Here is a 72,089-nt window from a genome sequence, read left to right on the forward strand (position 1 = left end):
CACCTGTAGTTCCAGCTACTGGTGAGGCTGAGGCAGGAGAATCACTTGACCCCAGGAGGCGGAGCTTGCAGTGAGCCAAGATCGTGCCATTACACTCCAGCCTAGGCAACAAGAACAAAGCTCTGTCTCAGAAAAGAAAGAAAAGAGAAGAGGAGAGGAGAGGAGAAGAGAGAAGAAAAAGACATGGAAGGGAAAAGCAGTTTCAAATATCCGGCTCACCTCAATGAGTGTTCCTTTATCTCCAGAATTTTCTCCAGTCCTGGCTATCTTGATACCTCTCCAAAGTCCCTTTCCCACCTACCTCCACCTTCCCTGCTACAGGATGACTGACTGTTCTTCCTGAAGCCCTGCCACACTCAGACCACCTGATTGGAACCTCAGTGGACACCATCCATGAACAGGGGATATAAAGGAAGCTATGGCAGTAGCACTGGGATAGTGCCTGGCACATAATAGGTACTCAAGGACATATGAATGAATGAATGAATGAACTTATGAACAAACAAATGAATGTGAGAAGAGGCTAAGAAGAAAGTGAATCTCACGAGCTGGCTCTTTGGCCCATGGCTCCTATTCTGCCTCCTACCCCAAAACTCTCTGCTAAAAACCCTTGAGTCTTCCAAGAGTCATATTCCTAAGATCTGGCTTGCTTACAAAGGTTATGGCCTCCCTGCCTCCTCGGTCTGGGGGAATTTCAGAACCCTAACTTCTAGGACAAATTCTCCAGCTACTTCTAGGATGAGTTCCTGACTTGGCTTTGGTCCTGTCCAGGGCTTCCTTTGCCCTCTCAATAGCAATTCCAGACCGAGAATTCTGAAGGTATTTCTTAAAACAGAAAATGTTTTCTTGAGTTACACTCAGTTCTCTAGAAGTTTCACTACATGGATTTCCCTACGGAGACCTGGAGACAGACATTCAACATACATTAGGGGTCTTGGATAATAGAAGTTTAATAAATAATATTTGTTAATAAATCCCTCTGGATCTACTCAGAGAAAATCATGTGGTGGCGGCACACTAGAGATTTTAAGATGAATAAGATGTGAAGTTTACTTTCAAGAAATTACAGCTATTAAACTGCATCAGAATTAGTCAGCATTCTTTTAGCTGCAAATGACAAATGGATTTTGTTTTACTTATACAACTGAATTATAAAAATACATGGCCCAGCTGGACGCAGTAGCTCATGCCTGTAATCCCAGCACTTTGGGAAGCTGAGGCAGGCAGATGACTTGAAGTCAGGAGTCTGGCCACACGGAGAAACCCCGTCTCTCTTAAAAATACAAAAATTGGCTGGGCGCGGTAGCTCACACCTGTAATCCCAGCACTTTGGGAAACTGAGGCAGGCGGATCACCTGAGGTCGGGAGTTCAAGACCAGCCTGACCAACATGGAGAAACACCATCTCTACTAAAACTACAAAATTAGCCGGGCATGGTGGCTCATGCGTGTAATCCCAGCTACTCGGGAAGGCTGAGGCAGGAGAATCACTTGAACCTGGGAGGCGGAGGTTGCAGTGAGCCAAGATCACGCCATTGCACTCCAACCTGGGCAACAAGAGAGAAACTCCGTCTCAAAAAAAAAAAAAAAAAAAAAATTAGCCAGGCATGGTGGTGTATGCCTGTAGTACCAGCCACTCGGAAGGCTGAGCCATGAGAATCACTTGAACCAGAGGGGAGGAGGTTGCAGTGAGCTGAGATTGCACCACTGCACTCCAGCCTGGGCAACAGAGTAAGACTCCATCTCAAAAAAGAAGAAAAAAAAAAAAAAAAAAGGCCTGAAAGTCAACCCAAACCAGGACTAGAATGCGACCAGGACTCCTTCTTGACCTCTCATTTCGGCCTCTCTCTGCATGTCAGTTTTCTTCTCTTAGCCTTCTCCAAGTCACCAGAAACACGACTAGTAGCAGCAGCAAGCTCTTATCACCTAGCTTTGTCACCAGACACAACTCAAGAAAAAATAATCCCAGAAAAGGACTTTCATTAATTCATCTTGGCTCAGGTGCCCATTCCCAGAAAATCCACTGTGGCCAATGGGATGAATAGCCTAACTGGCTCCACTTGGATCACATGTTCATCTCTGGCCAATCAGCAGTAACCAGAAGACTAAGAACTATAAGAATACATCAGATCTCAGTCAAATTATATGTCTAATGTAACTCAGCAGACAAAACAACAAACATTCACTACTGCTCCCATCAGACCAAGTTCTTTCTACTTGGGAAACACCCTACAATAGAGGCATTTCCCGGAAGGGCTATTTAGTTTTCAGTGGGCTGTAACAGTTTTCAAATGTCTGTAGATGCCTCTGATTGCAAAAATAGTCAGATCTTTTCATTGTGAAGACCTTTGTCCTCTAAACTTGCACACTATCTGGCTAGAGCCCTCCTACTCAAGGTTATACCACAAACTGGGTCAAATCTGTTTTCTGGCTTCAGGAATGAAACATAATGAGCCAATGTATTTATCTCTGGTGGGCAAAGCTCCACCTTCAAGCCCTTAAGTTGCCTTGTAGACTCTACTGTAGTGACAGCCTGTGGATGATAAGAAGTCAGGGGATCTGAGTTCTGGCCCTGCATTTTGCCTTCCGAGGCCAAATGCTGTTGGTCAGGTCACCTCTCTTGAGACTCAGGGATTCAGTATCTACCTTCCTGTTCATGGAACACAGACAGGATCATGGGGATGAATGATCATGTACACCTGAGTTGTGAAAGCCTCTGCAGACCCAAGAATGGCTGTTCATACAGGGTTAACTATAGTCTCATCTAGAGCGTCTCAGGCCAGCCCAGTTGCCCTCATGCCCAGGAGCTTCTTCCCTTTTTAGGACCTGTCTGTTCTGCTCATGGCCAACTTAAATTCCTCTGGCTCTTGGGTTGGGGGTGGGGATTAGACGACCACTCTTGCCCTTAATCTGCAGTGGGCTAAGCCTAGTCCCTCCCACTATTCATGTGATGTAGGAATTAGTCCTTGGCTAAGAGCAGACTCCATGCCATTCCAGGACTTGCTGCCTTAGAATGAGCAGAAAGTGGGAGGGCAGGAAGAGAAAGGAAATGTTTACCATCTATTCAATCTGGAGGCCACTGGGAGATCAAATTTTTGACACAAAATGTTACCATGCGATAATAACAATTTTTAATAGTAGACAAAACTCTAGACTAGGAGACAAGGGACCCAAGTTTTCCTTTTGACTTGGCCTCTAGCTATGTGACCCTTGAAAATGTAACTTCACCTCTGTTTTCTTATCTATAAAATAGAGTGATTGGATCAAAGAAATTGTTCTCCTTCTATCTTTAATATTTGATGATATGGAAGCCTGTGCACAGGAAAGACTGCAGTAGCAGAGAAGAGGGATATAGAGACTCTGTGTAGATCTGTGCCTCCTGACATTGGCCATGAACCCCTAGGAGAATTTTTTCAAAGAGTTCTCAAACTTATACGTGAGCCAACAATTACCTGCAGACTGAATTTAAAAAATATTTCACATATATATATGTATTACTTTCAAATCTACATGTGTGCTACTGAGATTAATTAAATGTGAATTCATTTTTAAAAGAAGTTTTTTACATTGTAAAATACTTTCAGTCAACAAATGCCAAAAGAACTACCATCATTGGGGTATCTTTTTTGTTTGCTCATAATAAGTTTTTCTTACGAAATGGAGAACCATCGATGATGAGGAAAACTTCCAGTATGGAGAGATTGTTCCTGGAGATGTTTCGATTTAACTACTGCCCATGAATTGTGAGAAATTAAGGCTAATTTTAGACAAAATTCTGTTTCGCTCTTAAAACCTAACCTTAATGTCACCTTCTCCATGAAGCCTCCCCGCCGGGTCACCATGCTGCCCATAGCCCCAACAGGATTAGACATCCTATTAGTCAGGGTCCTAGGAGGAAAAACATGACACACTGAAATAAGGATAATTTGGCAAAGATTTGCTATAGGATTATTTACAGAGGTATAAGCAGTTTATAAGGAAAATACAAGGGCTAGTGCCATACCCAGTGTGCTATGAGTAGGGCTGTTTCCACCTGAGGCCTGACAGCAAAGGGAAGAGTGGTTGTTGAACTGGCAGGAAAGTGGTGTGGAGATGGCCACCTTGAGTGGAGCTGTGGCTCTTGTTGGAGGCCACACTGCAGGGGAAGCCAGGAGAATAAATACCCCACCTCACTCTCCTCTTCCACCTCACATCACCTAACGCCGCCCCATGAACCAGTGCAGCCAGAGACTGGGAGACAAAGGAGTCCAGTGACATAGCTCACACAAGCCAGTGTTGCAGGGCAGAATGCTGGGTGAAGAAGGGTGAGAGCAGGCCTGGAGGAGCAAGCAGGAAACATCCTCACACAATCACCTTCTTTTCTGAGCTCCTGCAGGAATCTGTACTTCTCTCTCTCTAGCTCTTTCCCTATCCAGTGCTAATAACCTATTGATATTTCTATCTCTCCACTACACGGTGAATTCCCTAAGGGCAGAAACTATTTATCATTTGGTTTTGCAGTCACAAAACTAAGCACAATGTAGATCCCTAAGAAATATCTGTTGGGTTTTTATGTGAGGCAATAGTTTTGGAAAGAAGTGCCATATGGTCTGCATAGGTAGCATCTGGGGCTGCTGCTGGGTGTGCCGGGGACCTGTAGGTCCTGGAACACATCTCCTTTCCCACAGCACCACATGAGATGAAGGGGAAAAATCGTACCATTCGTGTGTTTCTGAAGCTGAGGCTGATGAGGGAATGTGTCAGACAACCTTCTGGATGGAAGCCTACTGAAATGGGAAAGGTTCCCTTGTCCCCCTCGCAGGCCATGCGATGGGGGTGTGGCTCACTTCTTCAGTGCCCCACTGCTCAAACCTCTAGGGGAGCATACAGACGGGCAGGCTGTGGGGCTCCAACCCCACGACAGTGTTTAAGGTGTTTAAGGGTGAGTGTTTACAGCTCCTGAAGCCCCAGTGGGCGTGTGTTAGAGGGTGCTCCTTTAGTTTTGCTCTTTTAGTTTGCAGTCTAGAGGCGGCTTGTGTTAACCAGCTCAATTAGAACCTCTACCTTGTGGCAAGGACAGAGGGCTTTCTGTATCCCGTCTCCTTGCCTTGGTGTACCGGAAGAATAGGATCACCGGTGGGCTTGGAGAATGAGTGTAAAGTTTTATTGAGTGGAAGTAGCTGTCAGCTGATGGGCGAGCCAGAAGGGAGATGGTCTTCCCTGGAGCTGGGCAGCTCTGTGGCCCCAGCTCTCCTCCGATTTCCCTGGCCAAACTCCGCCTCTTCCCGCAGTTGGATGGCCTGCCCGGTGCGGGCGTCTGTCAGTGTGCTCTTCCCCTCGACGTCCTCCCGCTGTCCAGTCGCTTGTCTTTTCGGTCAATGTGTTCCTCTCATCATCCAACAGCTTCTGTGTCTCTGCCTTGCTAGAGTCTCGGGTTTTTAAAGGCCCAGGGTGGAGCCGCGGTGGGCCGCAGTGGTCTTTGAAAATGCAACATTTGGGGGTGAAAACAGGAATGTCTGTCCTCACCTAGGTCTGTGGGGGTGGACCTCTAGCCAGGGACGCGCCTTTCTCTACCCAGCGCTTCCCTGCCCTCCTCCCGTATCACTGATTGTAACACACGTAACTAAAACCTCAAAGCTCATAGAACTAACCTAAATTTATTGGAGACTCAAAAGAGAGGGGTGACTGGAAGCAGGGTGAGGGTTACCTATTGGGTACAATGTATACTATTTGGGTGAGGAGTCCACTAAAAGCCCAGACCTCACCACTGTACAATTCATCCATGGAACCAAAAACCACTTTTATCCCTAAATCTATTGAAATAAAAAAATCGTTTTAATAAAAAATTAACATACCCTTCCCATTTATCTGATTCTCTGAGGTCACCTTTAATTGTCTTTGAGCTATTTTTATAACTCTGTGAGTTGTTGATAACTGACAGCAATAAAAATGATTCTCATCCATAGATACACAAAAAATAAGTAAATTTTCCAAAAGTTTCCATAGGTCATCTTTCTCGTTCTTACTTCAAAGTGTCACTTATTAAATCGCCTTCTCTTGTTCCCATACTCACATAACTTTGAATACAGAAATCATGTGTATTCTGATATGTTCAAAGAACAAAAAATTACATACTATTTGCAATAGGATTTTTAAGTACCTAATAAAAAATGTGCTAGACTTTAATAGGGAACATTGTAAAATCTTTATTGAAATACATTAAGAATAACCAAATAGATATAGAATGTTCATCCAAAATGATGTATAGATTTAATGCAATTCTGATCAAAAACCCATATATATGTTGTGAAACTTAATAAGCTGATGCTCAAATTAACACAGAAAAACAAAGACTAGCCAAGACACTCTTGAGGAAGAATGAGATGAGAGGATTTCCTTGCCAGATATCAAAACCAAGAAAGGACAGACAAAGCCACAATTGAATAAACAGAGAACTCAGAAACAGACCCACTATATATGGAAATTTGACACATAACAAAAATAGCATTGTAGATCAATGGGGGAAAGGATGAGCTCTCCAATAACCAGTGGTGGGATAATTGGATATACATGGGGGGAAATGCTAAATTAATTCCTGCCTCTTACCATACACAAAAACAAACTCCAGGTACATGAAGTCCCTACCATCAAATCATTTAAAAGAATCCTTAAGAAGAAAATATAGGAGAATATCTCATGACCATGGGGTAGAAAAGGATTTCTTAAACAAGACATAAAAAGCACTAACTATAAAAGAAAGTACTGATAAATTTGCTGGCATTAAAATTATCCAAAGAGACATCCTAAAACATAGTGAAAAGAAGAAGAGATATTTGTAACACATATAAGGAACAAAAGGCATACCTAGAACCTATAAAGAATGGCTAATATGATTTTTGGCATTTTTTGCTTTTTTTTTTAAATTTAATATAGAGACAGGGTCTCACTCTGTCACCCAGGCTGGAACACAGTAGTGTTATCACAGCTCACTGCAGCCTCAATCTCTTGGGCTTAATCAATCCTCCCGCCTCAGCCTACTGAGTAGCAAGGACTACAGGCATGCAACACTATACCTAATTTTTTAATTTTTTGTAGAGACAGGGTTCTCACTGTGTTACCCAGTTACTCAAACTCCTGGGCTTAAGTGATCCTGCCACTTCGACCTCTCAAAGTGCTGGATTATAGGCATGAGCCACAAAGCCTAGCCAAGAGCAGCTGTTATGAAAAAGGCAAGCAACTAAATAGAAAAATGGGCAAAATACTTGAACTGGCAATTTAGAAAAGAGGAGGTCCAAATGGTGGATAAAAATAAAAAGTGGGTCATTGGTCATTAGGGAGATGCATTAAAACTACAATGAGATACTACACAACTACAAGATATACAAAAATTTATAAGTCTGATAAAACCAATTATTAGCAAAGATGAGAAACAGTGGAAACTTCTATACACTGCTAGTAGGAGTCGCAAAAGGAGACACGTTTGGGAAACAATTTAGTATGTCTAATAAAGTTGACTGTGCACATATATATCCTACAATCCGGCAATTCTACACCTAAGAATATACCCTAGGGAAACCCTTGCCCATGGTCCCCAGGAGATATGTACAAGAATATTCATAGTAACACTGCTTCTGACAACCCAAAACTGGAAACAGTCCACATGTCCATCAGCAGTAGAATGAATAAATAGTTGTGAAGCACTACTCATCAAATAAAACGAATGAGCCACAATTGCACAGAACATGGAGATGTCTCTCAAACATAATTTTAACAGAAGAAACAATCACCAAAATAAATATATAGTAGCTTTCTATTTTATATAAAGTCCAAAAAATAGACAAAACTAAATAATGTATTGTTTAGGGATGGGCACGGAGGTTGTGCTGTTATTTATTGCTGCCATAACAAACCATACAAAAACTTAGTGGCTTAAAACAACCATGATTCTTTTTGCTCACAAGTCTGTGGGCCAGGGATTTGCACAGAACACACCAAGGATCACTCATCTCTGCTCCATGATGTCTGGAGCTTCAGCTGGGTTGCCTCAAATATCAGGTCTGGTTGGAACAGCCTGACTGGGGCCATAAGTATGGGACCTTGATTCTGGCTCTCAGCTAGGTTCCTCAAATCTCCTCCATGAGGCCTTTCCACCTGGCTAGCTTGAGCTTCCTCATAGCATGGTGGTCTCAGGGTTGCAAGAAGAAATATTCCCCAAAAATCTTATCTCAATGTGCAAGCACTTATTAAATCTCTCTGCCATGCTTGATGTCCTATTGGTCAAAGCAAGTCATATGGACAAACTCAGAAGTCACTGTGACAGCAGACTACACTAGGGCAGAACAGAGGGAGCCATGGTTCATTTAAAGGGCCACCAAAGTAATGGTCCACCACAGCTGAAAGAAAATAATATTCTCAAAAACAGTGGTTACCCTTCAAGATGAAAGGGGGATGCGATCATGTAGGAGTACAAAGGGAGCTTTCTAAAATATTGGCAATGTTCTATTTCTAAACTGACTGGCAGTTAACATAGGGTATATTTTATTCTTCTTTAAAATGTCAATTCCACTTGACTCAATATTATGCAGGCGTCACAGTTTTCATTTGTATACTTGCAAATAATTTACAATTTAATGTTTTCATTATAAGATAATAAACAGGGAAATATATATGTATATTACAAAGATCCCAACTATTTATTAGAACTATTGGAAAGAGAGCTAGAAGCAAATAAACCTCCACACCTCCACGAGTGGTTGTGTGAGAGCGGTAGTAGAACTATGATTAATATAAATTTTATTTTTATATTTTTCTATGCTTTCCAAATTTTCCATAATAAACACATACCACTTTTAGAATCACTAAAACTTTATGGGGGTAAAAACAAGAATCACATCTCCCACAAAATGTTGTCTAGGTTATGTGAAGAAGCACGGATTCCCAGGAGGGATTCTAGTAACCTCTGCACTTCTCCTGACTCGCTTCACTTTATCATTCCAGTTCTTTTCATTGTGGCTACCAGAAATTAATTTCTGGAGCACAGGGTATCCCAGATTTTTCAGAATAGAGCCTGATAAAAATTAAATCAGAACCACTTGAATTGGTTCTTGGGCATGAATAGTATTGCCAAGCCCTTGATTTGGTGCTCAGATGGAAACTGTCAGTCAGAAACGAAAGAGGCAAAAAGGGACAAAGAGTGATGAATTGAGGTGTCTTTCAGCCTCTCTATTTTGAATCACAAGATACTGAGAATTTGGCAGAGTGGAGTTTTTCTGCAGGTGATCTACAAATGTTCCGTCTTCTCTGATCTAAAATCATAATTGGAGGAAGTTAACTCTAAGACCTGCAGGAAGTTACAGACGAGGAGGGGAAAGCAACCAACACCTAATAAATTAAGAACTTGGACTCTGCTGTCCAACTTACTCGCTGTAGGACCTTGTACAAGTTCCTCCACCTTTCTAGGCCTCAGTTTCCTCATTTCTAAACTGGGGACTTAACAGTGCTACCCTTAGGGCTGCTGTGAGGAGGGAATGAAATAGTAAATGCAAAGTGCTTAGCACAGAGTCCAGAACATCAAAAGCACTCAATAAATTATAGCATCTCCCATTGCCAGGACAGGTGAGGCACCCACACAGGTCACAGCAGATGCCTAGGTATGGGCCAGCACTCTGCTGAGAGCTTCACATACAGTCAGCATTTTATATCGCATCTGACCCTCATGGTATCTAGGGATTAGATATTATTTTCCCCATTTTACAGATGAAAAAAACAAACAGAAGATCTGAGCATCTATAACCCGCCCAAGGCCGCGGATCTCCTGAATAGCAGGGCAGTAGTTGAAGCTAAAGCTGTTTCCAAGGCTTCTCAGAATCTAGTGGACAGGAGAGGAGGGCTATACTCTTTGAGAAAACACTCCCACTTTTTTGTTCACAGTACCCACCACTGAAAGTAAAACTCCACTGAAAGTAAAACTCTGAAATGTTTTGGGCTGATGTGAATACATGTAAGTAACAAGCACTGTGGAATCAAAAGACTGAAAAACACTACCAATGTCTGCAAATTACAATGACCAAGGTGGCCGGGCCTAAAGACTGAACTTCAGTGTGGAGGGGTCTTTAAAAACTCGAGGATCTGTTCCCAGACCTACTTACACGGAGCAAAACGCTTCCTGGGTCTTCTCAGAATCTTGTAAATGTTTCCATTGACTGTGGACCTGATATTCCTTTTCATATCATGGGATGGAGTGAGGAAAGGAGCACAGAGGGCAGAGAGAGGCAAAATTGCTCCCCTTCACCAAGGCTTATGGGGAAAAAGAAAATGAACTTGCCTTTCCCGAGGAGTCCCACCTCCTCGCAGGCTAGGAGCTCTTCCATTCTTTGGAAGGATTTTATAAGAAACAAGTCTTCCTGGGATAAGGTTGGCTACAGAGAAATAAAACAATGTGCACAGTCCTACCTTTTTCTTTCTTTTCCTCTTCTGTGTTCAATATGACTTCGCTGGCAATACTGAACTGGAGAGTAAGAGTGTATGCTGCTTTGCGACGTTTGAAATTTTTGTTAAGACTGCAAGCTGGCTCACGTCCTTTCTCCTGGTCTTCTGTAGCGCCCCAGTGTGCTCCTGGGAGCTGAAGCCAGAGAAAGTAAACTGCCTCACTCTCTAGGACCTAAATGACTTCTCCCACCCTCTGCCATCAATCAACCCCCTGAGAGCAGAAATTGGAGAGGGGCATTTCCCCTAAGACTCACAGAAACCCCGCCTTTAAAAAATTCTCCACAACCAGAGAATGATCCCTCCAAAAAACATCTATGTTATATCTTCAAGGAATTTCATCTCCCTCAATTCTGTCGCTCAGCCTTAAGCACACCTTCAAATCCTTATGCAAGGGACTCAGGGAATTCAGGTGAGTTCCCCAGAGCCATGATTTCCTCCGAGGAGCAGATGTTGCACATTAGAACTAATAGGCTTCAAGTACCCACAATAAGACTAATATCTTCTGCTAATAATGCTGTGAGTGACTTGAGTTTCCAATGAGCTATTATTTGTAGAAAGACATTGACTTTACTCTTGCACTCTTGAAAGTAGTTCACTGATCTGAGTTAATTAAGCCACATAAGCCTCCTGAAAGGCAGAGAGAAGACCCAGGAAGAAAAAGAGGAGGAAGGACAGGAAAGTGTTGACTAACACTGAGATGCACCTCCCTGCTAGTCCAATAATACTATAGCAAGTGGACCTCACTACTGCAGCCAGTGAAATGCCAGGGAAATTTACAGATCCTTTGTAATAACACAAATTGTCATTGACAGTGATTAAAATATTAGAATCATAACCTTAGAGATCATCTGGTACAACGCCTCATTTGAAGACTGAAAAAAGATGGCTGTTTCACTAAGTGAGAAAGGAAGACAGGCCTGCTGACCCTTACGACTCTTTCTGGGCTGCTGGCAATGAGCTAGCTGGGACCTTGGACTGACACTCCTTGCAGTAGAAGTGGCTGCGCTCAAACCAACTTCCCCTAGGACCCGGGGAGCCAAAGACTCCAGGGGCTTCAGGAAGCTCCCTAAAGAGCTGCACCTAAACATAGACCTGGCTTAGCATCTGAATACAAAATATTTGTTACTCAATAACAAGGCTGGTCCATTAAAAAGGAGAGCAACAGAGGGTGAGGTTCTCTTGCTAGAGCACAGTCCCCAAATGCATCCAGCTGCATCTTGGCCCAAGCATACTTCCCCCATAGGGTGCTGGAGATGAGGGGGTGCCTCTTCTCACCCTTCTCCCAGTGAGTTCCAGCCCCTGCCACAATGCTTGCTGGTGTTCACCTATAGCCTTTGCATGACACCCACTGACACACTAGCCCTCCAGGCCTTTCCTGTGGTTGTTTTTCACTGAATACATTAGGACTATCTTTCTACATCAGTAACCATTACATAGGAAAACATTGTCTTTTAAAAAATGACGCATAAACATCTAGAAGGTAATCGACCAATCCCCACTGACTAGTTGTTTCCAATTTAGGTCCTTTCAATTTTTCACAATTAAAAACAATACAGTTGGCAGTAAACAATGTACAGACATCTTTGCATGTTTTCTGATAATTTCTTCGGTATAAGTTTTTAGAAGTGGAATTGCTAATTCAAAGAATGTGGACTTTTAAAAGGGTTTTGATATGATCTGCCAAGTTTTTTGATTTTTGTTTTTGTTTTTGTTGTTGTATTGTTTTGTTTGTTTTGTTTTTCAGAAAAATGGTATCAGGGTAGGTTCCCACCAAGATTTTTTATATAGATCATTCAAATAGTTTCCTTGTGTTTCATTCACTTTCATTCAAATAGAAAGTAATAGCCTAGTCAAATGCCAAATGGTACATTTCCCAAAAGTATGAATAAGTTGGATAACTTTCCTCACATTGTGACAGTTTTGGAGAAATGAACCCAGGTCATGACTGTCTTTGTATCCCACTGCAGTGAGATAAAGGGGCTTTTTCTTTATAACTCATCTTAATTTTGATGAAGATAGCTATGGATTGTGACAGCTCCTGCATGGTGAAATTATGGATAATGGTTATTCTTTATTTTGCTTATCTGTATTTTCAAATATTTTTTGCAGTGTCCTACTAACACTACTGCAGAGTTTCTCAACCTCAGCACCACTGACATTTTGATCCAGATAATTATTTGCTGTGGAGCTGTCCTCTGCAGCATAGGATATTTAGCAGCATCCCTGGTGATATGGTTTGGATCTACGTCCCCACCCAAATCTCATGTTGAATTGTAATTCCTAATATTGGGGGAGGGACCTTGTGGGAAGTGATTGCATCATGGGGGCGGATTTCCCCTATGCTGTTCTTATGACAGTGAGTGAGTTCTTACGAGGTCTGATGGTTTAAAAATTGCGCTTTCCCCCGCCCCCTCTCTTTCCTGCCACCATGTGAAGAAGGTGCTTGCTTTCCCTTCACCTTCCTCCATGATTGTTGGTTTCCTGAGGCCTTCCCAAAAGCAGAAGGCTGTACAGCCCACAGAACCATGAGCCAATTAAACCTCTTTTCTTTATAAATTACCCAGTCTTGGGTAGTTCTTTATAGCAGTGTGAAAATAGACTAATAACACCTGGCCTCTGCCCACTAGATGCCAGCAGCACCCCTAGTTGCAACAACCAAAAACATCTCTAAATATTTCCAAATGTCTCCTACAGAGTCATAATTACTCCCAGTTGAATGCCACTGAACTAGTGTAATAGACAATACTAAGTAATACAATAATAAGATATTATATAACATTATATGATAGTATGTAGTAATAATAAACACTTATAGTGCTCTGTGCCAGACACTATTCCCAGCTTCAGGAATATCATCTTGTTGATTCTCTTCAACAGTTCTTTGAGGTAAGTACTATTATTCAATCCATTTTACCTAAAGGGAAACTGAGAACAGACAGGTTGAGTAACTTGCCCAAGGTCACACAGCTAGATAGTATAGGATCCCAGATTGAAAACCAAGAAACTCCAGAGCCCATGCTCACAATCATTTCCTGCAGCTGTCTTGGAAGTCTTTTTAAATATTCTTTTTAGTCATTTAAATTTTCCAACAAATCTCATATTTGCAAAGACACACAATCATATGGTGAACATCTATATATTCATCACTTACATTTAATATTAATCTATATACTCATCACTTACATTGAAAGTAATGGCAAAAATCGCAATTACTTTTGCACCAACCGAATAACTCTCAAGCTTTATCCATACTCAATTCATTTGTTTCTCTTTATTTCCTCCTGTTTCTTTCTTTCTTTCTTTCTTTTCTTCTTTACCTCTTTCCTTCTGTCTTCTTAGAAGTGGAATCTTTCTTCCTTTCTCTCTCCCTTTCTCCTTCCCTCCTTTCTTCCCTTCTATTGTATCATTTCATCCGTTACATAGGTCATTGTGAAGTTCTAAAAAATATTGATGTTTTCTGACATAGCCATCATGCCTATCACCCTAACAAAATTAATGATTCTTTAGTATCAATTTATATTCAAATTTCCTTGATTATCCCAAAATTTTATTTTAAATCTCTATAAAGTCCAGCTTTGGACATTGACTAAGAAGAATGAAGTGGTGATTCCCAGCATATTGTGAATCCTAACGGAAGAAGGATGGAGTCATAGCACATTTTAGAGGAGCTCTACGTGGTCTGGGCTGCAAATGAAAGGAGAACATAGAGTCCCCAACGACCATAAGAACCTTGCTGTTGCTTTTGGGATATGAGTCCTAACATGATAAGAAACCCGGTTGATCATTAAAGTCAATTTTAATAACAGCAGGGAACTGGGGCTAACCTTCCGAGCTCCTCAACTCAGCTTTCTCAATGCATATTTATGATTTAATTTGAGAGCTTGTTGATTTACTTCCATTAGCCCATAAAAACCCTGACTCTTTCTTTTTGTTGTCCTTGAAACATAGTGGAAATTTCTCTTGAGTCTGTGGTTAACGACTGGCCTCCAAGGGGGCGAAGACAGCACAGACTGGTCTTATATTATTTGAGGACAGCAGGAAAGGGAGTGAGCAGGGTTCTCCGGAGACCAGTGGAAATTACTGCTACCCCTTCGCCCCACACTGCCACCTGCTGGAGTGGGTTGGGCACAACAAGCAGGACTCCCCTAGTGTTAGTTACCTATGGCACCCGTAACAAGCCTAGTGACTTGAAACAATACACATTTATTTTCTTACAGGTGTCGGAAGTCCAACACCTAGATTTTGTGCCCAGTGAAAATGATTTTGGATTTCTGTTTGTTTGCCTTTTCCAGTCTGCATTCCTTGAACTCCTTGGCTCATGGCCACTGCGTCCATCTTCTAAGTCAGCAGTGCAGCTTAGACTTAGCAGCTTAGCAGTGCATCTTGCTTCGGTGGTCACATTGCTTTCTTCTTCTGAGTCAGCTCTCTCTCTGTCTCCCTTTTGTAAGGACCCTAGTGGTTACATTTAGAGCATACTGGGATAATTTTACTATCTCATGGTCCTTTATCATATTTGCAAAGACCGTTTTGCCCTGTAAAGTCACATTCACAGGTTTGGATATAAGGATCTGGATATCTATGGGGACCATTATTCAACCTACCACACTCCTCTTGAGAACAACTCATGCCCAGAGTAATACCACTTATATTTTTAGATCTCAAAGCCTTTTATAAGTGTTTTCCACTTGCTTATCCCAACAATCCTTTAAGGTAGGCAGGATTTGGGTTCCCCAGAAGCAAGACCCTGCGGCACGGAGTTAAGCACAGGTAGTTTATTTGGGAGGTGATCCTAGAAAGCACAGACAGGGTGTGGGGAAGTAAGATAGGGAGGGGAAAGAAAGCAACTCGGGGTAGGAAATCAGTCAGTTACCACTGGGAAACTGGAGCACAAATTCTCCTGGAGATTCTGAGAAACACCAGAGTCGCCTTATTTATCCCAAACATGGGCTGAAGAACTTGGGGTTTTATCCATCGACTCACCACCCATCCTTGGTCGAGGGCAGCTCCAGAGCTATTCACTCTGGTACATCCAGCTTTCCTTGCCCCCAAGGCCAGTGTTCTCCTTTGGCCAGAAAAAGAGCTCAGGGTGACAGGAGTTTTCAGGAAGCAGCCTAAGTGAGGAGGTGAATGCCAAGGGGTTAGCCCTGGCACCTGCAGTGTCTGCTAGGATCCCCATTTACCAGTGAGACTCATTTATTCTTTCACCAAACATATATTGAGTGCTTGCTTATTCTGGGCCAGTGTGTCAGGTGCTGGAGCTCACACACAGAGGAGGCCTCCCTGCACTTGAGAAGCTCACAGTCTGTACCAATGTGTAGAGAGATTAAATTGTCATACACTATGGTAAGTGCTATGCCAGAACTATAAGCATTTGTGCCCATAAAGGGTGAGCAATTAAAATGAATTTTTTAAAAAGGCATTATAAAATATTATAAAATATAGAAGACTTCTGTCTAGAAGAGTCAGACAAATGTCCCCTCCATCATTGTAGCCAGACACCCAAATAAGGCACTTAAATAAAACAAGGTAAAATACCAAGTGACAGGGTCAGGTCACCTGGTGGGTGAACAGCAGAGCCAGGACAAGAAGCCACATTTTGTGACTCCTAAGCCAGTATTCCTTCCACTGTACCCAACAGTCTCTAGGAGATGAGACGTGGCACCGATCACAATGCCCAGCTCATAGTAGGTTCTCAGTATCTTCATGAAATGGACACAGAGCATTTGCTTGACCATGAGAAGGGAAAGTATAATGACCTAGTGCCCACTTACAGTCACTCTTCATTCCCACCACCAGGCCTAGGCAACTACTAATCTACTTTCTGTCTCTATGGATTTGCCTTTTCTGAAAAGTTTGTACAAATGGAATTATATACCATGTGTTGCTTTGTGTCTGACATCTTCTGCTAATCATAATGTTTTTGAGGTTCATCCACGTTGTAGCATGTATTAATACTTTGTTAATTTTTATTGTCAAATAGCATTTCACTGCATGGTTTTATCATATTTTGTTTATTCATTTATCAGTTGATAGACATTTGAATTGTCTCAACTTTTTGACTATTGTGAGTAATACTATTATGAACATGTGTGTTCAAGTTCTTATGTGCATATATGTTTTCATTTTTCATGGGTAGATACTTAGGAGCAGAATTTCTGGGTCATATGGTAACTCTATTTTGTAAGAAGGTACCAAACTGTTTATCAAAATGGATGCCTCCCCTTATTTTATACTTTATTTTTCATTTTGAATTATTTTAAAGTAAATTATAGTCCTCAAGATATACCATGTAGCCAAAAAGCATTATCCCACTTAACAAATTGTCAATAATGCTTATTATCACAAATTCAGATTTCCACTATGGTTTCCCAAAGATGTGAATATTTGAGTCACTGGAAAGTAACATCTCTCTTTGAAGATCAGTGAAGTGGCTTTCTGGTTTATATACCAGCCTCCTATGAGTTTCGTTAGTCTGACCAAGTGAATGAACGAGTTGACTGGCTGTTAGCTTGAGTCTTGGGCAGCCTGGATTTAAAAGATGAGCTGGAAATTTGCAGTGGGGACATAGGGAGGGCAAGTGTGTCAGCTGTGGGAGCCAAGCTGGATAGTGAGGTAAACTAAGGGAGTAAGGCCACCATATCAGGCCGTGAGTAAGAGTAAGAAGTGGAGAAAAACAGAGACAAAGCAAATGTGCCAGGGGAGAACGACAGGGACAAAGCAAATGTGCTGAGAGGTTGAGATGAGAGAACACACAGACACTGGGAGAAAGGGAGTAACTCAATCACAGTGTCCATGAAAGGAAGGGCTTTGTCCCTATTCCTGGTTCCCATAATGAAGGACTCTTCCTAATGCAGTCTTGGCTTCTCTCTACTCTGAGGTGAGTTTCTTATCTAGCTGGTAAATTTGGGAGAATAACTGGGTGTGCGTGGCTTGTTCTTCCTCCTGGAAGTGAACCGTCCGTAAGAAACAGAAAGTAGCCTGTCTTTTCACATGGAAGGCATCTTCTCCTCCTCCAGGCAGGGTCTACCCAGGTCCAGTTTTCTCAGAATGAGGTAAAGTCAACTGAATTCTGAGGTTGGAGTTAGCAAACATACTTAGCTAATAGAGTGAAAGCCACATCCTCAAGCCCAGTCTTCATCAGTAATAAAGGCTGTGTTTTGGCCTCCCTTGTTCTGTTCCTCAATTTCTTCAGCACCACGTGGTGAAGAGAGGTGCCATTAGTGACTGCCCTTCAACGATGCCAATATCCAGATGCCCAAAGCCAGCAGTACTTCCTGCCCTTACAATTGGTGAGATTTTTCAGTATCCTTTCAATAGTGTTCCTTGTTTAGAGTTACCTCAAATGGCTTTTTCTTCCTTGAAATCAAAGAATCTTGGGTAGAATAAGACATTTCTCTGAAAGTTAGGCTCAAAAGATAAAATGGCAATTGGTTTAAGTTTTTATTACTAATTTGGAAGACATGATACCGGTAGGTAGAGAAGCACTTGTCTGCACACATTTTTACATTAATTTTTTTGGATTAGAAATTTTATTTTGTCAAATATGTTTAATAGATAGCAATAATGTTAATGTGTTAACAGCAAAAAGCACCATTTAGAATGTTACGCCTCAAATATTTCTGAGCACAAAATGATTCATATTAATGAGTTAAAATAATTTCAATGGCTATGATAGAGTACAAATGCTAAAAAGCTGGGTTTTATTTTTAGATTTTTTTTTTTTTTTTTTTTTTGAGACGGAGTCTCGCTCTGTCACCCAGGTTGGAGTGCAGTGGCGCAATCTCGGCTCACTGCAAGCTCCGCCTCCCGGGTTTACGTCATTCTCCTGCCTCAGCCTCCCGAGTAGCTGGGACTACAGGCGCCCGCCACCTCGCAGGGCTAGTTTTTTGTACTTTTTAGTAGAGACGGGGTTTCACCGCGTTAGCCAGGATGGTCTCGATCTCCTGACCTCGTGATCCACCCGTCTCGGCCTCCCAAAGTGCTGGGATTACAGGCTTGAGCCACCGCGCCTGGCTATTTTTAGATTTTTAAGCATCCCTTTTAAATTCCACTTTTTTCAGATTTCCTTTTATTATTTCATTTATTTACTTTAAATTTTTTATTTTTAATTATTATGGGTATCTAATAGTAGTATATATTTATAGAGTACATGTAATATTTTTATACAGGTATACAGTGTGTAATATTCAAATCAGCATGATTGGGATATCCATCACCTCAAGCATTTATCATGTCTTTGTGTTACGAATATTCCAATTCCACTCTTTTTGCTAATTTAAAATATACAATAAATTATTGTTAATTTTTACATTAACATTTATTGAAGCATCATATACATAAAGGAGCTAAACCATTGGTGTACATCTGAATATATTTTCACAAATAGAACACACTCATTTAACCAGCACCCAGATCAGAAACGGGATAATTTTAGACCATGGAAGCCCTCCTTGTTCCCCTTATGCCAAAACTCTTCAGTCACACATATTTGTGTGACTTCAGTAAATTAAAGACCTCAAGATATGCCATGTAGCCAAAAAGCATTTTCCATGCTAGCCAAAAAGGAGGAGGAGTCGAACATGCCTTCCATGTGAAGGGACGGGCTACTTTCTGTTTCTTATGGACAGCTCACTTCCAGGAGGAAGAAACAAGGTCTGGGTTTTATCCACCATCTGGATACTCTCATTGTGTACTTTTTTTTTTTTTTTTTTTTTTTTTTTTAAACACTCAGAGGGTAACCTTATTTCCAAAGCTTTGGGAAAACCATCACCGTCAGGCTCAGGTAGCACTTACAGTAGATACTTTTTGACTTCCCTTTATTTTTGTTTTTGTTTTGTTTTGTTTTTGAGACAAGGTCTCACTCTGTTGCCCAGGCTGGAGTACAGTGGTGCAATCTGGGCTCACCGTAGCTTCCCAGGCTCAAGCAATCTTCCCCAGCTCAAGCAATCCCCTCGCATCAGCCTCCCAAGTAGGTGAGACCACAGGCATGTGCTACCTGTAGAGACAGGGTTTTACCATGTTGCCCAGGCTGGTCTCAAATTCCTGAGCCCAAGCCATCTGCCCACCTTGGCCTCCCAAAGTGCTAGGAATTAGAGGTGTGAGCCATCATACCCGGTCCTAACTTCTCTCTTGATTTCTTCTTTGACCCATTGGCTGTTCAAGAGCACACGGTTTAATTTCCATGTATTTATAGATTTTCTAACTTTCCTCCTGTTATTGAGTTCTAGTTTCACATCATTGTGGCTCGAAAAGATATTTCATATGATATCAGTCTTCTTAAATTTGTTAAGACTTGTTTTGTGGCCTGGCATGATATATCCTGGAGAATGTTCCACACATACTTGAGATGAATGTGTGTTTTGTTGCTGTTGGATGGAAAGCTCTGTATATATCTGTTAGGTCTATTTGGTCTATAATGTTGTTCAAGTCTGCTGATTCTTTTTTGATTTTTTTTGTCTGGATAATATTTCCATTGTTGAAAGTGGGGTATTAAAGACTGCTACTATTATTGTATTGCTATTTATTTCTCCTTTCACTTCTGTTAATATTTGCTTTATATATTTAGATTCTCCAATGTTGGGTGCATATGTATTTACAATTGTTATACCCTCTCGATGAATTGACCTTTTTGTCTCTTCTAATTTCAAAATAGACTGAAAGTCTATTTTGTATGATATAAGTATACCCACCCCTGCTCTCTTTTGGTTACCATGTGCGTGGGACATCTTTTTCTCTCCCTTTACTTTCAGTCTATATGTGTCCTTAAGGCTACAATGAGTCTCTTGGAGGCATCATATACTTGGATCTTGGTGGGATTTTTTTCTAATCCATTTAGCCACTCTATGCCTTTTGATTGGAGAATTTAATCTATTAACATTTAAAGTAATTATTAATAGGTAAGGACTTACTGTTGTCATTTTGTTTATTGTCTTCTGTTTTATAGTTTCTTTCTTTATTCCTCTCTTGCTGTCTTCCCTTGTGGTTTGATAATTTTTTGTGATAGTATGTTTCAATTTCCTTCTCTTTATCTTTGTTTATCCACTACAGATAATTTTTTCTTTGTAACTTCCATAAGGCTTACATAAAACAGCTTATAGTTATAATAGTCTATTTTAACCTGATAGCAACTTAAATTTGATCACATACAAAAACTATACTTTTACTCCACCCTCAATATTTTATGTTAATGTTGTCACAATTTACATCTCATTTCTCAATATTCTGTATCCACTAATAAGTTATTGTAGCTGTAATTATTTTTAATATTTTTGTCCTTTAACTTTCATATTAGAATTAAAAGTGATTTATACACCACCATTATAATATTTGAGTTGGCTGGATCTGACTATTTTTTTTTACTAGTAAGTTTTATACTTTCATATTTTTTCATGTTTCATCCTTTTATTTCAACTTGAAGAACTCCCTTTAGCATCTCTTACAAGGCACGTCTAGTGGTAATGAATTCCCTCAGTTTTTGTTTGCATGGGAAAGTCTATCTCTCCATTTCTGAAGAGGTTTGCTGGTTAAAGCGTTTTTGATTGGCAGGGTTTTATTTTTTTTTAATCCAGCACTTTGAATATATCATCCCACTCCCACTGACCTGCAAGTTCTTGCTAAGAAATCTGCTGATAGTCTTTTGCAGGTTCTCTTGTACATATGAATCACTTTTCTCCTGCTGCTTTGAAATTCTCATCTTTAACTTTTGACAATTTGATTATAATGTGTCTTGGCAATGACTTATTTACGTTCAATCTAATTGGAGTTCTTTGGTCTTCATGGATCTGGATGTTCATTTCCCTCCCCAGATTTGAGGAGTTTTTCTATCATTATTTCTTTAAATAAGCTTTCTGCTCCCTTCTCTTTCTCTGCTCCTTCGTGAACTCCCATAATGCATGTATTGATTAATTTGATGGTGTCCTATAAGTACCATAGACTTTCTTTATTCTTTTTCGTTCTTTTTCTTTTTGTTCCTCAGGGTGACTAATTTCAAATGATCTATATTTAAGCTGGTCCGTACTTTAAAATGTATATGCCAATAGAATCCACCCATGGTGGCACACACCTGTAGTCCAAGCTATTTGGGAGTCTGAGACAGGAAGATCACTCGAGCCCAGGAGTTCGATGCTGTAAAACACGGTGATCATGCCTGTGAATAGACACTACACTCCAGCCTGAGCAACAGAGCAAGACCCCCGTCTCTCTTTCTAAAAAGGTACCAACAGAGAACTTGGAGGCACTAAGAAACAGAACAAATGAATTTTCACTACTTTTTAATTCCTATTCAAAGCAATGCCAGGCATCATTCAGATATTATCTAAATAATTAATAGATAATATGGTTAATTTTATATGTCAAATTGGCTGGGAAACAGTGCCCAAACATTGGTCAGGCATTACTCTGAATGTTTGGTAAGAGTGTTTTTGGATGATTTTACATTTAAATCACAGGATTTTGAGTAAAGCAGATTACCCTCCATAAGGTGAGTAGCCCTCATCCCCTTATGTGAAGGCCTGAATAGAACAAAAGGCTGACTTCCCCCAGGCAAAAGGGAATTCTCCAGCAGACTGACTTCAGATTTTATCTGCAACATCTGCTCTTCCTGGTTCTATAGCAGACTGCCTTTAGATTTTATCTGCTCTTCCTGGTTCTACAGCAGACTGCCTTTGGACTCAACTGCAACTCCCTCTTTCCCTCTTGAGTCTCCAGACTGCTGGCTTCCACAACATATTTTGGACTCACAAACTTTCCACAATCACATAGCCAACTTTAAAAAATATACCTGTTTCTTTGGAGAACCCTGACTAATACATTACCCTGCACACCTTCCTACCTTCTTCCAAAGTTGGGAATTGTTCACTGCCCTGTTGGTCTCCCAGACAAGCAAGGTTCACTTGGTGGGTAAGGCAGACGAAGGGTGCTTGTCCCTAACCCATAGTCAAGCTTCTTGGTCATTTCAGAAGTAATGGACTGTTTCAAAAGGACACCATTGTATGATCCTTTTTATTTACTCCCCTAAAGCAGAAATTGTAAACTCATGACTATATCCAATTATAATTCTCATTCAGAATATTAAAACTTGTTTTTCTTTGTTCTTTAGTGAAAACACAGGCAATTCCCCATCATAATTCCTAACAAAGAGGCTTTCGGTATGAGACACTGGATAATTTGCCTCTTCTCCATCTTTTCTGTCATCTTTCTTTCTCTCTCTCTCTCTTTCTTTTTTTTGACAGAGTCTCGCTTTGTTGCCCAGGCTGGAGTGCTGTGGTATGATCTTGGCTCACTGCAACCTCAGCCTCACAGGCTCAAGCAATTCTCATGGCTCAGCCTCCTGGGTAGCTGGGACTACAGGAACCCATCATCACAAGCGGCTAATTTTTTTTTTTTTTTTTTTTTTTTTGTACTTTTAGTAGAGATGGGGTTTCACCATGTTGGCCAGGCTGGTCTCGAACTCCTGACCTCAAGTGATCCACCCACCTTAGCTTTCCAAAGTCCTGGGATTACAGGTGCGAGCCACCACCACTGCCAGCCATCTGTAATCTATCTTTCTTAAAAATGAAACAAATATGGGCCAGGCACGGTGGCTTACACCTGTAATCCCAGTACTTTGGGAGGCTGAGGCAGGCGGATCATGAGGTCAGGAGTTCGAGACTAGCCTGGCCAACATAGTGAAACCCTGTCTCTACTAAAAATACAAAAATCAGCCGAATGTGGTGGCACACACCTGTAGTGCCAGCTACTACGGAGGCTGAGGCAGGAGAATCACTTGAACCTGGGAGGCAGAGGTTGCAGTGAGCTGAGACAACACCATTGCACTCTAGCCTGGGTGACAGAGCAAGACTCTGTCTCAGAAAAAAAAAAAAAAAAGGAACAAATATGTATATAACTGACTCAGGAACAGTAGACAACAGTCACAATATTTTAATTTTATCTTTCTCTGGGGGCAGGGGGTGGAGAATGGTCCTAATGTTATCCCAAAACAGGATCTTTTTTCCAAAATCGTCAATTTTCTCAAGGCCATTGGGTCTGTAATGCTTCCTTTATCTTGAACTAAATTCTCATAAATACATAGTATTATTTCCAACATCTCCCTTCTACTCTATTGATAAGTGTGACTTTTTTTTGCGCCATACCAGACAGCTTTAATTATTGTAGTGATTAAATTTAGTTTCATAGGTGGTTAATAAAGCCCTGACTTTATTGCTTTTCTCTCTCAAACCATTTTTACTATTTATATGTGTGATTTCCCAGATGAACTTTAAAAGCCATTTTTTCAAGGTTCAAGAAAATTTCCATTTGGGATTTTAATCAGACTTGTGCTAAACCTATAAATTAAATGGGGAAGAGCTGGAATCTTTACCATAGTCAGTCTTTCCACTAATAAATATGCCATTTATTCCATTTTTATTTAATATATCTCAATGAAACCTCCTAGTTTTCTAGGCTTCAGCTCTATGCATTTCTTGTTGATACTCTCCTTTAGCAGAGCATATTATGCTTATAATTTGTCTTGTTATGAGATATGCCCCCAATCCCTATATGAAATTTGGAGCTATGAGTTCTGCTCTCAAAGACTTTAAACTCTAGAAGGATGTTACGTAGCAGAATATACACCAGGTACATTTTCAGTTGACAGCTCAGCCACCAGAAAATCACTCCACTCTTTTCCTCTGGCCACTACTCCCCTCCTATCCTGTTGTTACAATAAAGGAGTTCCTGGCAATTACGTCACCTAACAGCTGACTGGACTGTGAATGGGCACCTGTCCCAAAATGATACAATGAACTCTTTCCCTGGGACTTTAAAATTTAGAGATCACCACCTTGTCTGCCTCTAGGTGACCAGATATGTAACGTGGACACACTGGAGCTACTGGGGCCATGGTTTTCCACATGGATACCAGATAAAGGGAGGAAATGAGTCTGTACAAGGAAAGAGAAGAACAAAGTAGACAGAAGAGAAATAAACATCTGAGAGAAATACCTGGTAGCGTTTGAGTCTCCAATTCTGATTCTCTTCAGACGTTCAGCTACATTCCTGCCCTTGTGTGCTCAGAAAAGTCCCCAAAAAAAGACCTCTTCTTGTTTTCTGACTCAGGCTAGCTCTAGTTTATGTTACTACAACCAAAATAGCATTCCTAATACAGAGAGAAGGTAAGCAGGATCCATGTTTCATGGGTTTTCAGGCTCCAGACCTAAAAATTCAAACCCGGAAGAGACAGAAAGACTACAAGAGGGCAGACAGACATTGGGAAAAGTCTAGAGAAGGAACAAGCTAATACAGGCCCAGGCTTTATTTGGCCATCACATTTACTGTACCTCCAGGCCTGTCTGCTCCTTTCATCACACTAGGAAAGGACTGAGCCCACACCAGGGAGTAAGACATTGATGTTAGATGAGTCTCCAGAAGAATGTGAAACATCTGTCAGTCTCAGAGAAAACAACTACAGAATTTGTATGGTACTAGACAAAAATGTCCATCTTTAACCTTCAAAGTTTCAGGAGTTCCAAAAACTCTACTATCCTTTGAGATGGAGTCTCGCTCTATCACCCAGGCTGGAGTGCAATAGCTCGATCTCGGCTCGCTGCAACCTCCATCTCCCAGGCTCAAGCAATTCTCCTGCCTCAACCTCCCAAGTAGCTGAGACTACAGGCACATGCCACCACACCTGCTAATTTGTGTATTTTTTATAGAGATGGGGTTTCACCATGTTGGCCAGTCTGGTCTCGAACTCCTGACCTCAGGTGATTTGCCCACCTCAGCCTCCCAAAGTGCTGGAATTACGGGTGTGAGTCATGAGACCTGGTCTCTATTATCCCTTCAGGGTTGGATAGCTGAGCTGGAAGGAAGAAGTGAAGTGAAAGGAGGAGGAACCTGAGAGATGGGGGTGATGGCAAAGTCTAGGGAGTACACTTTACCAGCCAGCATGTGGTTTGTCCTGCTCTTTTGTCCCTCTGCTACAAGATTGGCCATGTCCCAAATGGACGCTGCTCTGTCAATCTGAATCTCAGAGTGAAGATGGCACAGAGAAGGGCAGCAGCTGGCCTATTACAGACATGTATAATATTATGAGCATGTAGCTTCTGTAGAGCTGGAGGTCTTTTGTTGTCACCACATAATCTATCCTATTCTGACATACACATAACTTGCTCTGAGAGCGTGAGTTCTACAAAGGCAGACCATGTCATTATTTGACTTGTACCCCTGGCACCCAGCACAATGCTAAGCACACAATAAATACTCAAGTTATATTGGACAAATGAAACCTTTCTGGATTTTACCTGTACAATAAAGAAGTTGGAGTAGATATACTACAAGGTATCTTCAAAGGCTAGCATGCCATGATTTCCATAATTTCCGAAATAAAAGGTTCTGTTTCCTTCTGAAACACCCACATGCCAAAGTCTCATTTCAGCCTGAATTCCTTGCTCTTCTAATAAAAAGCCTTTGTACATGGCTGTATATGCTTACAAGATTGCAAGAACTGCTTAAGGTTTTACAATCCAAGTGCAATCAGTCTATAGAGGCAAGAAATTAAATACTAAGAAAGCCTTATCTGTCTCTGAGTATTGTGACCCTGAGCGATGTCTCCAATCCCTACCCACTGCTGCTGCTGACTTGGGCAAGTATACCTGCTGTTCAAAGACCATGTGAAATTACCTCTAAGAAGGAACTGCTTTGAAAATGAGGCTTATAATTAAACAGCAATTGAAGTTTCCTGTGGTTTTATGCATGGGTCTTATCTAATGCCTAAGTAGATAAACTGCATGGCTTAAAAATCAGAAAAGAATTAGATGTTTGTACAAGTGAGAGGAGGTCTCCATTCAGCAATCTTGCTTCTTTAGGACCCAACTTTATTTCCAGCACTATTGTTGAAACACCTCCACAACACTGACATTAGTTCAACCCTGCAGAAGTAACTACTGCAAAGAATGTTAGAGCTAAAATGAATCTTACCTAGCACCTCATTCAAAGTCTTTGTTTCATTAAGAAGTTGAAACACAGGAAGGTAAAGCTATCTTCCTAGGATCACCACTAGAAGAGGGGATAATCAAGGGACCTAGAAGGTAAAACTATAATGCCTTGGGTGACTTACTGGATGTAGGCTGTTAGGGAGAGAACGGAGTAAAGGACAATTGCACATAATTCTCAGTTGGCAAATGATGATGGGGTTGGGTTTGGAACATAATCCCGAAGGACACAATCCCAAACCCCACAACCTCTAATGTTGAAATCCCCATAGATCAAAATCGCTAAAGTCTAAATCCCTGAAGTCTAAAATCCCTAACAAGTGTGAGGTGTCTGCGTATCACCCAGATTAGAGATATCAAGCAGACAGTTGGATATTACAGATTTGGGGCTGGGGGGAAAGGACAAAGCTAAAGAGAGAGTTTTGGGAGTCATCAGCCTATTCAGGCTGTTTGAGGCTATTATAGAACGAAAAGGAAGAGAAGAGAAATCAGGAAAGGGGAGAAGCAAGAATAGAACCCACAGAACATCAGTATCTAAGGGGTTTGTTAAAATAAAAATAAATAAAATAGGAGTTTATAAAGTAGCCTACAAATGAGTGACCAGGGAGATAGGAAGAAAACCAGGATAGAATGGTGTCAGTAAAGGAGAGGGTTTTAAGAACGGAAAAGTTTTCAATAGTTGTAACACATGTAGCGGGCTGCTTCCCCAGTATTCTTTCTCCCTTTTTCCTTTTAAACAAAACCCTTTTTTCAGGCCATCAGTGGATCTGGTAAATAAATAAACAACAATTTCCCAGGTACCTTTGTATCCCAAAGCTCATCCATCTCTGGTCGATTATAAGCAGATGCCTATCTACTTGGTGGGGCCGCCAGGAAAATTATTATTGTCCTCATAAAAGTGGCCAAAGAACCGGCACCTCACTTTTACCCTTTGCATTTTCTCCTTTCTTCCCTCCTAAATGATTCTATGCCTAAAGGTGCAGCAGCTGTCTAATGATCATGAGTACAAAAGACACAAAATAGATGATGGAGTGGAAAATGAGAAGGATCTGCTTCCTGATCCACCTTTAAAAGTGAGAAAGTTGGGAGTCGGCCTTGGCTCCTCCCTTCATCTCACTTCACTGTGCTCCAGGACACTTCATTCAACCCTTAAATACCCTCAGATCTGCTTTCTTCTAACTTCTCTACCAGCCCTACATTGTTAAGGCCACATCATGTCTTGCCCAGCATACTGAACTGCCCTCCTAACAAGACTCCCAGCTTCCAGACTTACCAGCTCCAACCTATGCTCTCACCTGCTGTCCCTTCAGTCAAACTGGAATGTTTTTATATTGATCTTTGCTTAAAATACATTCAGGGTTCTTCATTGCCTAGTGGATAAAAAGTCATTAGTCCCACAGCCTTTATGATTTGTTTGGCTTCTGTCATACATGATGAAGACACTAATTATGATGACAAATATATATACATATACATGTGTATGTGTGTGCATGTGTGTGTAATTTTTGTACACGGACTATGTACCAAGCATTGTGCTAGGAACTTTACGTTTATTTAATCCTCACAATGTTCCCTCATATATTTGGTATTAATCTCATTTTACAAATAGGACGACTGATTCTCAGAGAAGTTAAGTCACTTGCCCAAGAACATACAGCTAGTTTAAGTGGGGAAGACCCAGATGTGAAAATTCTTTCCAGTAAAGCAGTGTCTTGACATGAAAGCATGTACCGCTCACCAACCTGTTCTCCACCGCCCTCCTCTATCCTAAATGGGCAGCCCTGTTGAAGAATCATAGCCAAAGCCAGTCTTGCCCCCGGGGCCAGAGAAGTCCATCTGCCTCTGCCAACTACCAGAGCGGGAGGAACGCAGGATCTCAACGCCTGCTTCAGCAAGGGAGGAGAGAATCGCCCAGAGCCGGAGCGGCGTCGTAGGGTGGTGGTCCTGACCGGACAAGGCCACTTCTCCTCGTGAACTGGGGGCCAGAGAACCCTTCTCCCTGTCCGCCTGGCACAACGGCGCTGTGGAAGTGAAATCCCGGCTCCAAGGTCACCCTGTCACGAGCCTGGAGCTGGAAAGCCACGGGGACTCCGAGGACTCACCCAAGGCCCAGACTAGCCCGGCACCCACCCCTCACCACTAACCCACTCCGCCTGGGCGCTGGCTCTGTGCGCTCCCGCGGCGCAGTCGCTCCGCTGCAAGAGCGCTTTCGCGCAGCGCCACCGCCCAGTGCCGGGACCAAAGGAGTCCTCGGGCACCGGCTCCCCGAGGCACACAGCCCCCTGAACCCCGAGTCAGGGGATTGAGAGAAGGGCGGTCGGGGAGCCCCTCGGCCTGCCGTCAGTCACTCGAATTTGTAACTGGAGAAGGGTGCGGGTCCCCGAGGGACATCTCCAGCTGGCACCTAACCCCTCGGATCCCGGACTGGGAGCCCGAGCTCGGACATTCCAACGGCTGCCCGGTGGGCAAAACGACCCTGGTTTCCGACTCCGGTCACTGGCAGCCTCGCGCCCCAGACCCTCCCCGGGCACGGAAACGGGTCAGGTCGCCCCGCTCAACCTCTGGGACGGCGGCGGCACAAACCTCGGCCGCTCCCAGCAGCCCCGACGAGACCCCGGCAGCGCCTGCAGCTGGGTGGCCTCTCTCCGGGGCTGACCCCCTCGCGCCCCCGCGCGTCCGTCTGCGTTTCTGAGCCTGCTCTGACAGTGATGTAACCAGGCCAGGCTCGCGCCGCGTCCCCTCTTTCCCAGACTCAGTGCTCCCTCCTCCCGCGCCCCGCGCTCTGCGCGCTGAGCTGGCGCCGGGCTCCGCTTGCACAGCACCGGGACCGACGGGCACTGCTGGGAGAACCGCTCTCCCACGTTCCACCTCCCCAATGCAGAGTCCGTGGGGGAAACCAGGCTTTCCTCCCAGAACCAGGGGAGCAAGCCGAGGGGGCAGCTGCTGTGGAGGCTTCTGAGGAGACAGCCTGGCTTCTTTCCCTACTTCCTGGAGAGGGCAAGAAACCTCAGGTACCTCGTTGACCCCAGCAGGTGCGTGTTGATATGAGAGAGAGACAGAAGTTGCAATAGTGTGAGGGAGAGAGGGAGGGCACGAGAGAGAAAGGGAGGGAGGGAGAGGGGACGGAGAGAAAGTAGAAATAGAAACAGGGAGAGATTGCAAGAGAAACGCGGAGAGAGCGATTGCAAGAGAGATACAAAGACTGAAAGTCAAGAAGCAAGTCAGAGAGAAAGAACAAGAGAGAGATAAGAGTTGGTGGGTGGGAGCTAGACTTGGGTTTTTTTTAAAACGCACTGTGGTTTTCACCTCTGACAGAATAGAGGAACGCTGCTCCCTGGTCAGCAAGCAGCCCCCAACCTGGATGGAGTGAAAGATGCGGCCTGATGACATTAACCCGAGGACTGGGCTGGTGGTGGCCCTGGTCAGTGTCTTCCTGGTCTTCGGTTTCATGTTCACCGTCTCTGGGATGAAAGGGGAGACTTTGGGAAACATCCCCCTCCTGGCCATCGGGCCAGCCATCTGCCTACCAGGCATCGCGGCCATTGCCCTGGCCAGGAAAACCGAGGGATGCACCAAGTGGCCAGAGAACGAGCTTCTATGGGTCCGCAAATTGCCCTGCTTCCGGAAACCCAAAGACAAGGAGGTGGTGGAGCTGCTGAGGACCCCTTCAGACCTGGAGTCCGGCAAGGGGAGCTCAGATGAGCTGGCTAAGAAGGCGGGCCTCAGGGGGAAGCCTCCCGGACAAGGCCAGGGTGAGGTGTCCATGGCCAGCTCCATCACCACCCCCACACCCACGGAGGAAGGAGAATGCCAGAGCCTGGTCCAGAGTGGGCATCAGGAGGAGACGTCCAGATACCTGGACGGCTACTGCCCCTCGGGCAGTTCCCTCACCTACAGTGCCTTGGACATCAAGTGCTCAGCAAGGGACAGACCTGAGTGCCCTGAGCCCGAGGACAGCATCTTCTTTGTGCCCCAGGACAGTATCATCGTTTGCTCCTACAAGCAGAACAGCCCCTATGACAGATACTGTTGTTATATCAATCAGATACAAGGCAGGTGGGACCACGAGACCATCGTCTAATCTCTGCATACAAAGGTCACTGGATTGATAGAAATATGACTAAGCCCAGCTCCCCATGGAAGGAAATTACTCTGCTTGGAGAGTCTTCACACTGTTAGAAATTGACCCGGTATGTGATGGGTGTGATAACCTCTGGTACCCAAGAGTCATGTAAATAGGCATGTTGGGGACACATTTTAGGGAAGGGCGATAAGGGTTAAGGACACTGGAAGAGGCAGTGGGTAGGAAAGGAAGCCACTCCGGTTGCTTCTTAACAATTTACACAATGTTGAATGTTTTGTAAAATAACCCAAAAAGTGCTATCCAGGACCAGCTAAGAGCAAGATAAATCTAGAGTGGGCTGCAGATGTGAGGCATCAAATGATGCATGAGCTGACCATAGGGAGACTGAGCTGCTTTATGTTGGAATAAATTGGAAAAATTAATGATCTGTTATATAAAATAATTTTTGTCTGGTGAAAAGCTTATCACACTTGGTATTTGCTGAAAGAAAAAAAAAATCAAGATATAAGAGTTAAACCCTCCTTAGATGGGATTGTTTTGGGGAAAACGGGAGTTAAAGACAGTTGGATTATGTAACTGAGTCTTGTGGCATTATTGTCTGACAAGATTGTGGTTTCTAATAAAGTAAAATAAGTGTGACCAGCTATGTGAAAAGTTAACATTTTTAGATGGCTATGCTACTTCTTAAACTCTTCATTTAAATCCATTTATTGCGTCTTTATCTGAAATGGGTTCTTTCTAAACATTTACTATCATTCATGTATTATTTCCTTACCAGGTGCAAAATTACTTCATATGATTCTTTCACAGATTGGAATTTGTTTTCATCAAGACAAAATAAATTTTACATATATATCCAAGTCTTTAACATTGGCAGATATGTACTGATAATTACCATTCTTACATACCTTTTAAAATCTGAAAACTATAAAGTCTACACATTAGCCTTGAACATTGCACATAATTTGTATGAAATGCAATGGTTAAACTTTTGGAAGTGTCATTATTTGTACATTTGTTCAACTCCTCTCACAGACTAAATGCCAGTGAAACAAGAGCTAATCTACTAAATTTAACTGAAGCCTAGGTTGTATTAAGCTCACCTGATCAGTGAACATTACATGATAAAAGTCTCTCTATTTCATACATTTTTGCTGCTGAGGAAAACAACAAATCACAATGATATCCTAAAATGTGCTTTCTATTTCACTTGCTCAACTGCAATAGATAAGAAGGCTATTAAGCAGAATGCCATTTGATCCCTGGTGAAGAAAAATATTGAATTATATGTAGGAATAGTGATAGAGTTCATCCTGAAGATCAGAAGTATTTTGTATCCTTCAAAGAATGATCGTTTTAAGTGATCATATAGTCTTAGTCACTTTCTCCCAAAAGGGGAATTGAGGACAAAAATTTGGGCATACGTTTTTTGTGGATTTCAATTCCAACTCTGCAATTCTTTCTTAAGTATAGCAATTGCTCTGTCTTAAGAATCATGCTCTTTAAAAAATCATAATTTTCAAGTCAAGTTCAAGATCAAAAAGATGTAATTATTTTAGTAGGGCTTAAATGTCAGAAATGAGATGCATGATTTTGGGCGAATTTTATCTTCTTACACCTGAGTTTCTTACTCTGTGAAGGGAGGGGGAATTGATTTACACTTGATTTTTTCTATCATTCATTTTCAGTTTAAATATTCTATGGTATTATGTCAAAGGCACTTTATATATTGCCAGGAAATGAGTTACAGCAAAATGCATGCCAAAGTTATGAAATTTATGATAATTATGTGACATAGATTGCACTGCTGCTACTCAAAAAAGAATTTTGTAGATGTATGAAAGCAGATATTTTATTACCAAATATCATTTATTCAACACAATACATTCCTGAGAATAAAATGAACATAATCAGAGTAAAATATTTTTGAGGAGAAAACTTAAAATGTTGGTATAACTCAAAGTAATCTAATACACAACCTTGCACTAAATGTGATTGACATTGGATTTGGGATGGGGAGAGATAGTTCCCTAAAATCACAGTAACTTTTAATACTTTTAATGCATTTTGAAAACAGAGAATCATATTTTTGTAATGGTGACAACTACTGGATAACTCTTAGGAATAAAAACTTCCTTTAAGATGTTTGCCACCATTAGACATGCGGAGATAGTGAGACAGAGAGATGGTCACAGAGACTCAGCAAATCTTACACAATAAGCTGCAGTTTTCTGAAAGAAGATGCTTGCACTGTCAGGTATGGTTTGGGGGTTGGAAAAGTTACTTTCTGATTTTTTGGAACCATTTCAAACTCCTTCATATCATTCTCTCTCTTTCTAAAATGAGGGTCAACTACTAGTTTAGAGATGTAAGGTATTTTATCTTGTTTTCAAGTTCTGCTTCAGAACAAAACCTATTTCATGTTTCTTCTCCCATTACCTACTTAACATACTTAAGGTATTTAAGTATGCATTTGAGGAAATATTTTCCTGTGCTAAAATAAAGGTTTGCAAATGTTGGTGTGAGAGGTTTTAACTTTGACCAGTGAAAATAAAATGTATGACTGTGTGTGTGAATTTCTCTTAACATATTAACAAACCCCTTTCTATATGCAACAAGGTAGCCTGGTGCCCCAAATCAATACTTGTAAGTACTATTCAGAGTTAAACTTCCAAAGTCAAAAAATATATACACACAAAAAAGGGTAAAACCCGCATTCTTTTGAACCAAGGTAGAAGAGAAAGAGAAAAAAAGTGTCTCAGCCCTTTAGAGGAAAAGACAGCAACTCATTACAATGAGTTAGACAGTTTTAGCAAATTGTTCTTATTAATATAATAGGCATGAGGATTGTTCCTGGTAGCCTTTAAGAGCTCCTAGATAGATATAAATTTAAGTAGGCATTCCTTTATTTTGCTGTTAATCCAAATAGACGTTGCAACTTGATTTTGAATAGGCATTTTATTTTCAAAATTTCTCTACTGAATTTATCTTGCTCTATGTGCCTACTTGTTGTGCACATGGGTTCTTTTTCCAAACTGCTTCTTGATTCTTAAGTGAGAATTCAGACAAGATACTCAAACGAGAGCACATTAGACATCTGTTTTAAGATTTATTTTCTGTTGCAGTTATCTTGGCAAACAAAATCCACATACAGTTAAGTTCAGGCTCTCTTCCAAACCCTACTAAGCAGCTGCTTTGAAAATGTTTTCAATATTATGGATCTTAATATCCATTGAGATGACAAATGTAGGAAAGGAAGATTCATTTGTTAAATGTTTTTTCTCTTTTGCAACATCCAAGCTCTACTTATTTATTAATAGCCTCTCTCTGTACCCACAACATCATGTATTTGGTGAATTCACTATTATTAATACTAGTATTGTATCATATTAAAGAAAAAGTTTCTGAAAACCCACCACCTCACTATCCTAAAGCAACTACTGTGTTTCTATTTTGGCATATCATCTTCCAGGCTTCCTCCACATGCATATGCAGCATACATATTATAATAGTGTGTTTTTCTTTTCTCTTTTAATTATATTCCAAGCATGTTTCTATGTAGTATTTCTAATTATCAATGAACAATTGTGTAATATGCCATTTTAGTGATGTTCCATAATTTATCATGCCATTCCTTATTGCTGGCAAGATACCAAGTTTTATGGATGGTTTTGTATGTTTTTTTCCTTTTGCTGGTTACACTGCTATATTATTTGTTATATGCCAATAGAGAGGAACTTTACTATTGAACAGCCTTCTCCTTGTGGCTGAGAGGAGGCAGAAATGTGTAAATGAATGGAACTCTCCATATGGTTGTGGGGGTCTTCCCTTCACTCACGTGCATATAAGACCCAGGGTGGGAAACAAAACCATGCTTCTTCAAAAAGGTCCTCCCATCAGGACCAGAACTAGTATGTTTAGGAGTAAGATGGAACGGAACATTTCCCCAGCTAAGATATCAGTGATGTGTTTCTCACAATCAGATTACAGTGGTGTCAGTCTTCAAGAGCATCGTGTTCAACAAGCAAAATGATAAATAGATGTAAACAATAATAATGACTTTGTAATATGCCAAAAGCATTTTCTTAAAGTACCTCATCATATATTTTATAATAGACTGTATTTCATATGTATATGTATTGTCGCCTATCAGTGACTCACAAATGAACTGGAATTTCAGGAATCTGATAGACTCTGCCCTTGAGTTTTCTATGTTTCAGTTTCTTACTAGGAAAAACTAAACTGAGGATGGAAATGGGGACAAATGCTTGGTTTGCCCAAATATCTTAATAAAAGACTAGATTCCATTCAGCCTCTTGTCCAGTTCACATAAAATCATGTAGACACCATTGAGTTTGAGACCATGACTTTGATTTCTCATGACCTACCACAGGGTCCTCACTCAATGGGCACCCAACCAAAAGAAATGTGTATATGATGCTGCCAAGATACACAAACAGGCAGGCACTGATGTTAGATATCCATAGTCTTTGGCAAGTTGTTCCTGGGACTGACCCTTATTAGGGATTCTTTTTTTATTTTTCCTTTATTCCTTCCCCGACCCCAGATTAGAGCCTGCAGACTTGGCATTCTCGGTGATAGTACGAAGCTTTGCATGCTTTATCCTTAATAAGGTACAGAGTTACAAAATGAACCGATTACAAAACAGTACATAAAGCTATTAAAAATCTCCTGTGCTGCTCTTTGACAAATCTATCTTTAGAAAGTTAAACATAAAAGATAATTTTGCAATTAATCACTTTCTTATTTTTCATGGTAATGAACTATTGTACGTAAGACAACTCTTCAGTAGGAGGCAAGACCACATTTGTCTGAAAAAACTAGGCTTTTGAAAATCACCTGCCTGTATCTTAACATGAAAAGTATGGGCAATTATTTTCTTTTCTTTTTTTTTTTTTTTTTTTTTTTTCCTGAGATAGGGTCTCATTCTGTCATCCATGCTGGAGTGCAGTGGCATGATCTTGGCTCACTGCAACCTCCATCTCTTAGGTTTCAAGCGATTCTCCTGCCTCAGTCTCCCCAGTAGCTGGGATTAAAGGCACCTGCCACCAAATGGCAAATTTTTGTATTTTTAGTAGAGATGAGCTTTCACCATGTTGACCAGGCTGGTCTCGAACTCCTGACCTCAGGTGATCCACCAGCCTCAGCCTCCCACAGTGCTAGGATTACAGGCGTGAGCCACTGCACCTGGCCATTATTTTCTATATAAGTGATTAGACCACCAGACCAACTCAGAAAGGCCCACTCTGTCCCTCTGCTTTTCCGAACTACCTCCCATCCCCTACAGGAGCCTCTTGAATGCTCCTGATTGTGCCCTGCAGCTGACCACCCTAAGGCTTTGCCCCAGCCATTTTCTGTGCCTCAAATTCCCCATCTTCACCCTTCTGCTGCGTAAGGCCCTAATGTCCTTCAAGGAGAAGCTGCCACATCTTCCACCATCTTCTGGATTTTCTGACTCAGAACCAAACCTTCTATTATTCTCTGGCCTCACAACACCCTCCACCACTATCATCACACACATTAGTTTCATAGGTATCTGTCTCTCCAACTGTAGTGTGAACTCCTTGAAGGCGGGGACCACATTTTATCCATCTTTCCAATCCCCTACTTCACCCCCGACACACTCATTTATTCCGTCTTGCTTAGTGAGAAAACTCTGAATTGCACCATTTAGGTCACCCTCGATGCCTACTTTCTTTTTCAAGTTGAATGTAGTCCACAACAATGTGGATTAAAATTGGCTTCCGTGAGTTGGGACCCTAACTTTCATTTTAGCATATTGTTTCTTTGGGAAAACTACGTCTTATGTAACAAGAAGAAAGAAAGAAATCCTTCCAGAACATTTTTCCCTACCTCCATGATTGACCTAACTTCCACTCCATGAGTCAGAGACTGCACCAAACATGTGATAAGAACTGGTGGTTCTAGGAGCATGTGACAACCATTGAATTCCTGGCCAGAAATAAGGTGAATCAATGTACTCAGGTTAATCCTGCAAGTAGGTCAACAAAATATAATTCCTCAGCTTTGACTATCGTCCTTCTAATGAGTTTTTTCACCAATAATTCTTAAGAAGACCTTCAAGACCACCTGGGTATTATCTTGGGTCAGTATTGAGGGGCTGAGTTGCAGACCCTCTCCCACCACCACCAGTGATGCTCCCCTTCTCCATAAAAGCTGTAAATACTCAGAGACCATGGTTTGTAATTCAGAGAAGTCCTGGTTTGTTCTGGAACAAGAGATGGCATTGTTCAGCAATTCCTGCGAGCAGTATTTGAGGCCGGTCTTAATAACTTCTGACCCATGTAATTTTTCCTGTGAATTTTCCGAACTACCTGACTAGGTAAAAATAGGATTTAATTAGAGTAATCTTGACTGTGGTGAATATCAGGGTCTCTTTTAACAATAGCAAGAAAGACCTCCTTTAAGTATGTATAGGAAAGGGAGCATGGGGAAAGAAAGAGCAGAATTGTGGGCATGGGGAGAAGAGCCAACAATCCCTGATTAAGCCAGTCACGGTTGCAGCATCCACCCCCTCCATCCCCCTAGCGTTAGTTACCACTTCTCATCTCTACTTTAGAAGCAAATGCCAGAAAATGGACTAAGAGGACAAACCAAACAGAAAATGTTTTAAAAACGTAAAGAGTAAAAGGAAAGTGTTAGAGAATTTTAATATATTTTTAAATGGCTGTGAAAATACGTACTCAATTTAAGAGTATATTCCAACAAGGGCAATATTCAGCTAGAAATATACTGCTGGGCAGGGTTAAAAGAAATATAAAAGAGCATCCAATAAATAAGATCAAATGGGTTCAAAAACTATTCAATAATAGACTAAGAAGTATAATAAAAACTATGAAGCTAAAGGAATATGAAGTGAATAAGACTAGCTGAAGTATTAGAAGGATAAAGATAGTAAAGTTAAATAATTTTAAAGGCATAAAGTCAGCCAAAATTTTCCACTGAAACAACAATGGGGTATTAAATGCAAGCAACAACACAGAGGCCAGAACTAAGACCCCAGCAATGTGTTGCAGGCTGAGGCAAGAGCAGACAAGGGACATAGGTTGTGCTCAATTCTCCTCCCAGGCGAGATCCCCTCAAAGCAGGCTGTCACCCTTCAGGTTGCAAAAATTCAAGGCCCAAATGATTTTTTGCATATGACACCAAAAGCACAGGCAACAAATGCAAAAATAGACAATAGGATTTCACCAAACTAAAATAATTATGAACAGAAAAGGAAACAATCTACAGAGTGAAGATAACCTATAGAGTGGGAGAAAATATTTGCAAACCATACATCTGATAACAGGTGTATTAGTCTGTTCTCACATTGCTATAAAGACATACCCAAGATTGAGCAATTTATAAAGGAAAGAGATTTAGTTGACTCACAGTTCCACATGGCTGGGGAGGCCTCACAGTCATGGAGGAAGACAAAGGAAGGGCAAAGGGGGTGACTTACATGACAGCAGGCAAGAGAGCATGTGCAGGGGAACTCCTCTTTATAAAACCATCATATCTTGTAAGGCTTACTCACTATCATGAGAACAGCACCAGAAAAACCTGCCCCCATGATTCAATTACCTCCCCGTCTGGGTCCATCCCACAACACATGGGGATTACTACAGTTCAAGGTGAGATTTGGGTGGGGACACAGAGCCAAACCATATAAACAGGTTAATATCCAAAATGTATCAGGAGCTCAAACAACTCAATAGCAATAAAACAATCCAATTTTAAAATGGGCAAAGGACTGGAATAGACATTTCTCTGAAGAAGACATCCAAATGACCAGCAGGTATAAAATGCTCAAAATAATTAATCATCAAAGAAATACAAATTAAAATCACAATAAAATATCACCTCACACCTGTTAAAATGGTTATTATCAAAAAGACAAAAGATAACAAGTGCTGGAGAGGATGTGCAGAAAAAGGAACCTTTGTACACAGTGGGTGGGAATGTAAATTAGTATAGTCATGGAGCTTCCTCAGAAAACTAAAAGTAGAATTACCATATAATCCAGAAATCCCACTACTGGATATATACACAAGCGATATGAAATCAGTATGCTGAAGCGATATTTGCACTCCCATATTTATTGCATCACCATTCACAATAGCCAACATATGAACCTAAATCTTCATTAACAGTTGAATGGATAAAGAAAGCATTGTATATTATACACAATGAAATATTCAGACTTTAAAAAGAAGGAAATTTCATCATTTGTGACAATATGGATGAAGCTGGAGGATGTCAACGCTAAGTGAAAAGAGTCAGGCATGGTCTCATATGTGGAATCCAAAATAGTTCAACTTATAGAAGTAGAGAGTAGAAGGGTGGTTAACAGAGGCTGGGGTAAGGGAATGAGGAGACGCTGGTGGATAGGTACAAAGTTTTAGTTAGACAAAAGGAGTAAGTTTTCCAAATCTATTGTAAAGTATGGTGACCATAGTTAATAATAATGTATTGTATGTTTCAACATTGCTGAAAGAATCGATCTTAGGTGTTCTCACTGTAAAAACATAAGCATGTGAGATGATGTATTATGTTCATTAGCTTGACATAATTATTGTATAATGTATACAGGTACCAAACCATCACATTCTACCCCATAAATATATAAAACTATTATCTGTCAATTAAAAATAAAAAGGTAAATTAAGGCACATGTCTGAATATGTCCCCCAAAGTTCATGCACTGGAAATTTAATTTCCAATGCAACCATGTTGGGAAGTAGGGCCTTTTGGGAGGTATTTAGATCATGAGGACTCCAACTCCACGAATAGAATAATGCCTTTATAAAAGGGCTTAGCAAAGGGAGTTTGGCCCTTTTTTGCCCTTCCACCTTCTGCCATGTGAAGACATAATGTTTCTTCCCTCCAGAGGATGAACTTTCAAGGCACCATCTTGGAAGCGAAGAACAGCCCTCACTAGATGCTGGTGCCTTGATCTTGGACTTTCCAGCCTCCAGAACTGTGAGAAATGAATTTCTGGTTTTTATAAATTACCCAGTATGTAGTATTCTATTATAGCAGCACGAAAAAAAGACAAAGACAGGAACTGAGTGTACAGTATTCCATGAGGCATTTCTGAAGACCAGCATTCAAATAACTATACTTTGTGAAGTCTTCCCCCAATTCCCAAATCTAGAAGCATCAATCAGAGAAGTCAAATTTCCAGAAGTCAGAAAGATTGAAGAATCAAAAGAAAGAATAAAAAGTTACATAACCCCCAGAATTACCCTTATTTTCTTGGCCCTTGTCATTCACTGCATAACAATCTCCCAACAAACCACTCTTCCCTCAGCAGGGAGACTTGGATGATCAGAAAAAAATATACATCTGCTGGATATATTTTGCTTCCAGATGTTAGATTTTGAGGTCCCCAAGTTTACCCAACAATAGTTGCTAGGTCCTGCCTTCACTCTAGGTACCAAAATTGGTATGGAGTTTTTATAAGAGTTCTAAGAAGGTTTATAATGCATATTTAATATATCAAGGAACCAGCAACCCATTGGAAAACATAATCCTTGCCTTCCCTAGTCTTACTCTATGAGACCTTGAATGAGCATTCTTAGCCCTACCCAAAGCCTGAGCAAATATCATTAAGGTAGGCCAGTGGTTCTCAAGCCCTAGCATACATCAGAATCACCTGCAGGGCTTGTTGGAATACAGAATGCTGGGGCCACCTCCAGAATTTCCATTTCTGAAAAAAATTATCACGTTATACCAATGATATGGGTCCAGGTATCCTTCAATCGGTGCATGCATACTTTTTTAAAGGTGGGATCTGGCTATATTGCCCAGAATGAAGGTTACAGGCATGATCTACAGCTTCAAACTGCTGGATTCAAGCAATCCTCCTACCTCATCCACCTGAGTAGCTGGAACAACAGGCATGCACTACCACGCCCAGCTGCTTTTAAATGGTTTTATATCCAGGAACCTGGTATAGCCCCTAGGCCCAGCCATGCCCAAGCAGAAGCATTTGGATCTAATGTCTGGTATACAATAAACAATCAGTAAATGTATTAGTCTGTTTTTACACTGCTGATAAACACATATCTAAGACTGGGCAATTTAAAGAGGTTTATTGGGCTGGGTGTGGTGGCTCATGCCTGTAATCTCAGCACTATGGGAGGCTGAGGTGGGTGAATCACGAGGTCAGGAGATCTGGCACCATCCTGACTCAATATATGCGAAACCCTCTCTATTAAAAATAATAATACGTGCAGCAAAAATTAATACAGGCGTGGGTGGTGGGCACCTGCAGTCCCAGCTACTTGGGAGGCTGAGGCATCATGAACTATGAGGGTAGGGGTTTAGGCAGCCGGGCATGACCAAACGTTCAAGGTGATGAGACCTGTCCCAAAACAAAACAAACAAAAAATAGAAAAATTATCAGGTGTGGTATGGGCACCTGTAGTCCTAGCTACTCAGGAGGCTAAGGCAGGAGAATGCATGGAACCCTGAGGCGGAGCTTGTAGTGGAGTCGAAAGACCAGACCCAGCCTGGGAGACACAGGACAGATAGAAAGAAAGAAAGAGAAAGAGAGAGAGGAGAGAGGAGACAGAGAGAGGAAAGAAAGAAAGAGAAAGAAAGAAAGAAAGAAAGAAAGAAAGAAAGAAAGAAAGAAAGAAAGAAAGAAAGAGCAAGGAAGAAGAAAGGAAGGAAGGAAGGAAGGAAGGAAGGAAGGAAGGAAGGAAGGAAGGAAAGAAGGAAGGAAGGAAGGAGAAAGAGAGAAAGAGAGAGAGAAAGAGAGAAAGAAGGAAAGAAAGAAAGAGGTTTATTGGACTTACAGTTCCACATGGCTGGGGAGGCCTCACAATCATGATGGAAGGTGAAAGGCACATCTCGCAGGGCAGCAGACAAGAGAAGAAAGAGCTTGTGCAGGGAAACTCCCCTCTTTAAAACCATCAGATCTCATGAGACTTATTCACTATCATGAGAATAGCACAGGAAAGACCAGCCCCCATGATTCAATTGCCTCCCACTAGATCCCTCCCACAACATGTGAGAATTCAAGATGAGATTTGGGTGGGGACACAGCCAAACCATATCATTCTGCCCCTGGACCCTCCCAAATCTTATGTCCTCACATTTCAAAACCAATCATGCCTTCCCAACAATCCCCTAAAGTCTTAACTTATTTCAGCATTAACTTAAAAGTCCACAGTCAAAAGTCTCATCTGAGACAAGGTAAGTCCCTTCCACCTATGAGCCAGTAAAATCAAAAGCAAGTTAGTTATTTCCTAGCTACAATGGGAGTAAAGGCATTGGGTAAATACAACTGTTCCAAATGGGAGAAACTGGCTGAAACAAAGGGGTTACAGGCCCCATGCAAGTCAGAAATCCGGCGGGCAGTCAAATCTTAAAGCCCAAAATGAACTCCTTTGACACCATGTCTCATATCCAGGTCATGCTGATGCAAGAGGTGGGTTCCCATGGTCTTAGGCAGCTCCACCCCTGTGGCTTTGCAGGGTACAGCCTCTCTCCCAGCTGCTTTCATGGGCTGGCATTGAGTGTCTGCTACTTTTCCAAGCACATGGTGCAAGCTGGCAGTGGATCTAGCATTATGGTGTCTGGAGGACAGAGGCCCTCTTCTCACAACTCCACTAGTTGGTGCCCCAGTAGGAACTCTATGTTGGGGCTCCAACCCCACATTTTCCTTCCACACTGCCCTGTCAGAAGTTCTCCATGAGGACCCCACTCCTGCAGTAAACTTCTGCCTGGGCGTCCAGGCATTTCCATATGTATCCTGAAAGGTAGGCAGAGATTCCCAAACCTCAATTATTGACTTCTGTGCACTTGCAGGCTCAACACTACATGGAAGTTGCTAAGGCTTGGGGCTTCCATCCTCTGAAGCAATGGCCCAAGCTGTACCTTGGACACTTTTAGTCACACCTGACACAGCTGGGATGCAGGGCACCAAGTCACACAGCATGGGGACCCTGGGCCTGACCCACGAAACCATTTTTCCTCCTAGGCCTCTGGGCCTGTGATGGGAGGGGCTGCTGTGAAAACCTCTGCCATGCCCTGGAGACATCTTCCCTATTATCTTGGGATTAACATCTGGCTCCTCATTACTTATGCAAATTTCTGCAGCCACCTTGAATTTCTCCTCAGAAAATGAGATTTTCTTTCCTATAGCATTGTCAGGCTGCAAATTTTCTTAACTTTTATATTCTGCTTCCCTTATAAAACTGAATGTCTTTAACAGCACCCAAGTCACCTCTTGAATGCTTTGCTGCTTAGAAATTTCTTCCACCAGATACCCTAAATCATCTCTCTCAAATTCAAAGTTCAACAAATCTCTAGGGCAGGAGCAAAATGCTGCAAGTCTCTTTGCTAAAACATAACAAGAGTAACCTTTGCTCCAGTTCCCAACAAGTTCCTCATCACCATCTGAGACCACCTCAGCCTGGATTTCATTGTCCATATTATTATCAGCATTTTGGTCAAAGCCATTCAGCAAGTCTCTAGGGAGTTCCAAACTTTCCCACATTTTTCTATCTTCTGAGCCCTCCAAACTGTTACAACCTCTGCCTGTTACCTAGTTCTGAAGTCACATCCACATTTTCGGGTTATCTTTTCAGCGGTACCCAACTCCTGGTACCAATTTACTATATTAGTCCATTCTCACACTGCTGATAAAGACACACTTGAGACTGGGCAATTTACAAAAGAAAGAGGTTGATTGGACTTACAATTCCACATGGCTGGTGAGGCCTCACAATCATGGCAGAAGGTGAAAGGCATGTCTTACACGGTGGCAGACAAGAGAAGAGAGAGCTTGTGCCAGGAAACTCCCCTTTTTAAAACCATCAGATCTCTTAGGACTTATTCACTATCATGAGAACAGCACAGAAAAGACCTGCCCCCATGATTCAATGACCTCCCACCAGGTCTCTTTAACAACATGTGGGAATTCAAGATGAGATTTGGGTGGGGACATAGCCAAACCATATAAATGAATAATACTGTTTAATTCCTAAGACTGAGATTCTGTTTTGGGGCAGTGTGCTCCACCTTCCCTGATGGAACAGAAGCCTAGTCCTCTACCCTAACTTGTTCAACTGGGCTCACAACTCCCTACCTGTCTCCAGACCTTGCATGGACAATGTGCACAAAAACCAGACCTTTTGCTTAGTGAGGGAGATACGAGGGAACCCAAGTGGGACAGGCCCTCTTTAGACTCTTGGATTTAGACTCCCTGTCTGCCTGGTAAAAGCCCACTCCATCAGGATCCGGTTTGTCCCAACCATTCCTGGTCAACTCTTTTCCCTACCAAACCATTCCTGAGATCCCAGCAGGATCCTGGCTACAGGTGCACAGTTGCATTGGGATAACAGGGAAAGTATCTGAACCAGGTTCTGATGGTAAATTTGAAACGGAGATTTGCATTAGAGGTGCATGGATTGCAGTGTCTAATTTCCTTCTTTCTTCCCTGTGACTTGGACTTGTGAACTGTGCAGAAGAGAAAACCATACTATGGCTGTGGGAGAGAAATATATTCAGGCTTTGATGGCTTGTAGGGAAAATAGATTATAACAATGAAGATTTTCCCCAAGAAATTCAGAAAGAAAAATTAAAATTTGTTTGTTTATTAATATCCCAACACTTTAGTATTTTTATTATCCAAGGACTCTGAGGAAGTCCAGGTAACTGCCTGTGTAGAGACACTTTGTAGAATGACCCATCTGTGCTAAACCACAGACTTCCCACTCCTTTTCTTTTGTAGCTTCTACCACTGTTTCCCTTGGAAACCAAAGTAGCAGCTGCCTACAAAGACATCTCTCTCCCTCCTCACTCATTAGTCCCAAGGACTAGAGCCTGCTTTTTTCCTCACTGAAAACATTTGATGCTAGGGGACTGTGTGCATACGAGGGACAATGTAAAAATGGTACCACACTGGGTTAGACACATTGTGCATTCCATCTAATATTCTGTCTTGGATAGTTTCATTTATCCTCTTCATTTTATATGATACACCATCAGTTTATTTTGTGTTGTAATGGCTTGTGTACATAAATCTTCTCTACTAGCTAGTACGCCATTTAAAGTCTAGGGATGCCAGGTGCAATGGCTCATGCCTGTAATCCCAGCACTTTGGGAGGCCAAGGTGGGAGGATTGCTTGAGCTCAGGAGTTCAAGACCATCCTGGGCAACATAGTAAGACCCTATCTCTAACAATAAAATAAAATAAAGTCTAGGAAGAAATCACCATATAAAAGAGATACATTCACTTCCATGTTTATTGCAGCCCTATTCACAAGAGCCAAGATATGGAATCAAGCAAAGGGTCTACCATCAGATGAATGGATAAAGAAAATGTGGTACATGTAGACAATGGAACACTATTCAGCCAGAAAAAAAAGAATAAAGTCCTGTCATTTGATGGATCTGGAGGACATTATGTTTGATGAAACAAGCCAGGCACAGACAGACCCATACTTACAACTGGTAGCTGAAAAAAAAAATTGGTCTCATGAAGATAGAGAGTAGAATAATGGTTACCAGAGGCTGAAAAGGGTAGAGGGGAGGAGAGATAAAGAGTCATTCGTTAATGGATACAAAGTACAGTTAGATAGAAGGAATAAGATCTAGTATTCAGTAGCATAACAGGTTGACTATAGTTAACAATAATTCACTGTATATTTCAAAACAACTAGATGAATGCATTTGGAATGTTTCCAACACAAAGAAGTGGTGAATGTTTAGAATGCTGAACATTCTAATTATCCTAATTTGATCATTACACATTGTATAATTATATCAAACCATCATATGCACCCCATAAATGTGCACAACTATCATGAATCTATAAAAATTCTAAATTAAAAAAAAATAAAATTTAAAAATGAAGTATCAGGAGAACATGGGGTTTTTGTGTTTCTTTGTTTGTTTTTGTTTTGTTTCGTTTTGTTCTGTTTTGAGACAGAGTCTCACTCTGTCACCCTGGCTAGAGTGCAGTGGCACATTCAGGGCTCACTGTAGCTTTGACCTCCTGGGGTCAAGTGGACTCCCCACCTCAGCCCCCTGAATAGCTGGGACTACAGGCGTGCACCATCACATCTGGCTAATTGTATTTTCAGTAGAGACAGGGTTTCACCATGTTGCCCAGGCTGGTCTTGAACTCCTGGACTCAAGTGATCCACCCACCTTAGCCTCCTAAAGTGCTGGATTTGCAGGCGTGAGCCACCAAGCCTAACCAAAAGAACATGGTCTTCTGTTTGTCATTCCCCACAGAGTCCTGACAAAACCCTTTGCTTGATAAAAGTGAGTTGGATTATGTAATTTTTGATTACATAATTATTGATGTAATATGATTATAGCCCAATGATGAAAGTTTTAGCATCCATTGATGATTCTTGCCTGAATCAATTATTACTCTAATGACTGCTATTCATTTGTCTTCACTCATTCTACATTTGTCAATTGTAATTCTACCCTAATAAAGAACTTTTCCTTCTCCTCCCTTTATTTGTTCACTTATTTATTTATAAATGAGTATGAATTCATGGACTATTATTTTATGCAATGGGTTATCATCTGTTACAGTCATTTTTACAGCTTTATTGAGGTATAAATGACAAATAACTATTATTTTTAATAATCAAATTGTCACAGATTGTCATTTTATGCAATGGGTAGAATTCTGTGACTATCATTTTTTAATGATAAAATTGTCCCAAATTTGGCCAAGGAGAACACTTTCTGCTTGCTCCTGTTTCTCTTTGACTTGTCTCCTCTTTAAGCATTTTTTTTTACTTTTTATCATGAGATGTTTCCATGAAACACTTATTCATTACAAAAAAAAAAAAATAGTAACTTTACAGCAGATAAACCTGGTATATGACACCTTAACAAAGTGATCAAGTTAATATCATCATCAGTAATGGTGCCTTTTGATATTATGTACCGAGAAGAACATGTAATCGCTTTGATAGTATTTCTGCCAAAAAGTGGATAATCTCAAAATAATCATGAGGAGACATAAGAATAATCCAAATTGGGGGACATTCTACAAAATAACTGGTTTTATAGTCTTCATCAAAATGTCAAGGCCATAAAAAACAAACACTAAGAAATGATCCTGATTAACAGAGACTAGAGACATGACACTAAACGCAATGCATAATCCTGGATCAGATATTGAACCTAAGGGGGAAAATTTGCTATTAAACAACATTGGGACAATTAGAAACATTGTAATAAGGTTTTTAGATTAAAAAGTAGTACTGTACCAAAGTTAATTTTCTCATTTTGATCATTTTGCTATGGTTATATTAAAAATACGCCTTTATTCTTATGGAACAGATACTGAAGTACTTAGGGAGAAAGGAGCATGATAGCTGCACCTTACTCTCAAAAGATTCAGAAGAAAGATGCTGCAGTTTGAGTGTGTCTTCCAAAAAGCATGTGTTGGAAACTTAATCCCTAAGGCAATAATATTGGGAAGTAGGGCTTACAGGGATGTGTTTAGGTTACAAGGGCTCCACCCACATGAATGGATTAATGGCAATTATAAAAAGGACTTGAACCTGCAGGTATACTCTCTTGCCTTCTTTTGCCCTTTTGTCTTCTGCCACGGGATGATTCAGAAAGAAGGTCCTAGCCAGATGCTGGTCCTTTGACATTGGACTTAGCTTCCAGAGCTGTGAGCCAATAAATTTCTGTTCATTATAAATTACTCAGTCTCAGGTATTCTGTTATAGCAGCAAAAACAGATGAAGACAAATAATAGGCAAATGTGGTCATCTGGATGAAGGATATGGAAAATTGGATGAATGGCATATGGTATTTTTTGTGCTGCTCTTGCACCTTTTCTACATTTGAAATTGAAATGAAAAGTTACAAAATTAAAAGCTACAAAAAATGAGTTGGATAAAACTCAATACTATGGCTTTATTTTTATGCATTTATACTTTGCTACGTTCTAAGTAGGATTAAAGCAATTTAAAAGCCTATCTATTCAACAAATTTTTAAAAATTCAGTGTCTTCAGCTGGGTTCTCCTAGAGGCATACACTGAGCCAAGGATTTTAGTGCAAGTAGCTTATTTGGGACATGATCCTAGAAAGCATCAGTAGTGGGGTGGGAAGTGAGACCAGGAAGGAAAAGAAATGATCAGGGTGTGTTATTGAGCAGGTTACAGCTGCGGACAAATGGAGCTCTATTCTGTTTGGGAGACAGTATAGAACACACCTCAGAGCTGGCTCCTGCCTGAGGAGCTAGGAGCCTGGGGTATTAATCTATCAATTCCCACCAGCCATTAGTTGAGGGTTGCTCTCTGGAAGGTATTAACTCCAAGGCACTGCACTGTACACTATTTTAGCAGGCTACAATGGCCAGAGAAAACCCTCAGGAAAGAGTCACAGGTTCTGCATCTGGAAGGCTGTAGGGTTGGTATGCACATAAATAGTAAGGAGGGAGTCTGGGTGGAGCTCAACCACAACTGCTACAGTAAGTGAGCAAATCAGAGCTAAGGAAAATAGATGAATCAGGATGAGTTTAGTGTATAAAATGCATACCCTTTGGTCCTACAACACAGCAATCCCTAATCTTTTTGGCACCACGGACCAGTTTCTACGGAAGACAATTTTTCCACGGATGGGGGAGGAGGTGGAGTGTGTGGTTTCCAGATGAAAGTGTTCCATCTCAGTTCATCAGGCATTTGATTCTCATAAGGAGACGACAACCTAGATCCCTCACATGCATGGTTCATAATAGGGTTCATTCTCCTGTGAGAACCTAATGCCACTGCTGATCTGGCAGGAGGCTGGAGCTCAGGTGGTAAATGCTCCCTCTCCCTCTGCTCACCTCCTGCTGTGCAGACTGGCTTCATAATACTGGTCTGTGGCCCGGGGTTTGGGGATCCCAGCTATAACACAAATATGTGCTTTTATCAGAGGCCAATAATATTAAGAAGATTTGTGGGAGAATATGTCTATCCACCCTGTCACTAACTTCTAAATGTTTCCCATAATAATCCGCAACAATCACATTGCCATCACGTCACTTCCTTATAGGAAAAGAGTTCTAGAAGTTTACTACCATGAAGAATGTCCTTTTACTCATACAAATTTACCTGTTTTAAAATTCAAGAGCTCACCAGGATTTGGTAAGTAACTTCGTTCCTCCTGCCTGCACTCTCTACACTTTTTGAGACTTTGAAGATATATTCTCTCCATTTACATCTTTTTAGGCTGAAAACATTTTTAATTAGATTCTCACTCAGCAGTTTATTTTATGAATCATGGGAAGCAGCTCGTGTAGACTTCTCACTGACCAATGTCATCAGCAGGACTTCTCTTTGAGATTCATCTGCCCTTGACCCTGAACCCCTCAAACCAGCTCTGGCATGGACTCAGGAGGGAGAAGGACTTGGATAACTGGCTCTTTAAAATGAGTTCTTCACACCAAGTGAAACTGCAGGGTCTAGTTTTCAAATGATCCTTGCCAGTGGCATGTTCCCCTCATGAACAAAAGAAACCCTATCATGAGAACATGAGTGAGGAAAATCAGATTTCACTTTGAAGAAAACATAACTGTTTCTATCCCAGCATGTCAGGAGCTTCAAAGTCACCACTCCATTCAAACAACAAGTAAAAAGTTGAACAAACTGAAAAAGAAACAACTCTCAGATCTATCAGAGAAGTGAGGTCACCAGGCAATCTACTGCCTCCCAAAATTGCAGGGATAGAGAGAGAGGGTACAGAGAATCAAAACACTGAAGCAGAAACACAACACAAGCAGAAATATCCACAGGAACCAGTAGCAGGGTAGAAAAACTCTGAACTGTAACTGACAAATTACTAGGGGCTTAGTGTGGACAAATCTGAGAGTTTAAAACTATAGGGGGAGTCCTACACTCTTGTAAGTCTTGCCTCCGCGTTCTCAAAGTGAATCAGAGAAAAATCCCTTGTGCTTCTAGCACAGAGAGAGAAAATATGACAGAGCATTGAAATATGCCAGAGCATTCTGTTGTCAACAAGGCCTGCCCTCAGGAGAACCTATTTTACGAGTCCTAAACTATTGTGGTTTTATGTGAGGATAACCAAGCTGTGGAGAGGGAAATACCTACTCCAGCTGTCTCTAGCCACATTGTCCCACTAAGGAGTGGGGGAAACTGAGAGGTACTTTTGAAGTTCACAACCCAGGGGCACAGGCTCACTAAAAGACTGAGACCCAATCATAGGACTAGAGACCACTTTTCCTCCCTTAATACCAACCACCACATTACTAAAGGCCTATTTACCAGAGTTCCTTTTACCTGGTACATCATGTCTAGCTTTCAACAAAAAATTACAAGGCATACTAAAAGGCAAAAAACAGTTTGAAGAGACAGAGCAAGCACCAGAACCAGACTCATAGAATTATCAGACTGTGAATTTAAGACAACTATGATTAATACACTAAGAGTTTTAATGGAAATAGTAGACACTATGCAGGAACAGATGGGTAACACAAGCAGAAAGATGGAAGTGCTAAGAAAGAATAAAAAAGAAATGCTAAATATAAAAACAGTGTAACATAAATAAAGAATGCTTTTGATGGGCTCATTAGTAGACTGGATGTAGCCGAAGGAAGAATCTCTGAGCTTGAGGATATATAAATAGAAACTTCCAAAACTGAAAAGCAATGAGAAACATTTTTTTTTTCAAAAAAACAGAATATCCAAGAAGTGTGGAACAACTACAAAAGGTGAAACATACACATAATGGGAATATCAGAAGGAGAATAAAGAGAGGAAGGAACAGAAGCAACATTTGAAGGAATAATGACTGAGAATGTTCAATACCAAACCACAAATTCATGAACCTCAGAGATACCTCAGAGAACACCAAACTGAATAAGTGCCAAAATAAATTTACACCTAGGCATATAATTTTCAGCTGCAGAAAATCAAAGGTAAGAAAAAAAATGCAAGAAGCCAGAGGAAAAAAATCCTTACCTATAGAGGAGTAAAGATAAGAATTATATCCAGCTTCTCCTCAGAAACCATGCAAGTATAAAGAGAGTGAAGTAAAATATTTAAAGTGTTGAGAAACAAAGCTCACTAGCCTAGAATTCTCCATCCTGTGAAATTATCCTTCAAAAGTAAAGAAGAAATAAAGACTTTCCCAGATTAAAAAAAGAAAATGGCTGTGTGTGGTGGCTCCTGACTGTAATCCCAGCACTTTGGAGGCTGAAGTAGGAGGATCACTTGAGGCCAGGAGTTTGAGACCAGCCTGAGAAACATAGTGAGACTCTGTCTCTACAAAAAAAAAAATTTAATTAGCCAGGAGTGATGGTGCTCAACTATAGTCCCAGACACTCAAGAGGCTGAGATAGGAGATTCCCTTGAGCCCATGAGGTTGAGGCTACAGTGAGCTATGATTGTGCCACTGCACTCTAGCCTGGCTGACAGAGAAAGAAAAAAGAAAAGAAAAGGAGAGAGAGAGAGAAAGAGAGAGAGAAAGAAAGAAGAAACAAAAGGAAAGAAAGAAAGAAAGAAAGAGAGAGAAAGAAAGAAAGAAAGAAAGAAAGGGGGAGAGAGAGGGAGGGAGGGAGAGAGAGAGGAAGGAAGGGAGGGAGGAAGGAAGGAAGGAGGGAGGGAGGGAGGGAGGGAAGGGGAAGGGGAAGAGAAGAGGAAGGGAAGGGGAAGGGAAGGGGAAGGGAGGGGAAGGGAGAGGAAGGGAAGGAAAGGGAGGGGAAGAGAAGGGAGGGGAAGGGAAGGAAAGAAAGGAAGAAAATTGAGGGAATTTATAGCCAGTGGACCTGCCTTACAAGACATATTTTTAAAAGTTATTCAGAGGTAAGAAAAATTATATAAAATTATATAAATTATATAAGTCAAACTAGGAGTTATATAAAGAAAACAAGAATATTAGAGAGTATTAGAGAAGGAATAAAGTAAAATAAAAACTTTTCTTTTTCTTATTCTTAATTGACCTAACAGATAACAGTTTGTTCAAAACAATAGCAGCAACAATGCACTTGATGATTAGAAATTATGTTTAAGTAAAGTGAATGACAGCAATGGGATAAGAGGGATGAATAAGGAATATTTTATTATCATAAGGTGCTTGCACTACCTATGGAGTGGTATAGAGTTATTTGAAAGTAGACTTGGATTCATTGTTAATGTATACTGCGAATTCTAAGGCAATCACTGAAAGAAGTAAAAAAAGAAGTATAATTGATATGCTAAGAAAGAAAATGGAATCATATAAAATGCTAAATTAAAACTACAAATGGCAGAAAAAAGACTGGAAGACAAAAATAGGAACAAACAGCAAGGGCAATTAATAGCAAGCAGTAACAAATATGGTAGATATGAATCCAACAATATCAATAATTAAACATCAATAGTCGAAATACAACAATTAAATGATATTGTCAAAGTAGCTTAAAAACAAGACCCAACATTATGTTGTCTACAAGGAACCCACTTAAATATAAAAATGCATATAAGTAAAAGTAAAGGGATGGAGAAAGATATATCATGCTAACACTAATCAAAAGAAAACTGGAGTAGCTATATTAATTTCAGACAGACCAGACTCTAGAGCAGTGATAATTATCAGGGATAAAGAGGGTGCTGTGGACTGAACTGAACCCCCCAAAATTTATTTGTTGAAGTCTTAACCCCCAATGTGACTGTATTTAGAGATAAGGCCTTTAAGGAAGGTAATTAAACCTAAATGAGGCGTTAAGGAAGGGTGCCTGTTTTAATGGAATAAGTATGTTTATAAGAAGAGACACCAGAGAGCTCATTCTCTCTCTACACACACAAAGAGGTCATGTCAGCACATAGCAAGATGGCAGCCATTCAGCCAAGAAGAGAGGCCTCACTTGAAATGTATTATACTGGTTCCCTGATCAGACTTCCAGCCTCCAGAACTGAGAAAATAAATGTGTGCTGTTTCAGCCACACAGTCCATAAGGGTATTTTGTTATTTGTTTTAGTTTTTGTTTTTGTTGAGACAGGCTCTCACTTCATCACTCAGGCTAGAGTGCAGTGACTCAACCACAGCTCACTGTAGACTACTGCTAGGCTCCAGCAGTCCTCCCAGCTTGGCCTCCCAAGTAGCTGGAATTACAGGCACATGCCACCCACCACATCCAGCTAATTTTTTTGTCTTTTTGAAGAGGCAGGGTCTCACTATGTTGCCCAGGTTTGTCTCAAACTCCTGGCCTCAAGTGAACCACTCAACTTGACCTCCCAAAGGGCTGGGATTACAAGTGTGAGCCACTGTCCCCAGCCCTATGGTATTTTGTTAAGGCATCATGAGCTGACTAAGGCACAAGGGCATTACATAATGATAAAGGTGTCAATTCTCCAGGAAGACATAATAATCCTTAATGTGTGTCTGCCTAAAAACAGAGTATCAAAACATGTAAGGTTAAATCATCACACTGGAAGAGGAGAAATTGATAAATCCATGATTACAGTTGGAGACTTCAACACCCCTCTATCAGAAAAATGGGCAGATCCAGAATGCAGAAAAATCAATAGACATAGCTGAACTCAACGACACTATTAATAAAGTGAAGATAATGAACATCTGTACACTACTTCATCCAACGACAGAAGAATATGTATTCTTCTCAAGCTCACATGGAACATACACCAAGATACATCACATTCTGGACCATAAAACGCACCTTAAATTTTAAGGAATAGAAATCATACAATGTATGCTCTTAAACTACAATGGAATTTAACTAGAAAACAATGATAGAAAGCTAGAGAATCCCCAAATACTTGGAGATTAAGCAACACACTTCCAAATAACGCATGGGTCAAAGAATAAATCTCAAGAGAAGTTTAAAAATATTTGGAACTAAGTGAAATAGAAAATAAAACATACCAAAATTTGTAGTATGCAGTGAAAGCAGTACTTAGAGGAAAAATTACAGCATTGAATGCATATATTAGAAAGGAAAAAAAGATCTAAAATCAATAATCAAGCTTATACCTTAGGAAACTAGAAAAAAAGAAAAAATTAAATCCAAAGAAAGAATAAAAATTAGAGCAGAAATCAGTAACACTGAAAATAGGAAATCAATAGAGAATGTCAACGAAACCAAAAGCTATTTCCTTGAAAAGATGAAAATTAATAAGCCTCTAGTCAGGCTAACTAAGAAAAAAAGAGATGACACAAATTACTAATATCAAAAATGATTTCTGCTGCCTTGTAATTTCTAAAATTTAACAGGCCAGGCTCTTGTCATCAGGCCAGCAGAAAGAACTGTAGAAATTTAAGGATTTCCATTGTCGATTTGATGTATATAGATCTCTCTTCTTTTTTGCTTGTGAATTTTGTCCCTGGAGATTCATTCACTTGACATGAGATAATTATGATATTTACATAACCCTGTTTTTATCATGCAGTTCAAGTTTTATAATTGTCCTTTTAAATATTATGCCTACTGAATCTGTTTCTTTCTGAAAGAGGGTACTAAGTGTTCTAATGTAAATTTGTTAATTACTTCTTATGTTCCTTCAAATTTAATGTATTAAATTTCTTGGCCATATTATACTTCCTAGAAAAAAAAAGAAAGAAAAGGAAAGAAAAGAAGACAGGACATCAGTACAGATCCCATGGACACTGAAACAATAATAAAGGAATATTATGAACAACTCTATGCCCACAAATTTAATAATCTAGATGAAATAGGCTAATTTTTTAAAGACACAATCTGCCAAAACTCACACAAGAAGAAACAATCTGAATAGGCCTTTATCTATTAAAGGAATTGAATCAATTTTAATAACCTTACAAAACAAAAAGCACAAGGCCCAGATGGGTTCACTGGTAAATTCCTCCAAACATTTAAGGAAGAAATTATACTGATTCTCTACAATCTCTTTCAGAAGACAGAAAAAGAAGGACTATGTCCTAACTCATTGTATTAATATAAGGCCAGCATCACCCTAATTGCAAAATCAAAAAAAGACTTTAAAGAAAACTATAGATCAATATCTCTCATGAACACAGATGCAATCCTCAACAAAATATTAGCAAATCAAATCCAACAAGTATAAAAAGAACTACATGTTACAACTAAGTGGCATTTATCCTAGGTATGCAAGGCTAGTGCAATGTTTGATAATTAAATAATGTAATCCATCATACATCATATCAACAGGCTAAAGGAGAAAAATCACATATCATATCAACAGGTACAAAAAAAATTTGACAAAATCTAACATCTATTCGTAATAAAAAGTGTGAAGGAATAGCGATAGAGGATAACTTCCTCAACTTGATAAAGAACATTTACAAAAAAAACCTACAGCTAACATCACACTTAATGGTAACAAACTAAAAGCTTTCCCACAAAAATCAGGAATAAGGCAATGATGTTCCCTCTCACCACTTCTTTTCAATATCAAACTAGCCATCCTAGCTAATGCAGTAAGACGAGAAAACAAAAGTATGCACATTGGGAAGGAAGAAATATAACTGTCTTTGTCCACATGACTTAGACATTATTGTCTACGTAGACATTCTGAAATAATTGATTTTTAAAACTCCTTCAACTAATAAACAATTAGAGCAAGACTGCAAGATACAAGGCTAACATACAAAAGCCAATCACTTTTCTATATACCAGAAATAAACAAGTAGAATTTGAAGTTAAAAATACAATATCATTTATATTAGCACCACCCCCAAAATGAAATACTTTAGGTATAAACCTAACAAAATTTATACAAGATCTACATGAGGAAAACTACAAAACTCTGGTGAAAGAAATCAAAGAACTAAATAAATGTAGAGATATTGCATGTTTATGGATAGGGAATCTCAATATTGTTAAGACATCAGTTCTTTCCAACTTAATCCATAGATTCAGCACAATTCCAATCAACATCCCATGAAGTTATTTTATAGGTATCAACAAACTGATTCTAAACTTTATTTGGAGGGACAAGAGAACTAGAATAGCCAACACATTACTGAAAAAAAAAGAACAAAGTTTGATGACTGACACTACTCAACTTCAAGACTTACTGTAAAGCTACAGTAACCAAGACGTGTGTTATTGACAAAAGAATAGCAAATAGATCAATGAATAGAGAGCCCAGAAATCAACTGACATATAGTCAGTTGATCTTTCACAAAGGAGCAAAGGCAGTACAATGGATAAAGCTTTTTAACATACGAAACAACTGGACATCTACATGTAAAAAAATGAATCTAGATATAGACTTTACACCCTCCACAAAAATTAACTCAAAATTCAGATCATAGGCCTAAATGTAAAACATAAAACTACAAAACTCCTAAAAGATAGCATAGAACATCTAAATGACCTGAGATATAGTTATGACTTTTTAGATATAATACCAGAGGCATGATCTATGAAAGAAATAATTGATAAGCTGGAATTCATTAAAAGTAAAAACTTCTATTCTGCTGAAGACAGTATCAAGATAATTAGAATACTAGCTACAGACTGGCAGAAAATGTTTGCAAAAGACGTATTTGATAAAAAGTTGTTATCCAAAATACACCAAGAACTCTTAAAACTCAACTGTAAGAAAATGAAGAACCAGGCCAGATGTGGTGGCTCACGCCTATAATCCCAGAACTTTGGGAGGCCGAGATGTGTAGATCATGAGTCAAGAGATAAAGACCATCCTGGCCAAAATGGTGAAATCACACCTCTTAGACTAAAAATACAAAAATTAACTAGGTATGGTGGCATGTGCCTGGAGTCCCAGCTACTTGGGAGGCGGAGGCAGGAAATCGCTTGAACACAGGAGGAGGAGGTTGCAGTGAGCCCAATCATGCCACTACTCTCCAGCCTGGGTGACAGAGTGAGACTGTCCCCCCCCCCCCAAAAAAAAAGAAGAAGAAGAACCCAATTTAAAAATCAGCAGAAGATCTGAACAGCTATCTGTATTACCAAAGATGGAAATACAGATGGAAAGATATACGATGGAAAAAAAGCACAAGAAAAGATGCTCTGCTTCACATGTCATCAGAAAACTACAAATTGAAACAATGAGATACCACTACACACCTATTAGCATGGCCAAAATCCAGAATCCTGACACCACCAAATGCTGTGGAGCAACAGGAACTCTTCAATCATGGCTGATAGGAATGCAAAATGGTATAGACATTTTGCAACACAGTTTGACAGCGTCTTACAAAACTAAATATACTCTTATCATACAGTCCAGCAATTGCAATCCTTAGTATTTACCCAAATGAGTTGAAAACTTATGTCCACACAAAAATCTACACATGGATGTTTATAGCAACTTTATTCATAATTGCCAAAACTTGGAAGCAACCAAGATGTCCTTCAATAAGTGAATGGATAAATAAACTGTGGGACATCCAGACAATTGAATATTTACAGTGCTAAAAAGAAAAGAGCTATCAAGGCATAAGAAGGCCTGGAGGAAACTTAGATACACATTTATTACAGCCTTTTCAGATATATAGTTATATCTGTATACTTCCAACTGTATAACATGGAAAAGGCAAAACTGTGCAGACAATAAAAGGTCAGTGATTGCTAGAGGTTGCTAAGAGAAGTAGGAATGAACAGGAAGGGCACAGAGGATTTTTAGGGCAGTGAAACTATTCTATATGATACTCTAATCATGAATACATGTCATTATACATGTGTCAAAACCCATAAAATGTACAATACCAAGAGTGAACCCTAATGTAAACTATGGACTTTGGGTGATAATGATATATCAATGTAGGTTCATCAATTGTAACAAATGTACCACTCTGGTGGGGGATGTTGATAGTGGGAGAGGTTGTGCATTTGAGGGCAGGTAGGGGGACAGGGAAAATATGGGAACTCTGTATTTTCTGCTCACTTTTGCTATGAACCTAAAACTGTTGTAAAAAAATAAAGTTTATTTAAAGGGAAAAAGAAAAAGAAAACATCACTGATTTTAGCTGAATGGAGATTATTACAAAGCATTTCTGCCTTCTGAAAGCTAATAAGAACATGCAGTTCTAGAAAGGTTCCTACATAATAGGAACACTGGAATCCATGACCAAACTCCATGAAAATATATGCAACGTGTGAGCATGTGTGTGTGTGTGTATGTTTTCAAATATGCCTTTCTTCCACTGGGAGGAACTCCAAACCTTTCATCATGATTCTTAGTGCTTGATCACTACCCCCTTCCCAAAATTTGAAGGATCTCAGGCCTACAACAATCAGCTCTGAGTATGTGCTTCTGACACCTTTCATTTTTTTCCCAGTGGCTGATTCACAGTCAGCAAATGATGCAGTAGCAAGATCCCTCCCCAGCTTCACAAAAGAAATGCAGCTTGTAGGCTGCCTGCCATGCTTGGATGTCAGCTGATTACCCATGACTGATGATTGGTTCACATCCCTTCAAGGGAGAAGCTGCCATGTGCTTTGTGTCCAGAGATGCAGAGGAAACACACTGTGACACTCAGGAATAGCACCTTCCCAGACACAGACATGGCCAGTTGGAGGACCTACCCACCCTTCTACCCCAGGAAAAGAGAGAAGACAGGGGAAAATATATAGCATATACTCACAATTACCAATATGGTTATAGCTATGCCTGTCTCTCCCTCAACCGCTTGACTTTTCCATCTGAAGTCTAACCTAAAACTATTTTTAAATCAAGAAACCGACCAGGCACAGTGGCTCATGCCTGTAATCCCAACGCTTTGGGAGGCCGAGGCAGGCAGTTAACCTGAGGTCAGGAGTTCGAGAACACCCTGGCCAATATGGTGAAACCCCATCTCTACTAAAAACATAAAAATTAGCCGAGCATGGTGGCAGGTGCCTGTAATCCCAGCTACTCGGGAGGCTGAGGCAGGAGAACAACTTGAACCCAGGAGGCGGAGGTTGCGGTGAACCCAGGAGATCGTGTCATTGCACTCCAACCTGGGTGACAAGAGCGAGACTTCGTCTCAAAAAAAATAAAATACTTCAATGTACTTGTGTGATTTCCTATTCCTGCTACAAAGTAAATATAGATAATAAGAAAATTCTTCACTTATAATAGAGATTATAAGTCTTGCATTTCCAAAAGAAATGCAAGAATATCAAATACCACATGTTCTCACTTACAAGTAGGAGCTAAATGATGAAAAGTTACGAACACAAAGAAGGAAACAACAGACACTGGGGTCTACTTGAGGGTGGAAAGTGGGAGGAGGGAGAGGAGCAGAAAAGATAACAATTGGGTACCGGGCTTAGTAGCTGGGTGGTGAAATAATCTGTACAACAAACCCTGTGACGTGAGTTTACCTATGTAACAAACCTTCACTTGTACCCCCGAACCTAAAAGTTTTTTTAAAAAACAGGCCAGGCACAGTAGCTTACCCCTGTAATCCTAGCACTTTGGGAGGCTGAGGTGGGCGGATCACTTGAGGCCAGGAGTTCGAGACCCACCTAGCCAACACGGCAAAACCCCATCTCTACTAACAAAACAAAAATTAGCCAGGCATGGTGGCGCAGGCTTGTGATCCCAGCTACTTGGGAAGCTGAGGCAGGAGAATCACTTGAACTCATGTGGCGGAGGCTGCAGTGAACCGAGATGGCGCCCTGCACTCCAGCCTGGGTGACAGAGCAAAACCCTGTCTCAAAAAAATAAATAAATCATAAAAATAAAAAATAAACAAACAAAAAAATACAATTGTCTTAAGACTCCATTCCCAGAAATCCCATCAAATAACCAGGAAAGATTAACTACTGGAAAAGAGGAGAGACTAAAAGTCATCACCACACCCAGACAGACTTTCCATCTACTCTTCTGTAGACAGTTCTGAGAGACTACTGAAATGATTTTCCATGCATAATAAGATAACCTTTGTTCACAGCGCCCCAAACCTTCCCACAACTTGTTCTGTTCAGCTTTCAAAGGGGATCATTTACAAACTACTGTCTGCTCTTTGGGCTCATTTGATTCCCCTGAAAATCATTTGCTATGCCTCAAAATTGTCTACACCCCCATTTCCCTGTCCTTGACGAAGAGGGTGCTATTTAAGCCTCAGCTATCTGGCCCTTCTTTGAGTCTCATATTTGTGGGACTCCTGTGTCCATGTGCATATTAATAAATTTGTATGCTTTTTCTCCTGTTAATCTATTGTGTTTGTTTAGCAGACTTGAACTTGCAGGAGCGTGGAGGGTATTTTTGTTCCGACACCTTTTTCATGAAGTAAAAGACAAACCAGTAGACTGTTTAGCCCTTACAAGTTGTCCTTCCAAGGAATGAAGTAAGCTAATTTGCACTGCAGCAAGGAGAGACAAATAGCATGGCAGTCACCTAAGAAACATAAAATACTTTACACAGACAAAATAACCATGCAGGATATGAGTTGCCAGTCACAAATTACACACTTTACAATTGTCATAGTAAATATTTATTCAGTACAAAAATTGTCTTTTGATAGGCCACAAGACACTGGGTACATCAAGGTGATTAAGAAGGACACAATCTGGCCGGTCACAGTGGCTCATGCCTGTAATCTGAGCACTTTGGGAGGCCAAGGCGGGTAGATCACCTGAGGTCTGGAGTTCGAGACCAGCCTGGCCAACATGGTGAAACCCCGAATCTACTAAAAATACAAAAATTAGCCAGGTGTGGTGGCGGGCGCCTGTAATCCCAGCTACTCGAGAGGCTGAGGCAGGAGAATTGCTTGAATCCGGGAGGCAGAGGTTAGAATGAGCCAAGATTGTGCCACTGCACTCCAGCCTGGGCAACAGAGCAAGAGTCTGTCTCAAAAAAAAAAAAAAAAAATTCCTCGCTCTCCAAGTGCCTAAAATCTAAATAAAGAATGATTGGTAAGCATGCAAATGACTATCAGCCGAGAGGACTGAGGGTCTCCTAAGAGGTAACTGTGATGGTGTTGTTACCAAACCAAACTTGGGTCCACTGGGCCAGCACAGCAAAGTCAAACACTGACATCGGATTGCAGTGAGAGAAATGAGGCATTTATTGCAGGGTGCCAAGCAAGAGAATCATGTAGCTAATGCTTAAGAATGAAACTCTCAGAGGGCTTACAGGCAATCGTGTTTAAAGATGAAGAGGAAGAGGTTTCAGGTAAAGTCATAAATTAATACACAAAGGCTATACTTTGGTGTGACCTCTAAAGGCAGGACATCTTGAAGCAGGGACCCGCAGGTCAGAGGTGGATTCAAAGATGTTCCAACTTGCAATTGGTTAAGGAGGCACAACTTTGTCTAAAAATTTGAGATCAGCAAAAAAATAATGTTAGTTCCGGCTCATGAGCATGGCCTCCTCCAGGCCCCTCAGGAAGAAATTTAGACCAAAGAATGGCAGTTGGAGTTCAGTCTCAGCTCCCCCTTGTCTGAGGTCTACAGAACATTTAGTGGGTGTCCAGGTTTCTGAAAAAACAAGTCAGGGACACGTGTTAAGATGTTGTCTTTAGTTTCTATGGGGAACCAAACATTTCATCACTCAAATTTCCTTGGCTGTTGTTTTAAGCTATGATTACCTTCTTGCTTATCAAGTTCTCGTTTGATTCTCAAAGCTAGCTGGGTGCCTGGAATTTCTCTTGAAGGAACTCAATATTTGTATTTAGTTCCATGCTTGGCAAGGAGCAGGGTGGGTGGTGGGGAGCGCAGGTCCCTAAGAGAGGTCCCTGCTTTATCTCAGTATCATCAGGGTTCATGGAGGAGCTGGTGTTTGAGAGCATGAGCTGTGGAGAACATGGTGAATAAAAAAGAAAAGCCAATGTGTGAATCAGGAAGCAGGGGAGGTGTTCTGGGAATAATGAGCCATTTGGTTCCCTGGGTGCACAATGAGCAGCAACAAAAGAGGGTGGAGAGGAACGGGGGCCCAGCTTAGAGAAGCAGGGGCTGGTATCACAGTGTGAATTCCTAGGGCCACATTGCTCAGTTTCAAATCCCCACTCTGCCTTTTGCTAGCTTTGTGGCCTTAAGAGTAACTTCTATGTACCTCAGTTTCTTCAGCTGTAAAACAGGGTCAGTAATAGTGCCTGCATCATAGGGTTGTAAGAATGAAATGGGTTAATATGTGTAAAGTGTTCAGAACCACACCTGGCATGTAGCAAACGCAGCATGAGAGATGGCTGCCGAGATCATTACCATGGAGGATCCGAGAGGTCAGGGTGAAGCATTTGTTCAGTTTGGACAGAGAGCCAGGAAAGCCCTCTGAGCTGGGACAGGAAAAAATTGGACCTAGACTTTGAGACAATGAGTCTGGCGTGAGGTAAGGGAGGGAACGAAATGGGAATGGCAGTTGGGAATTGGAGAAGTGATCATGGGCTCCAGGCTGTGGCAGAGGGAGTTCTCCCCCTGAAGATAATGTGGGTAGCTTCCAAGGGCTTCTTAGCATTCGGGTGGCTGTACCCCTTAAGGCTCCTACTCTTCGCTCAAACCACCTGATTAGAATGTAAAGGACCATGAAAGGGGTTTAATATCTGCGACAGGAAAAGCTGCTCTCCAAAGAGTGGAAAGTAACTCTTGATATATCAAAAGGAAAACCGACCTCTAAGAGCTTCCAGTTTTCTTTCTGTGTCCTGAACTAAGACTGAAAGGAAGCTAAGGATGTCTTGTTTAAAAGGACACACAGGTCTTCACAAAAGAGAACAGACACTTCCCTCTTCGGAAGGTGTTGAGTATTACTTTAAAATTCCCTTCTAAAGGCTTGTCCCAAAATCTATGTTCTTACTGTGTGCTATTTCCATAAGATAAAATAACAGTGATCCTTCTTAAAATGCAAAATATCACCTGACCCACACAAATTTAATGTGGCAACAAGAGTAATGTATTCCATTAACCAGAAGCCAGTCACTAATGAGGCCCCAAAGGACAGCTGGATTTGACTGAGACCCTAGAGGACAAATTGATCTAGAGCTCTGAATGAGATGCTGGCATGGGTGACGGTCCAAGCAAAAGCACAGGACAGGGAGAGTGTGAGAAGGAAGCCACATAAAGGAAGCAAATGCAGAAAGGAGAACAAAGTGGCTTAGGGAATATATTTGCCAATCTCAAAATTTTGTTGTAAACCAGCCTTGCCCTAACATGTTTGATGAAACTTACATCTGCCACCAAACTGGAAAACCTTGGTCCTCAGTGCCACCTGACTTAACGCTCTCTCCTGTTAGCTGCATGATGGTACACCCCTGCCAGGGACCACTACTCACTCATTTTCCCCAGGAAAAAGGAAAATGAGAGAATGTTTACAGTTTTTATAGTTTTAATCCTCAGTGGTTTCAGATGGTCTGAAGGGAACAGGTTGAGTCACCCCTTCCATGCAGCCCAAAGATGCCATGAAAATATCAATGTCTAGGCTCCCTACAATTTAATGAGAAGAGTGTGACAGGCCAGAATGAATCAAAACGCAGGTACAGAACAAAGATAGGACTTTAAGCTGACCTACAGAGCAGTTGGTTGTTAATCACTCCAGGAATTAAATTAAAAGAGCTTCTCTCTGGTCCTGTAATAGGGACAGCAGTACCACAGACCTCTTTGTGGGCTGCAGCAAGCTCCTTTCCTTCCAGCCAACAGGTGACTGTTTCCCTTTTCCCCAGGGAGGAAAACCACACGTGTTTAATTAGGGGAGAAATAGCCAATTCAGCCAGAAAGGGAGCCATCTGGAGATAGATTCACCAACTCATTGGACATGACAGGGGACATCCTCAAGTCTGTCCAGGGAACCCTGGGGTCCCGAGGGACTGGCATCCCCAAGAAACAGCTCTTAAATTGGTTCCCCATTTGCTGCCGAGTGCACACCCTGCATTCAGGGCAGAGACCACTGCTTCATGGCACCTGGAGACATAGGCAGATTAATGAGTCAGTCACCGACACACACTCACCTGTGCTGCCATGGCTAACGAATCCCACGTGTACTGCCAGGCTGGGAGGGGAGACACAAACTTGGGCTCTGCAGCTACTTAGCCCTTCTGACAAAGCTAGAAGAGTATAATGACCCGGTAACTCTGAAGAATAACATCTTGTCAGGACAGTGACGAAACAGGCATATCCCCACATGAAAAATGAGTGCCCTTCCAACAACTGTGGATCAGTCACAGCCTCCTCGCAGCACAGGGGTCAGAATTTCTGCCTCTCATTTACGCGGAAACTGGCGTTTGAAAGCTATCACTCCGGATTCACTTTGATACCCTCTGCAAGAAAAACTTCATCTGCTTGTATTTGCTAACCAGATTCAAACAAATTAATTGTGATTCATTTCCATCGAGAAACACTCATGCCGCCAGAGCCCTGTGCAAAACAAGTTTCAGAGTCAAGAGTGTGGTGCTTTTCCTGGGATTTTCTATGTAGGTTACCATGGTACTCTCTCTGAACATATTTCCTATTTAAAATATACAAAAATACCACAGGAACTATTTGGGCAATGTCTGGAGGGAACCGCCCACAACTAATGCACATGCATCTCACATTATTTTACAGCTGGTTAGATTGGCTTCCAGCAGAACTGGTTTATTTAGTCTTTTTCTAAGTCATACAATTATTATTTCTGTGACTTTCCATCTGAGGAAACTGGAGCAGAGTGAAGTGGTCCAGTCACACCACAGCTAGTGTGAGCTGAGAAAGAATCAGGCTCTGGTGGCAGGACAGCCAGGACTAGCCCCCGTCCACTGCATCTGCCCCATGGATGGATCAAGCACAGGGGCCCTGAAAATCTCTACCACCTTCAGCTCACATTCACCCCACTTTCTGTCCCAGGTGTAATGAATTTCAATTACTTTCATACAGTTAATTTCATTGCCTTTTCTAGGGATTGATCCTCTTTTAAAATAATGACACCTTACAAGGGAAACACCCCGGGAGTACCTCACTGGGAAGAGTTCATAAACGGATTTCTTCTATTATAGGAGGAATGTCAAGCACTGGGAGAAGGTTGGGTTGAGTGGCTGGAAATGAGAAGGATGCTGAAATGAGGGTAAACAATTTGGAAAGAGAATGTGGGAAAAAAACAGACATATTTTGCCTGTTGCAGTTTTTCCAAGGATTGTTGTCCCTTTCTCTCTTTTCTCTTCCTCATCCGCAAGAAGGAACATCTTAAGAGATGTCCCATCTGCTTATAAAGGTCTGGGGATGAAAAATATATATATATTCTTTATCAGCCAAAACAAACATGTGCAATTCTTTAGCAGATGTATATCCAAACCTTACATAGGCTAATATTTTTTCATGGGTCTCCCTGTGTTGCCCAGGCTGGTCTCAAACTCCTAGGCTCAAGCAATCCTCCCGCCTCAGCCTCCTGAGTAGTCAAAATCAAAGAATTTCCAGTTTTGTCTGGGACTTTTTCACCTGTAGCAGAGACATAATATGCAATGCTGCAAATTTTTCTCACGAGTTTACTGGGTGCAGTGACTCTTAGGACTTTAATGGCAAGAGTTCCCTTGTAGTGCTTCTCTCCCAGGCCTGCCTCCATACATACAGGTGGCCAATATCTACCCTGACTTGTAAATTCCTAAGACATACCAGTATGTAGTCTTCAATTTGCTCCAGGATTTGATATGCACTTGAACTACACTGGATTTTCAGAGCTGAAGGACAGAAGAGGAAATAACACAGTTACATAAGTCCGGGCAACATCCCTTGCTTTTGCCTTGCCCTGAAAAACTGAGCAACTCTGAAACATGACCAAGAAAATTCAACTTCAAGAATCTCACCTAGTGAAGAGGTACCTCAGAGCACATCCCAGCAAACATCCCCCAAGTGCCTCACATATAATAATAAGCTATGCCTGATTAGCTTTTCCCATCACAGTTATGTGGCAGGGGCTGCTGACCTGGGGAAAAAATCTTCTATATTCTAGAGAAAAGTTGGTGTCTACTCTTTCTGGACAGTTTTTCAGGGATATCTGCCCCTTCTTATCACATACCTCCCTCAAGCAGCCTGCTTTTAGCTACCTGTGAGAAAAGTGATCAGAGCAAGGTAAACATATGAAGCCCCCTGAAAACTCTGCACTCTCATTCTAACCGTGTATTGGAGCCAAGATGGTGGGTCTGCCTTGTCAGGTGCATCCCGCATCATGAATTTTTATTATTATTTTTTTGAGACAGAGTCTTGCTCTGTTGCCAGGCTGGAGTGCAATGGCACGATCTCAGCTCACTGCAACCTCCGCCTTCCAGGTTCAAGCGATTCTCCTGCCTCAGCCTCCTGAGAAGCTGGGATTATAGACATGCACCACCACACCTGGTTTAGTAGAGATGGGGTTTCACCATGTTGACCAAGCTGGTCTCGAACTCCTGACCTTGTGATACACCCAACTCGGCCTCCCAAAGTGCTGGGATTACAGGCGTAAGCCACCACGCCTGGCCCACATCATGATTTTTGCCCCAGCCATGCCCTCACCTGTGCTATTATTCAGTTAACATCTTTCTTTAAGTGGCTTCAATTAATCTTTTTAATAAAGAGTAGGAAAACTTAAGAGAGTCAAAAGCATCTTACTACCAAAGTAATTCCCATTTTTCCCTGACAATCAGAAGCACTGACATAAAACAGAAAAACAAACAACTTTCTCATGATGTGACTTAATGATAAGCTCTTGTCTCTTGACCATCTAAAATCACCTACTGGCTGATCCAAAGGTAGTGAGTTATCCCAATTGATTGTTCACAGCCAGTTACAGATCAAACTGCTTGTTCTACGCTTTCTCCTCTTCTCATTACTGTACTTGACTAGTCTAAGACTAAATAAATATTAATAAGTAAATAAATAAAATCACCTAGTAGTATGACCTCATGTTTGGGGATGAGGGCCTCTAGGAAAAGCCCAAGCTCCCTCTCGCACACCTGCACATGCATACACATGTACACATCCACACCCCACTTTCCACACACGTGTCACCAGGGAGAAACTCGGATGCGTCATCAAGTACCTCACACTGGGCCATAGCTGTCAGCAGAGATTGGGACCTTGGATGCTTACACCAAAAGGATTAAGTCTAATGTGACATGGCGCCCTTCCTAGATCTCTTCCAGATCACCCCTTCTCCTTCACTTCTTCCCACTCCACTGGGTGGTCAGAAAGCCCAGAGGCTGCCTCCCACTTACGGGGCTCCCAGCTCCCACACTCACCCCTTGGAAAAAAACAAATCTGGGGGACCCAGAGGAGGCATGGAGAGAATAGCTGAAGCTAGCCTGTTTGGGGCCTCCAAGAAAAGAATTCTGAGCTCTGCATAGGTCTTTTGGACCTTCTTTCATCCAGAGCCTTAGGATCCTGGAGTGGATCCCAAGGAGCCTTGAGCTGTGGGACATAGGAACTTCTCTTGCTCAAAGTGGTTCTGCTCAGTCAGCAGGATCTGAATGTCATCTCCTCTGACAGTCAACCCTAAACCTTGTTAACAAGTGACAACACTGAGTGGACAACCCTGTGTTTTTATTACCCTGCCCACCTAATTAAGCTTCATTAAGCTGGAAAGAGGTGACATTTGGATAATGCCAACCAGAATAATTGTTCCCTGAATAATTGTATTAATTATATAAGCCAATCATGACTGAACAGAAATAATGGAAAGTATATTACTTCTAATAAGGCAAGTAATAAACTTGAAACAGCACTTACCATTTAAAACATTTTTATACTAAAATTCTCTTTTGAAGCCCCATAAAGACATTATATCATATTAATAGTTATTACCATTTGTTGGCCCTGACTATATACCAAGTACTGTGTTAAGATTCTAATAAGCACTATGTCATTTTATCCTTATAGCTTCCCTAAGAAGTAGTCAGACTCACCCCCATTGTATGCATTAGGTAACTGAGGCTAAGGGAGGCTAAATACATGCCCAAGAGAACAGAGCTTTATTATTATTATTTTTTGTTTGTTTTGTTTTGTTTTGTTTTTTGAGGCGGAGTCTCGCTCTGTCGCCCAGGCTGGAGTGCAGTGGCTGGATCTCAGCTCACTGCAAGCTCCGCCTCCCAGGGTTACGCCATTACAAAAATCTAGCCGGGCGAGGTGGCGGGCGCCTGTAGTCCCAGCTACTCGGGAGGCTAGATTTTTGTATTTTTTAGTAGAGACGGGGTTTCACCGTGTTAGCCAGGATGGTCTTGATCTCCTGACCTCGTGATCCGCCCGTCTCGGCCTCCCAAAGTGCTGGGATTACAGGCTTGAGCCACCGCGCCCGGCCCTAGAACAGAGCTTTATAAATTGCAGAGCCAGGATCTCAAATCCCGTGCCTTAAACAGTTCAATAATATCACCCTAGATCCTAAACTACCTCCGCTCATACACACGAATCATGGAAAGCAGAAAATGAGAGAGCTTAAATGCCATTGTCTATAGAACAGAGGATACATTTGCCTTATTTTGAGCTTTTACCAACCCAGTAGAAGTTTGGAGAAAAGGCTTTTAGTTGAATTCTAATATTTTGCTACTTGAGTCTTTCACTTTTAGGTAAAGAGCCTCCATTAATGAATGAAAGTGATTTTTAAAAGGGCATGGCTTAGGACCTTTGAGTATCTTTTTTGGTTTTAAGTAACACAAATAACCTGGCTGGTAATGCGTCATAACCAGAAATCCAAATGGAAATTTTCCACTTGGTGGTTGGCTTTTGAAAGATGGCCTTAATGTTCCCCTCAGCATGACAAACTTTAGACAGCTTTCTCTGACATCCCTTTCTTAGAGCATTTATTTTAGAAAACTTGCAATTGTAAATTATTTCTGATCCTTTGAGATGTACATCTTCTCCCAGCCTCTTGCCACTTTTGTAACCCAGGAATATCTTTCTTAAGGATCTGGGGGCCATCCTTTGAAATGTAATTATCAAGAAAGACAGTGCCCCTATCTCCCAGACTTTGTAGAAGACTAAGAACCTAACCTCAGTAAAGACCAACTAGGCCTAATTACATTGACCAACCTACTCCCTAACATACTCTAGTACTTTTCCACTAGCTCACCCAGAGCTTTAAAAATGCTCCCTCTCTTGTTTTAGTGGAGTTGAGTTCAATCCCTCTCCTCTATTGCAATCATCTTGAATAGCCTTCCTTGACTAACTCCATCTGGTGCAATTTTTCTTTGATTTACTGTAACCCATGCCAACACATCTTCTCATACTGGTGATGACTGTGTGCCTGTCACGACCCAGGGACTGCAGATGCTCTTATAAGATGATGAGGTGGAAATGAGTGCTTGTGGGTTTGGGGGCCATTTCTGATCCATGTCTTCTACTCCCCTGTGATCAGCTAGCAGGGAGGCTATAGGGAAATCATCCCAATATTGGCAAAAATCACCACATTCAGCCTGTCTCAGACCTCCACCTGTACCCATGTCCCTATCACCAGGGCTACTTTCCACTCTTTGGAGCATCACTTAGGTTCATATGAGCTTCTTCAGGGAAGTAAACGCCCCCTGAACTGAACTCAAGTAGAATACACCTGGAAATGTTTGGGACTGTGATGGTTAATATTAAGTGTCAACTTGATTGGATAGAAGGATGCGAAGTATTGTTTCTGAGTGTATCTGCGTGCTTCCGAGTGTTGCCAGAAGAGATTAACACTGGAGTCAGTGGACTGGGAGAGGAAGACCCACCCTCAGGAAGACCCACCCACACTGTGGGTGGCCACCATCCAATTAGCTGCCAGTACAGCTAGAAAAAGCAGGCAGAAGAAGGTGGAAGAATCTGATTTGCTGGGTCTTCCAGCCTTCATCTTTCTCCCGTGCCAGATGCTTCCTGCCCTTGAACATCAGACTCCAAGTTCTTTGGCTTTTGGACTCTGGACTTACACCAGTGGTTTGTCAGGGGCTCTCAGGCCTTTGGCCACAGACTGAAGGCTGCACTATTGGCTTACCTACTTTTGAGCTTTTGGGTCTCGGACTGGGCCACTACTGGCTTCCTTGCTCCTCAACTTGCAGATGGCCTATCATAGGACTTCACCTTGTGATCGTGTGAGTCAATGCTGCTTAATAAACTCCCTTTCATATATGCATACATTCTATTAGTTCTGTCCCTCTAGAGAACCCTGACTAATACAGGGACCCTACTATCCTGAAGACCGTGAAGAATGTGCAGATCACAATTGGCTCACTGAAACAATAACCTTATATTTCACAAAATTTCCATCCAGCTTGCACTGTCTTCTGTGCAGAGCCCCAGTGATGTTTCTCCCTCCCCTAAACACTCCCCCTGCTTATCAAGCCGTGCAAGTTCTCATCTAAGCAGTTGTGATGTTAATGCCCTGTATTGGACCTATTTGGATTCGACAAATAGAACCTTAAAAGAATAAAAGGTTTTAAGGGTTTTTTTTAGAAGGCAGCAGACGGAGGAATTACCACATAATTTGATGTGTGACTGTGATCTGAGAGACCAAAATAAAAGCCCCTTTATTGACTAAGATGAACCCTAAGGTTAAGGAAGCAGAAGTTACCTATGGGTTGAGGGTTCAGGGATCAGCTGGCATGGCAACTTCCTAAATTCCTACAGTTATAAGAAAAACCATTCTTGCTAAACTCTATAACTAGGAGCTACTGGGAAAATTATCAGCTGGTGCACAACCCAGACCACTAGAATGCTGATTGGACAGAGGACCAGCCCTACAAACATTCTTTCCTGATAAGCAACTGCAGACCTTAAGCCAATTTCAGCAGCTTACAGAGACTTCACACAAACTGTCTTTGTGTCCTATAGTTCACCTTCTGATGTAAAGAGCCAAATTTCACCTCATTTTAATGCTAAAACCTGGCCCCAAAGTGAACACGCAATGTATGTCATATATACATTTGCCCAATGAACATGCATTCCCCTCCCCTCATAAATATGTATAACCTTTCCCCCAAACCTGCTGGATATGTGTGACTATTGTGTGATGCAGGCCCTGTGAGGCATAAAACCCAACTTGCCCTTTCCCTCTTTGAAGAGAGAGCACCTTCAGTCCACACCAGAGACTGCCCCTTCCCAGTGTGCAAACTGCTATCACCAATAAAACTCTCCTTTCTGTTATTTAGCCAACCTGGTGGTCTTTTGGACAACATGGGAAAGCACACAAACTAGACCCTTGGAAAAGCAGATCTTTCACCCTCTGCCAGAGGGGGCATCTCACCTTAGCTGGTTACCTCCATTGAGGAGGCTGTGTTCACAGTGCAACAGTGAGAGAAATATAACATAGCTGATTTCATCTTGCTTCTAGTTGCAAAAGTTAACTGCCTTCATTTGTTCTTGCCTGTAAGCCAAGCTAACTGTAGGAGGAATTCAGTTTAACATTAAAGCAAGGATGTTAATATTCCCTTCCCAAAACTAACCCCCAAAGAGACGAGGAGAGCATACACACAAGTAGCAATGTTATGTTAAAGATTTATAGGAGCATTGTGACCTGACCAAGGACAAAGATGTTTTGCAACCCCCTCAGACTCTGGCTGACACCCAGATATCTGTGGTCACCTGTCATATCCTGACCGCAATCCCCTTCTTGTTCCCCCTTTCCCAGTATAAAAAGAAGCCTGAGATTCATGCCTTTAAGATGGTTCTTTAGTCTGCCATCTTCTTGGTTTGCTGCCTCTCCAAAATAAAGTTGCCTTTCTCATCCCAACACCTTGTCTCTTGACTTATTGGCTGTCATGAGGCAAACAGTATAAGCTTTGGATTTGGCCACAGCTGCATCTCCAAGTAGACAACATCAAGGCATTTTGGTCCCAACAACTCCAGCAACACTGGCCTAGTCAGTGAGAAAAATTCATGGATTGAGAATCTACAAGCCTATGAAGGAAGTTATAAATTAAGTCTAGAGTAAGAAAACATGAAACTAACACTTAATGTGTGTCAAATTTGTGCCACGTGCTTTGCACTTCCTTTTATCATCCTAACAACCTTGACAGGTAAGTACTGTCATCCCCATTTTAGGTCACACAGACAGGAAAGCTCTGAGCTATGATTCAAAATGGTGTCTGTTTAATTTCAAAGCCTGTTGTCTTTTCACTGTACAATGCTACACACTTAACTTTGAGGAGTAACTAATAAGCCTCTAACTCTTGTTTCTTTACTCCCTAAGGGAATGTAGCCATTTGTTTAGCATTCAGAGGATTTGGTCTGTGGTTCAGGCAGCAAACATTTTACAAGGGGTGTGTAATTAAATGAGGTAGAGATTGACGGAGAAGATTATGCTGTGAAGTTAACATATCTGGTTTAAACATGTTGCATGTGGTGTCCACGTAGGATATGCAGATGGAGGGGTCTAAGGGACATTTGTCACCATTGGCCTATAGCTCATGAGAGGTCTAGGATAAAGATGACTTGGGAGTTTTCATCAGCAGAGTTGTTTGCAAACCATAAATGTGGATGAAATTGCCCAACTTGAATATAAAGACTGAGGAGACAGAGGGCCAAAAACAAAGTCCTAAAACCAACAGAAAAAGGAAACAGGGGAAGAGACCTGGAGAAAGGTCAGCCAAAAAGGTGGGAAGGGAGAAAAGAGAATGGTGAGTGGAGAAGAGGGGAGAGATGGAAGAGATGATAAATAGCATCCTACACCTCAACAGGATCAAGTGAAGTAAGAACTAACAAAAGGCCCCAGGGCTAGGTAATGCTTCGGGGCAGAGGATAATTTATAATAGATTGAGGAGCAGAAACA

At 41.3% G+C, this 72,089-nt stretch overlaps 1 protein-coding gene and 1 long non-coding RNA gene across 2 annotated transcripts; one reads left to right on the top strand and one right to left on the bottom strand.

The window, feature by feature from the left end:
- Positions 1-1,804: 1,804 nt before the first annotated feature.
- LOC110741398 lies at positions 1,805-29,132 on the bottom strand. The gene is made up of 3 exons (XR_002517540.2): positions 27,708-29,132; positions 10,431-10,599; positions 1,805-3,887 (listed from the first exon to the last, which is right to left on the bottom strand). It is a non-coding gene; the product is annotated as an uncharacterized LOC110741398 (long non-coding RNA).
- A 115-nt stretch (positions 29,133-29,247) lies between these two features.
- TMEM215 (transmembrane protein 215) lies at positions 29,248-31,157 on the top strand. The gene is made up of 2 exons (XM_009188648.4): positions 29,248-29,466; positions 29,750-31,157. The coding sequence occupies exon 2, from the start codon at positions 29,808-29,810 to the stop codon at positions 30,513-30,515; it is 708 nt and encodes a 235-aa protein (XP_009186912.1). The 5' UTR covers positions 29,248-29,466; positions 29,750-29,807; the 3' UTR covers positions 30,516-31,157.
- The last annotated feature ends 40,932 nt before the right edge of the window (positions 31,158-72,089 follow it).

Source organism: Papio anubis, chromosome 13 (assembly GCF_008728515.1).
Source record: "Papio anubis isolate 15944 chromosome 13, Panubis1.0, whole genome shotgun sequence".
NCBI lineage: Eukaryota > Metazoa > Chordata > Mammalia > Primates > Cercopithecidae > Papio > Papio anubis.

Bases quoted from the DNA above. Each gene is read 5' to 3' on its own strand.
- TMEM215 (XM_009188648.4), top strand. From the start codon at position 29,808: ATGCGGCCTGATGACATTAACCCGAGGACTGGGCTGGTGGTGGCCCTG.